Here is a 72089-nt window from a genome sequence, read left to right on the forward strand (position 1 = left end):
TAAGCGGCTGAAAAACACACACAAGAAATTAACACAATGTAATTTGATTGCAGCAAATAAAAAACTGTAACAAAATTTTAGTTCAGAAAAGTTAAGCGGTCATGTTCTAAAATTTCCTATTCAAATACATTGTGTGTGTTTTTCATGAAAACCTTAAAAACCTACGCGGGTGGGGACGCAAAACAAAGAATTTAATTACTTTGGCCTTATTGGTAAACAGAAGGTGGTTAGAGTATCTCCTCGGGTCAGTTCTGTTGACTAGCCTCGCTCTGTATTGTAAATACTTGGCGTTTCTGACAGGGACATGGTTTACATCCACGTCTTGTCAGCAAGCGTTGCATACGGTCCAAAATCGTACAGATCCGGAAGCGTCTGTCTGCGCACATGCACTGTCATGCACTTGCACGACGAAACCCATGAAACTGACATTATCATTGTCCCGGATGCTGATGTCATAGATTATAATTTTTTAGATCAGATTGTCGAGAAGTCTGTTTAGCGTTTCCACGCTGTTGCATTTTAACGTAATTTCCCTTGTGTTATTACCAAGAATGAGAAAATCGTATTAGGGGATACTAGTTCTTCCAATGACTAGTTTTGCGGTTGTCTTCCTTGTACTAATTTCCACCGTCAGTTCTCGATAATCTTAATTGACTGTGAAGAAGGCAAAAAAGAGCGGGTTGACTCGAAGCCCGACTAGCCTAGACGGTAGCAATGATTCCACGACGATGCCATTGCCGACATAACTGATCGGCGACATGGACTTTGCAAACGCCCAGCGGCTCTCTTTTCTCAGCCTGTTCCCTTTGCCATAGCAACGCCTGTTCCAACCTCCTCGCGGTAGTTGCCCCATCCAGTGGTAAAGACACCTGCAAGGTTTTTCCTGCATTTGCATCCTGTGTCGCAAAGCTTACTCCACGCCAGAAAGTTTGTTGAACTCATGTCACCGCACGTCTGCGGCAGCAGTCAATTTATCGCGCTTGTCGTCACCGACCGTTTCATCGTTGTCGTCACCAAACTGTCTTAGAAAATGGCTTTTTATAATTTCTTTGAGTTGCTCCCCGCCAACTATTCCGACGCCCTCACAAATCATCTTGTGGTAATACAAGAACTCGACAGATCCCTAATCGTTAAAGTCTCAGGACAACTTTTCCCTCTGCAAGGTCAAACTTTCACACAGAAAGATGCGTTGGTACATAAATTTAGCGGTCGCCGTTTCAGACCTAAACGCTGATATTGAACCTTCCACAATATGCGCTGCATATTATGGCAGGATATTTCCCTATGACATCACTTGTAAAGTAGTTCAGGAGTTAGTTGAGAAGAAGCATGTGTTCCTGACAAACTGCGACCATGGTTCGTTAAAGCTCGCCGATCCGACTTTTTTAGCAGTAAACAATATCACAGGATGGTAGGTGATTATATCTGATGACCTCACATCATCACCCTCATTGCCCCGGCCTGTATTATGCAAATGTGACCCTGCGTCTTATCTATACGGCACACGTAAGTGAGGCTACCCACAATTTCCATGATCCGTACACACGGAGATCACTCACTGAACTGGAGCAAATTTCTTCTGTACACAGAACAGTTCGGTCCATATATCAAAATTCTGGGACCATAGTTTTTGATAATCATAATTCTCTAATTTCTCACGGTGAATAATGAGAAGATCAACCCCTTTTGCGCAGAGGAGATAGCAATTTTGTGATTTTGTCGACATAGATTTTTGACTGCCATACACAATATTTTCAAGGAAACTAAGGGAATAAGTTGCATCTGTGTTGGCAAAAGAAAGGGTATTGATTTTTTTAAATGTTTGTAACAAAGGAAATTTGCATGTCTGACAGGTGGTATAATGAGACCATCTTAGTTGCTGATAACTTTACCATGACAAGTGTGCAATTTTTAGCACCTCCAAACATCGACTTCTCATTCAATTTACTCCTAAATTTTAAAGATGATCAATAATTTTGGAACATAGTTTTAACCAATAATCCTTAAATTAAATTCTAAGTTTCAAATTGTTCAGAAACTGATAAAATTGAAGAAGCCTTTAGCAAATAATGTCTGAGCACACAAATCAAAGGGAATTGTGGGTAGTCTCACTTACTGTGCGGCACACGTAAAATGTAAATATAATGATCACGCCGGAGTCTCGTGAACACAATGTGTAACGGACATCATTTGCTAATTATTGGCCAGGCAGGGCTAGAAAAACCCGCCTGACGAAAGTAGTTGACTTGAGTGAAGCCATGTTACACCTCGCCGCCGTTCAAACTAAAATGACGGGGAAAAGGAGCATATCTACAGACAGTAAATTATTGCAAAAGTGGCACTTCGAGGATTTTCGACCAGCCCCAATACAGCAATTTACATTTGAAGGCATTTACTATAGTTCCGACCTACTCACCTTTTTAACGATCTGGTAATTTGTTGGTTCGTGAATTATCTGTTGTTACCGTGCCATACCTTCCTTTCTTGTAGCACCACCAAGGCTTGATCTTCGGCCTAGTCTCAGTAACGGGCTTCTTCCCAACCACTTATCCAAGTAATGTTACAAACGCCCGTAGCTACAGCGAACTTGCATATGAAAAAAATAATTACTGCTCATATCGCCAAGAAAAATGTTAACCCACATGATGAGTTACATGTTTGCTATGATAAAATTTTGCTCCTTGCCGAAATCATATACCGACAAAGTCACGTGTCTTGACTTTCACGTGTATTCATCGACTGAGACTTTAGAAATGTGCATAAAGTGCACAACCCCTTGGAGACGATGGCAGTGCAGTACTTTCCATGCTTTAGCTCTACTGTCTCTGTGAGTAAGTGGGTGATCGCCTAGTCGGTCTGTGTGAGTGAATAAGTGCATGTATGTCCATACGTGCGTATGGCCATCGAAGAATAGCAACAACTTAGCTCCACTGCTGAACTACCTTTTCGGAGGCGAATATGTATCCATGAGGTTTCGACCACCGACTTCGTCGCTAGGTGACATTGCATCTTCAAGTCGTTCTGCAAGTTTGAATCTTAGGGCAACCAATTGAATATCGTTACTGAATTACGTGTTAATATACTGACTCACGATAAAATTATTTTTTTGGACTTCCAGAGAGAATTTACACGTGTCGTTATGAAGTAAGTTGCCAATGTCTCTGTTTCTGATTTAATCCCTATTTAGCCTTTCAAAGCAGTCCGCAAACAGTCTACAAATCAAACATTTGATGTCACTTATATTCAACATCAAACTGCCTTCACCCTTCGTTTACAATCTTGTCAACCTCCGAAATTAAACTGGAGGGTAAAATACAAACAAACAGCAATCAGACAAGAAACAAACACACTAGGTCGTGCCCTTTGCCACATCAATTATCCTGATAAATGATTGACGGACTAATGCTTTACAGTCATTATAGGAATTAAAAATATATGAAGCAAGTTAACGCAAGTTTAAGACTTTGCTAAGTTTTCTCAGGTAACTTTGAACTCTCACCTTTGACAATCAAGAATACAAATCACTAGGGGTTTAGATTAAAGAAACAAAATTTAAATCTACCGACGTTTAAATTCAAAATATTTTGCAGGCTTCAAAGTGACTCCTAGCAGATGGCAGACCAGAATTGTATTGTCAATATTTGAGTGTCAATAAATGTCTCTGAAGCGCATTCTACCTTGGAATGAAGAGGGGAACCGCCACCATGAATTGATTCGAACATGGACGTACATGAAGAAAGGGGGTGTACTAAACTGCACAGCCACATTACAGCACATGACATCGCAAATACGGAAAAGTCAACCTAGGGGTGGCTTAAGTTTGACTGGAACCTAAAACATACTGTTGCTTTTTATTTTTCTAAATATCAACTTAAAGAATTCTTCCGCCACGCGTTATTCTGAGAAGAAACTTCACAGTGCTTTTATTAAAAAAACGAACAACAATTTTGATAACTCTATGCTACAAGCTTTGTGTACACAGATAGTCCTTTAAATATTAAATCATATACATTTGAGGTTATTGTTAAAAAGAAGGTGGTTAGAGTGTCTCTTGGGGTCAGTCTTATCGACTAGCCTCGCTCTGTATTGTAAATACTTGGCGTTTCTGACAGGGGCATGGTCTACGTCCACGTCTTTACACATGGCGACTCTCATTTTACCGAGTCCATCAACAAAGAATGCCGTGTGACCAATCCTGCGATATTCTGGATCAAAGCCCACCTGTCTGACGACCGACGTTTTGGCCATGAAAAAATCGACCACCACGTCAACGACATCGCACTCAGGAAATTTATCCAGTTTGTGATAACGACCGTGTATCGAGCGAAGGCAGTCGCCATTTTGTCCGCCATGTTGAAAATGAAACATTTGTTATAACTCTTCCCATTAACAGTTCCGCCGACCAGATCTAGTTTTGAAAATGGGTCCTCGAGTTTCTCGAGCATGTACTCAAGTTTTGTCTGCTCAGTGAAGACAAAATCGTCGTCGACCCAGAGGAAGTATTTAGTTGTGACCTGGCTGAGTGCGACGCCCCGACCTGCAAACAATCCTTCGGCAAACGGCATGATAGTCTGCTTGACATTTCTACCGACAATCCTTTGCGGCACCTCGGAGTCGTCTGCCACGACAATCCTAACGTCCGGGTAAAACTTATTGATGCTGTCAACGAGTCTATTGATGGCTTCGTAGCGTTCGAAAGTCTTGGTGACCACGGTGACCTTGTCCGCAAGCGTTGCTAACGGTCCAAAATCGTACAGATCCGGAAGCGTCTGTCTGCGCACATGCACATGGACTTGCACGACGAAACCCATGAAATTGACATCGACGATGTCCCGGATGCTGATGTCATAGATTATACTTTTGTAGATCAGATTGTCGAGAAGAATGTTTAGCGTTTCCACGCTATTGCTTTTTATTGTAATTTCCCTTGTGTTGTTACCAAGGATGAGAAAATCGTGTGAGGGGATGTTAGTTCTTCCAATGACTAGTTTTGCAATTGTCTTCCTTGTGATAATTTTCACCGTCAGTTCTCGAGAATATACACTGACTGGAAATAAGGTCTGAAAAAGCGGGTCGACTCGAAGCCCTACTAACCTCGATGGCAGAAGAGGTTCCACGACTATGCCATTGCCGACATAACTGATCGGCGACATGGACTTGCAAACACCCAGCGGCTCTCTTTTCTCAGCCTGTTCCCTTTGCCATAGCAACGCCTGTTCCAACCTCCTCGCGTTTGTCGCCTCATCTAATGGGAAAGTTTGGTTTTTATGACACCTGCAAGGTTTTTCCTGCATTTGCATCCTGTGTCGCAAAACTTCCTCCGTGTCAGAAAGTTTGTTGAACTCATGTCTCCACACGTTTGCGACAGCAGTCAACATATCGAGCTTGTCATCACCGACCGTGTCACCATCGTCGTCACCAAACTGTTTTGGAAGACGGCCTTTCATGATTTGTTTGAGTTGCTCTCCGCCTAGTGTTCCGACGCCCTCACTTGTGACGTCAAGGCCTTCGCGAAATAAAACCAGGGTGGCCGAATTCAGGAACAGGAACGTCGTCATGACAACACCGAGCGTGAAGTACAGAACGGCGCTGAGTAAACTTTTAAATTTCATCTTCCTATATTTCCGATTCAACCTGTTATGGAGAATGAATGACATAAATCGACGAATATTTTTAAATTCTTATCACAACCAAAAATCGCCATTGGTAGTCATACAACCCCATTCTCAACTCTGCTATACGAGTACTTTGAACCAAATTCACAGAAGCAGGTAGACACAAATGTACCGTGGACGAAAACGACAATTCTCCGCGCTGTGTTAAATTTATCTCCGCGCTGTGTTAAAAGCTCCGCGCTTTGTTAAATTTGTTTCCACGCTGTGTACAAAATAGCCGCGCTGTGCTAAAAAAATCGCCGCGCTGTGTAACACAGGGCGGAGAATTGTCGTTTTTGTCGACGGTATTTTCGTAATTCGTCCACTGTACAAATGTGGCACACATAGGTTGTCTGACACAGACAGAGAAAAGGGTCAGGGTGTCAGGCTCATAAAGTAACAGCAAATTTACAACTCAAAGCGCTGTATGTCAAAGGCCATCTTGCTCATACAATCATGGAAGTTTCTATACTGAAACGATATTTACAGCACTCAGTGAGATACGAAACTGTGAGCTGCTGTGACAGACATGTGTTGATAATGGCGCCTGAGGTGTTTATCGTCATGACCTCAATACATGTGGTAATCGTTTAATAATGCTGTCACTTTAACCGGTAACACAGAAATAAAATTGAGCGTTCCGACCATAAAAGCGGACGTGCTCTGATTGATGAAACCAAATACGCTGGCGTGACCCGTCACGCTTCATGTCAAATCAAGCCAGAAAATTTTGCTGGAATTTTAAAAATGCCGATATTGAAAAAAGACAAAAGCCGGTCGTCATTAAACTTACCTTGTATCTGTGAGTAAGAGAATAATCTACGACATGATTCATTTAGTGAATTTCCTCGATGACAACGTAAAACGCTGTGCATTCATTGTCTCTGTCACCATTGCCACGAAGGCTTCCATGACAATAAAGGTTTTCAATCATGCAGATTAACACTGGCGGCGCTGTTGTGCAACAGGTGGCACCAACTGCGTTTATCCTGAACGCCTTTTCCACACTTCTCGTGTTGATGTACATTTTGAATAAACCGTTCCATATTCATGTCATCACTGTATTCGTATGAACTGGGGAATTTAGTCGGCATCTCTTTTCTTAACTCTACCAGCAAATTAAATGTCAATTACGACAAAGACTAACTCATTTCCACGACTACAATTGTATGGCACTGGGCACCCTATAGCGTTTTAGGGCCACAAATTCAATATGGTAACAGCTTGGGATACTATACAATCATTTCAGAATGTCATGAAGTGTACCACCCCGCGACAATGATTATCCTGAGCTATAGAAAAATGAAGGGTTGATTTTGTTACAACAATTCAACGCAAAATATCGCGGATGTCAAGTACCCTGTATCATATATATATATATATATATATATATATATATATATATATATATATATATATATATATATATATATATATATATATATATATATTATACATACATACATATATAAATATAAATATGTATATATTATACGTACATACATTTATAAATATAAATAACTATATAACTATATATAACTATATATAACTATATATAACTATATATATTTTCCCCCCAAACGTTCTGCTTATATGGAATGGAACCAACGTTGTCCCTTTTATCGCTGTTGCCCTTAATGGCTTAGATGTTACAGTAAGTGTTTTTTTTGGGAGGGAATGTTGTGTACGTACGTGACTGGCGTAAAGCATTGATTGTCCTGCATGTCGCGGCAAACTCCCGACAGACATCGGAGATGCTGCATCATATACAGTAGAAGAAAACAACAATCTGTGTTGCATGATCTTCCGACGTTCATCAGACCAGACTGGTATAAAGAAAAGGCGAATGATATTGAAAACTTAAGGAAACAATGCTAAAAATGTGTCTTTATTGCTAGGTGTTATTCAAGTTTCAGAAAGCCACTTTGCAAAAAAACCAACACATTTGGCATCATCGCTTCAGAAAAAATTGTTTAGGGTCAAAACATACGTTGGATCTTGATTTCCGTGTGCATTTATTGAAATGGTACATTTTTACTAGTAACATTACCAGTGTGTTTGTGAAACACGTATTTCATCGCTTCGACAAGTGATCAAAGAAAAAACGAACAAAATCCACAGCACAAGGTAGAATGCGCCTCGGGACCAGATATACGAACTCTTAAACCTTTACACAGTCATGTTTAATCTGCCACTTGTTAGGGTTTATCTTGAAGCCCATGGGGTAAACTTAAGTTTTCACCGGCTTATTCATGTGAAATTACAAAATTTAATTTGTCAATAGTGTTAACACTGGAATGACGGCCATTTTGAATTTCAAGTGCCCATAAATGCCGGGTAATTTGTTTCTGTAGTACCAAATTGTGCACGATGACCCTTCAGTTTTACTCTTGATTTCGAAAGGGAATGGCTTTCTTACGAAAAATTTGAGCAAAAGTTTAAGTCTTTCAATTTCGAAGCGTGTACTACCTTAACATTAAATGTTTCCGACAGAAGGGTGTGCATGCTGAGTAGCTACTGTTACATACGTCAATCAAACTCTCTCTAAACTTGAAGATAAAATATATAAAATAAATGCATGAAAAATTCTCAAGTACATTTTAAGTTGTTACTGAAAAATAGATGATTCGTGTGTCTTTTCGGATACGTTGCGTCATCCTTTCTGGTTCTGTAAAGTGCATACTTGGTATTTGTCATTTGAAAGTGGGCGATATCAACGTCCTTACAAGCCGCTACTCTCATTTTACCCAGTCCGTCGATGAAAAACTCAGAGTGGCCGATCCGACGGTATTCTGGGTCGAACCCGACCTGTCTGACGACGGAGGTTCTCGCCATGAAGAAATCGATGACGACATCAGCTACGTCGCATTCTTGAAATCGTTCGTGAGGTCGGTAGCTCCGTAAATTGTTTTCAGACAGTCGCCGGTGGCACCGCCATATTTGAATATGAAACATTTATTGTAGGCTCTGCCGTTCACAGTCCCGCCGATGACATCCAGACGACCAAGCGGGTCCTCTAACTTTTTCAGCATGAGTTCTAACTTTGTTTTCTCGGTGAATACAAAGTCATCGTCAACCCAAACAAAGTACTTGGTAGTAACTTGACTCAAAGCTACCCCCTTCCTGCAAAGAGCCCCTCAGCAAACGGCATGAGGGTTTGCTTTACATTCCTTCCCATAATCCTTTGTGCGTTTTCTGTGTCGTCTGCTACTATGATCATCATATTTGGGTAAAATTTGTTTATGCTTTCGACTAATCTGTTCACAGCATCGTAACGCTCGAAAGTTTTCGTTATGACAGTAACTTTGTCTGAGATCAGCCCGTCAGGACCGGAATCGTAGAGATCAGGTAAAATTTGGCGCCTAATATGAATGTTAACGTTCACCTTAAAGCTCATGAAAGTGATTTCTAGAATATCCCGGATGTTGACGTCATAGTAAGTACTTTTATATAGGACGTGATTCAACAGTCGGTTCAGTTTGCTTACATTACGACTGAGTAATGTCAATTGCGATGTGTCATTCCCAAAAATTTCTAATCCGCCATGTTTGACCAGTCGTTTAAATTTTGCGAGACCCCGAAGGTGTAGTTTACCCAGGCCTTTTGTCGATTTAATATTTAATGTTAATCGTTGCGTTTTGTTTGAAATAGTGATAACGTCAGCTGCCAGCGGATCAACCGAAATCCCGACCAATTGAACAGATTGCAGGGGTTCGACAACAATGCCACTTCCGATATAGTCCAGTGGAGACATTGCCCTACAAAACGAGAATGATTCTCTCTTCTCAGCCTCGTGCTGTAACCATACAAGCGCTTCCTTCCGGCGTCGTTCGTCCATTTTGTCATCCAGCGGATGCTTCAGGGTTCTATGGCAGTTGCACGATTCTCGTGGCGCCATTTTGTTTCTAAATTTTGTTTCCCTCTGCGGAGATACTTCCTCTCTTTCCTCGGTCCACGAATTAAATAGGGATCTTACCCTTAATTCCTGCTGGGCCAATGTATGCATATCATTGATGTTATTTGCTACTGCCTGGTCTTCCCTTTCTTCGCGGATAACGGTGCTATCTTGTATAAATACGTTCTCCGCAGTTGTGCTCGTAACCGAGTCGCTCATGCTTTTGTTTTCAATGACGTCATCATAGATGTTCCTCTCCAACAACTCGTCGACAACTCCGCTCACCGGCGTGTTCATATTTGTGTAAAATGCATCTTCGTGGAATATACTCGCCACGTCTCTAGTTTCCTCCAACGCTAGGCTCGTATCGTTTGTCTGATGCAGGGAAATAATATTGGACAGCAACATACCGGCCGAGAAGCAAATAATCCCGCCTAAAAATTGGCCGAGCTTTAGCCGCATGGTAGCGAGATTTTTAAATCAGAGTTTTCTTCTGCAAAAGGACAAGCTTATACTTTGTGACTCACAAAACACTACTGGAACCGTGGGTAGTCAAGGAGATAGGCAATTCGTGTGTCATCGTCCCTGTACTACTACATTTCCCCTCTGCGTTCGTACAGTAGCTAGTAGTGACGGTGCCGCGCTGCGCATTTAGTCACACAATGTTACAAAAATTCAAGATGGCGGCTCGCACGGCACCGGACGACACGCTCAATCTGTACAACCAGCTGTTACACTATAATTGATAAAATAGGCACACGATGTAAATCTGTTTCATTTCTGTCACTGTCACGATAGCAGCACACAAAAAAGTCGGTCATATTTGGTACCGTAAGCGTTACTATTGTATTTATTGAGATTATGTTTATTGAGATTATATCAATTATATTTTGTGGGACCTTGCCTGCATGATAGATCGATAAAACGTCGCCGTACCGGAAGAACAGACAATGAAAACGGTTTAAAATAATTTCTTTGGTTTAGTACAACTTCAACGAACTAAACTGTAGGTTTATTGGAATATAGTTACAAAATACACTTTATTGTCATATTTTGGCTTGCGTTAATTTCAATTTTTATCGGCATAAAACCCATCAAAATAGTAACTTCCATGATATTTTGCTTTAATAGCATAGATAAGAATATTGTAGTTGAGAATATTGACGAGAGAAGAATTTTGCAGTAATTGAAAGTTGCATTTCAGCTACAGCCCCGCTGAGGTACTGTATTTCAACATACTATTAAGCAGTTTCAATCGATACATATGTTCCATGATTCTGTACAGTTTGGTATTTTACATCGCGCTATAAGGCATGTAGATCTCATGATATTATTTCACAGCCGCACCATTCCAGACTTTTTGGGTAAGAACTATGTATTCTGCACATAGTCGGTGAAATTGCAAGAGTGTGGCACCGGTAAACTGGCTAAGTTGTATTACATATCAACACTAACCTTGTGCAGGGTATTATAGAACAGTCATAATACAACCAAAGAAACGTTCTCCTTAAAATGACAAATTACTCATTTTATACATCCTGTCTGTTCTGGATGGACTGAGTGTCCATTTTGATAGGTTTGAAGAAGTCATAGGTGAGGATTTACAGGAAGCATTAAACTCATCCGTTTAGGCGATGTAATCAATGTAGAGTCATTTAAGTCCCCTGTGATAGTTTAAAAGCACTCTTTAACTCTTTGCGATACATTGCTTTTAATTTAAACTACGATGGATTGCAAGAGTTGGACAAAGTCTTAGCGCTCCAACTTAACAGTTGGACTTCCTCACTAAAGTATGTCAATCTACCTTCATCCCTAGATCCTAAGAAATATTGCCATGACATGTTATATCCTTGGTACTTTAATGAATTGATTAAAATTTTAATTTGAACGAACATGAATATCGAGTTTCGATGTCCAAGGCTCAAATTTTGTAGTTGTTTTAAATCAGTTAACATGAACAAACTCGGAAATGTCAATGAATGAAACGTGATTTGTTTATTCCCGACTTTGCTTTTATTTTCATCATATCATTAGTTTAAGCGGCGATAACTCCTACTACAAGAAAAGGTTCGTATTACTGTTTGGTATTGTAAGGGAGAAACAATGAGAATCAACAGTGGTCAAGGTCAAGCCAATGGTCATGCATGCGTCATGAAATAACCATCCTCTGATCAGACTGTTAGTCCAACACTCGTAGTCACTTTGTAATTACATATCTGCAATCATTTAGTGAATGAAAAACAAGGCTTTCTGAACTGCTATGCGCAATGGAAGTGCTAGCTAGGCCGGTAACCTGTGAATAGATGAATGAGAGAGAGAGAGAGAGAGAGAGAGAGAGAGAGAGAGAGAGAGAGAGAGAGAGAGGAGAGAGAGAGAGAGAGAGAGAGAGAGAGAGAGAGAGAGAGAGAGAGAGAGAGTGAGAGAGAGATATCCTTTGCTGTATTGTCGAGATTAAAGTCTATATAAAGTCTATCTTTTATCGGTACACATTTTTTCCATGTCGAAGATAATAGCCATATCAATTCCATGTTTAAACTTTTGAACTAATTTAGGAATAATGCCCGTGCGCCGTGGGCGAGCTGTCAATCATTTCTTGTCGTCGGTCGCACTAGCGAGGATCATGGCGTTCAAGTTTGTGTAAAAAGTAATGCAAGATTACCTCTTTGTCCACACATACGTTCCGTTAAGTTATACACGATTACAAAGGTACCATATACGCCTAGAAATTTATTTCATACAAAATTATGCCATTTGTCGAGAACAATAATCGACTAAATCACAACGGCAATGAACAGCTCCGAAAATTAAATAACACTCATATTTATCATTTTGATAATTAGTGTTGCAGTCTATGAAACATTGAATTTATTACACGACTTTTGAGGCTCCGCGGGACCTTTAAGCAGTACTTCCACCCTCCTTGTTACAATGGAAACCATATAGTACGGCATGGGAGTACTTTGTTAGTTGACAGTTCAGGCGACGTTAGGGTGTTTACGAATAAGAAACTAAAACACAATGACTCAAAACTTTTCTATTCAAGGATATATGTCTGAATTGACTTGATCAAAGCTGACAAAACTTACTATGTACATTAAAGATGCCATTATAGAACGTTATTGAAAGACACTAAGCATCTTTAATTTGACTAATTACAAATTTGCATATTCAATAAACTTACCTATTTTGGAATGTATCAACCTGATCAGAGTTTATGAAATTTGTTATTTACATTGCACATAGTATGATATAACAATATTGGAAGTTATTTAGCAGTATTACTAATTCTCAAATTTAAAGAACGTTCCTAATGAAGCTTTTGTATCCGGATCGACGTCGTCTTGGTCAAAATATCAAAATTGACGAAAATTGCCGTATCCTTTAAAGGTACATATATATATATATATATATATATATATATATATATATATATATATATATATATATATAGTTCTGTAATTTGCCATGGTGAATATTGTTGATGATGTTGATCATAAAAATTGCAATGAAATTGCAAAGTTGTGGCAAAGATCAAACCTTTTTATGTTCTCTTACGAAACATCAGACAAGAAAATTTTTCATCTGTCTGTTTTGAGAAACCATATGATTCGGCAATTTGCTCTATTCCAGGGGCATTAATGAAATATGGCTCATGTAATTCACCGAATGTCCTTACTTCACAAGTGAGCTGTTCATATGCTAACATCATCAGCCTCTTATGTCTGTACTCAGAGGCAGTATATGTATAACCCATATCCCCGAGTTCCTTGAAAATCACCCAACATATAGGTTTTTTGTTGTAAATGACTACATTAGGGCAGTGCTGTAAAGTCTTTGTGAATATTGGCGACGGCGTCGAGGAAGCAGTACGCCAGATGTCTCTTAGCGTGGGGACAAATTTAGGAGTCAGTTTGGGTCCAAACTTCAGCTCGTCTGGTAGGCCGGGAATACTCTGAAGTATGGACTTGTTGGAATGGTGATAAAAGTAGCAAAAGTCTTTTAAATGCAACAGATACCCTTTACGAAAACAAATATCCTCAATGGTTGAGACTACGTTTTCTGGGACTGCTTCAAACATTAAGGCTTTTCTTGTCCAGTCCATTGCCCTGCTAGAAGGCAAGACTGATTTCAAGTAAACAGTATCGTTCGATAGACGAAATACGTTCTGTCATAGGGAGGCTCATAGTATTGTTTGTTTACACACACTACCGTATTAAGATTTTCATAATCATCGGTGTTTGTGTACAGCTCAATGCATGGCCAGACATTGCGTGTCTTGAAACTGTTCCTCATCAAATGGTACGCTGGATTACATCTTGGCAGCCAGGTCTTAAGATATGTCAGCAATGTTGGTAACCTGTCGGTTCTTGCAAGTTTAAACTCCGATGCTACCAATTTTGACATCGACATGGCTCTTCACTTCTTAGAAGGCGATTTCTGGAGCAGGAAAGAACCGTTCAGCAGTTATTCGGTTATCTTTTTAGCTATCTTTCTCCTCTGTCTGTCTGTCTGTCTGTCTGTCTGTCTGTCTGTCTGTCTGTCTGTCTGTCTGTCTGTCTGTCTGTCTGTCTGTCTGTCTGTCTGTCTGTCTGTCTCTATATATTAATTAATTAATTAATTAATTAATAAATAAATAAATAATTAATTAATAATAAATAAAAATAATTAATTAATTAATTAATTTATGTGTGTTAATTTTTGTTTGTGCGCGCGTGTATGTATGTATGTATGTATGTATGTATGTATGTATGTATGTATGTATGTATGTATGTATGTATGTAATGTATGTATGTATGTATGTATGTATGTATGTATGTATGTATGTATGTATGTATGTATGTATGTATGTATGTATGTATGCATGTATGTATTGTATGTATGAGTGAGTGAGTGTGGGCATGTATATTTTTATGAATCACGAAGCTTTGGGTGCCCAAAAATTTACTTAGCTGCCAACGAATGCCTTTAAATGAGTTTACTGTGACATCTTCCAGAATTTTGTGACACGAGGTGTTCTCATTCTAAAACGTTTCTTATTTGGTGTACATTGATAGAGTGCATGTGCGGGTCTGCGTTTATACAACAGAAAATGTCACGCATGCAGTATCAGACTGAACACCTTACATTAGAACCGCATAGTTTTCGTGTGTATTATTTTAGAGTATGGTAAAACTGTATTATGAGTACATTAGAAGTAGGAATCTTGATAGTTGCAAATTGTATTGAGGGAGCCTTAGATGCATTTCTGTACCTGAATAGAGGGAACGCTTTCTTTTTCCTAGCCGGCCAAAGTGTTCTTTTGAATATTGATAGCTACATGTACAGAGTGAAACGTGTACACAGAGTACACAATTTCGACGGGCGTAAGTACACACGAATAGCTTTTTTTCTGAAATCGACAGGTAACGATGTACCGCAAAAGTGTAAATATAATTTGCTACTCATGAAAGAAACATGTATTCGATGTCCGTCTGTTTGTTTGATAACCGTATTCAACGATTTCTGCACAGGCAAGTGACAGTCGATTATATGGGATGTCGTGTATTTAAGAGGCACTAATGTTGAAGTGCTAAAGATGTTTTAAGCCCCCAGTATCTATATCTCTGCCCGCTCCCAAGTCCACAAACATGATCAAGTTTCCACTGCCCTCTCCCACCTCTGAAATTTCCACCTGCTTTTATTATCTAGATACATTATATTTTTCCAAAAGTAACAAAAGACAGCTAGTGTTAATTTTGCACTGAAACTTTCTTTCCGGTACCAAGTGCCAGCACATTTTCTCCCCGCCCCTTTCAAAATAAATAGACGAGAAGGTGAAAATGAAATATCTCTTCCACCCACGTAATATTGGCATTTTCTCCCCGCCCGCTGATTAGGTTTTAAGTTTGTCAGCTAAAAAAACTGAGCACGGGTAGCTTTTTGCTCCAACAGCTTTGCCTTTTCTGTAGTACGAAGGCTTTTCAATTTTCAAATTTTACCTCATGTACACAAAGGCGATGTGCAAAGGATTCAAGAAAACTGCCTACGGAGACCTTAAAGTTTGTAGATCGGGATATAGTAATGATGACTAAAAGACCAGAAGACAGTCGCAACTTTTTTCATATTCCTAGCTACCGGGAGTGTGGGGCCGACGGTGTGGGAAAAATCGACCCAACACTCTCAGAAATCGTCTCACACTGTGTATAACCCGCATAAAAGAAGCGGTATATTATTACACGAGCTCTGAATGATAATTAACGGCCTTTCGCTCCGTGTACAAAATAGTATCCAATGACGCGATGAGCAGCACACGGTCCGGAACTACAAAGTACAGCGCTTGTCTTTTTAGTGTGGAGTTTCAGGGTTTGGCACGCACGGATTTTTGTTTGGCACAGCCAAGATTTACAGTTCGACACAAAGAAATACCAGACGGAAATGCAACATTTTATCCAAGACAGACGACACGTTTTCATTTCTGTCTTCGTCTGAGAATGCCGCACAGTGCAGTGTTGTTGCATGCAAATTTAAGCGAGTTGTTTTAACGGTCACAACTGTCGGTCTGAACAGAAAAGGACCCACGTTTGATCGTCGTATCTTCGTATAGCTATCGCCTTGGAGTAATCTATCGAAATAATGCAAAATACACGGGGAAGAACCTACACCCGTGGAAAGGCAACCAGCAGTGGTCTCCGGCAATAAGTAGTTCACGAAATAGAGGAGATAGGTGGTGATCAGGCGACTGGTTTTGTGCCGGGGGGGGGGGTAACTCCATGGCTAATGGTACGGGGGGGCTCCGCACGAACATGGAAACCCAAACTGTTGTGATACCAGTTTTGAGCAAAAAAACCTACCCTTTCTGATACCTAGTTGTCGAAACGCAGCTATCTCTTGGCGGGGTAGCGTGGGGTTGACCTTTGACCCCGCATAGCAACTCACGCTACCCCGCCAACATACAATACCATACGTATACAGATACGACTCACTCGCCTTGCGTACCAGGGGTACCAACAGTCAAACCGACAGATCGGAAATATTGATGGTAGATCTGGGATGTAGATACATGGGTTTCCAGTGTTGACGGCATGATTTTTTAACAAATGTCAGTTTGTGTTTAAAACCGGACCCTTTCTCATACCAACACCTCGTGAAAAGTATACCCTTTCTGATACCAAACAGTGCAAAAAAAAAAACGACCCCTTTCGCGCGGACCCTCCCCGTATAGCCATCTAGGGAGTTACCCCCCCGGGGGTTTTGTACCTCGTGGATCATATGTACAAACAGCGAAGAAATTGCGATTGGCAGCAACGACCGTATTAAAAGAAGATTTGGGTACATTTTTGCAAGACCGGTTCAGTAAATCCCCTAGAAACTATCGCCGTAGTCGACAAAGAGTGTTACTGGACGTTGAAGTTGAGTTCATAGAAGCCATCAAATCTGAGAAGCCCTCCGTTAGGGACCGTTCAGTTTTTACGGCCTTGGGGGCCGGCAAAATCTTGTCGCCGGTGTCCAAAAAAATATAGACCCCCTGCATTTTTCGTGAAAAAAGATGACCCGCCCCCCTTTGTCAGACGAAAAAATTTGATGACCCCCCCCCCCATGAAAATAACCAAAACACATATGTCAAATTTACCCGCACGGTTTGGATTTGAACTCCGGTACGCGGCGCACTTTATTCGTGTAGCAGAGATGCCAGTGCACAAACTTCTTAGCCACATCCATGCAAACGTCTGTTAATTAGGACTCGTGGTACGAGTCCAAAGGGTTGTGTAAAATTGTCTGCGTTTTCCCCTGTATTGGACTTGGACTTGGTACTAGACTCATGCTTGTTTATTGCAATGAGTTCAATCTGTGCCTGCCTATCTGCGCCGCTGCTCTCAGAGAGCAAAGTTGGCGGAAACAAGTTTTCATGTGCAAGTTTTGATGAACACTGAATACACAGGTGGTTTCCGTTATGGAAGTCAAACCTGGCTACATGAGTGAGTGTTACCCTTCAGGGTACAATACAAATAAATGTTTAGTCATTTCATTACAAATAGTTTCAATTTTTGCATTTATTTTAATATTCCCGGTAAAAATCACGCCCTTTAGTGCAAATCACATCCCTTGATGTTAAATGGAATAGTCTTCCGGTGTGTTTGACCGAGACTGCGAAGGTTTGAACCAATCATACGCCTGTATCGGGAAAGATTACTGTCACTCTTAGGTAAAAGTTCTGCTACAGTGTTATAGCTCCGTAACATTCTGCATGATAAGAGAACGTGGCGGCAATCGACGCATCCTTTGATGTTATGTGTCGGAGTACAACAACTTGTACGTTACAGTCAAGAAACCCGTGTGTGCCAAACCCTGAAACTCCACACTAAAAAGACAAGCGCTGTAAATAGGTCAACACTGCAGTGGCAGACGACAGCGTTGCTGCGATTTTGGATGATGGTATTGCGTCGTGTGGTGACACTCCCATTCACAAAAGACGGTCAAATTTTCCAAATAACAAGTGAACATAGGTCACTTGGAATATATCGCCGATTTTTCCTGATCGATCATCTCCCGAGCAACCTTTGATTTTCCTGGGATAACAGAAGACAACAACAACAATACCGCTGCGAAAAACATGATTTATGCCGCTAAATCAGCAAATTTTGCTGACCCAAGTAATGATGGTCAATTTTTCTGGCTACTACAAAAGTTATCTCTGCGAGATTCCGCGGAGGATGATTTGGTGATTGGTGTGCAGCTCGAGGTCATGTAGGTAGCCGCCGCTGATTCCCTTTAGTAAGGAGGATTTCTGAGTGACCAGTGACAAAGGTCGGCAACAAGCCTTTTGCATGGCAAATATAATTAGTTCCCTCAACTTATGACAGTTCTCTCTTTGTAATCTAACAATTTAAAGTTGAGGCAGTTCAAATGTAATACGTGAAATTCTGTCGCTTTTTCAAAAGAAAAATGCCTATGTGGCATGTTTTGAATATATCATAGTTGAGAGAGGGGCCTGCTCGACCGTCCATGAATATATTAAAAGTACAACAGCCATATTGGAAATTAGAAAATACTAAATTATACGTATATATACAATTGGTGGTACCAGCCATGCGGGGTTATTGCCATTCATGATGTTGTCTAAATGTTTTTTGTTTTAGTCATATAAAATGTTTCATGTTTTCCTCCAAGAGGCACCTTGCTAAGTTGTAGCCAGTGTGCGAAGAAAATGACAAAAAATTCACAATCGATAGCAGAGCATGGTTTCGATCCATGGACCTCTGGGTTATGGGCCCAGCACGCTTCCGCTGCGCCACTCTGCTCGCTTTTTCCCTAGGCCTACTACCCATACTGTCTTTATTTCATAGTGTGCGTTATTCTAAATATCATTATATTTGATAATTAGAATGAAAAGCTCTCTCAATTGATGTATGTGCCTTTTTGACGCTGGGCACTAGGCGGTAGTAGTCAAGGTAGTCTTTGGCAGCGATGTTGATCGGTAACTGACAGGAACCAACTAACTATTCCTTCAGGATTCTTCTCCAACGTCATCTTCTGAAATGGACATTTCCGTCGCAGAGTGAGAATGAGGTGAATTCTACATATATAATATCATATACTATCATTATCGAATATATATTATCTAATATATATTATAGAGTTTATATGTTGAGTCTCATAGCAGGAATAACAGTCGCATTACTCATTACTGTCAGAAGTATCAACAAAGTAGCATTACAGTATGATAAATGTACATTGCAGGTTTAACATGAAGAGCTTAACGTGAAGTTGCTATGGTTGTTCACCAATGCGAACTAGAATGAGAGCTCATGAAGAATGTACACAGTCGCTAGTGGTTTTGAAATTATTGCGTGTTACCGCTAGTCTTTTCGAAATGAGTGATTCGGTTTTTTGTAAAAGAGATACATGTAAAATGAGATTAATTCAACATATTAAAGCAAAACTACTGAATTACCAATGATTCCTGTTTCTACCGACATTTTTTCGGTGAAAATACCTTAAATATGCATAGGCATGTCACAGGGCTAATGAAGTTTCTGATTTATTATCAGCACGTCACTTAAAATTTATACAATACATTTTCATGATCTGTTCAACTCGTGGGCATTTCTTTTACTACGGGATGCAAGCTTGTGCTGTGACGCCATCGCTTGCTGTTAGTTTGTGTGACAGTTTTCCACAAAAGAAGTTTAAGAATATGCAAGAAACTTCAAGTGTAAACAATAACATTATTTGATACACACAGGCAGGCTGTATTCACAAGCTAAATGTCATGCGTATCATTTTAGTAGGAGAAAAAAAAAAAAAACAAACAAACAAAAAAACCCAAAAAAAACCAAAACGACTGCATTACACGGATAGTGTAAACAAGTGGAATATAATTTAATAAATAGGGCACAATAAGTTTTGGTGCAAGAGTGACACTTACTTATGCTTTACCAATGAAAATAGATGACAATTCATGCAAGGGAGGCACCGTGGGACCGTGGTTAGGGGACCGGAGTCACTATCAGAAGATGGTGAACTCGAGACCCGGTAGGCGGAGAATGACGGAATTTGTCAGGTGACGGTGATTTCGAGACTCCAGGACGGTGTTTTGCCCCTAAGAATGTCATTTTACTCCTCATAATTCCATTGGGTAGTGGGTTATGGATACCTAATCCTGTCATTGGGTTCGCCTGTTGGATAAATAATACATGATAAAAAGTGGAACTACCAGCGAATCACAGTGAACTAGCTAAAATATTAAATATTTATACCAAACTTTCTTGTTTAACTTTCTCTAAGGAATGGTAACTAAATGATAGTGATCAAAAACGGAAACAATAACATAAAATACATTATACTACATTGAAAAAAAATTAAAATAAACATACTACATCCCATATTCAGAAAATTCATACGGTGAAAATGTTAATGACAGGAGCAATCGTTTATGATATTGATGAATACCTGCAAAGTTTGTTGACCATGGACGGCAGGTATTGTTTAGTTCTAATAATTTAGAATAGTGATAACTATCAGTTGGACTGAAAGTTCTTCTCTGATTGGAAGGCAATGATACGACATCTATAAGGCGATAATGCAAAGCAACACAACATGATAAAATGATGAATGATTCTGGGCAGAACGAATAATAATTATTTGAGTTGCTTTGCAATTTGTTCACCAATTTTGCAACGTCAAAACAACTCAATAAAAATGAACACATAAATTGTTCACGAAAACGTAAACACCGTTTGTCTCCTGCGTTTATAGCGTACATCACGGCTTTTAATCACTTCGACCCCTGATGTTTCTACCCCGTCAGCCCTGGTCCACTTCGACTCCCCCACCTCAGTCACCTCGACCTCCTCATACTAATTTCCTTGCGTGTTAACCAATATGAACTTAAAATGCTCACGTGTTTTATTATATATTGCAGTTATGTGTAATTTAAACCTTTGCCACACGTTTGCAACTTCATTGAAAGTGTTATGATCAACATAATGAACAATATTTACCACAGATCAATTTCTAAAGGTCATTAAGTATTCAAATATGTACTTAGCTGAGATAGAAATAATTTCTTTGACTGCTGTCATTCTATCACCACTTTATATAGTAAGTGTAATTGCCGTCGGTCAAATCCTTCAAGCTATATATGCCGAACTGTGACAGCTCATTAAATATGTAAATTATAAATTAGCTGACATGAAAATGCGAAATGACTTTCAATATTGGTATAACCCGGTATAATCATCAATGTACACAGCATATTTTGCCAATTTTGATCAAATGAATCCAAGTATATATCCCAAATTAGGAAAGGTCATTTAATATGCAAATGACGAATTGACTGAAATACTCTCATTAATATGCAATTAGGAATTGGCCAAAGTAAAATGTTAAATGGCTTTCAATAATGTTGTACCATAGCTTTTCAATATATGCAGCAAGATTCATCACTTTGGTGGAGTCAATTCAGAGATATATATCCCTAATTAGGAAAGTTCATGATATATGCATATAAAGGAATTGGTTGAAGTTAAACTGCTTAATGATTTTGAACAACGTTATATCATAGTATCTTCAATGTACATAGCAAATTTCATCAACTTTGGTCAAGTCATCCATGTATATATAATATTTAATATATATCTATATATATATATTATATATATATATAGATATATATTATATATAATATATAATCTTTGGTCAACAGTACATAATTATATATATATATATATTATATATATATATATCATATATATATATATATAAAATTAGGAAACTTTATTAAATTGCAGATAAGGAATTGGCTGAAGTAGAACTGCTTAATGATTTTGAATAACGTTATATCATAGTATCTTCAATGTATATAGCAAGTTTCATCAATTTGATCAAGTCAATTCAGATATATATCTAATTAGGAAAGTTTATTAAATAGGCAAATAAGGAATTGGCTGAAGTAAAAATGCTTAATGACTTTCAATAATGTTATATCATAGAATCTTTAATGTACATAGCAAGTTTCATAAATTTTGATCAAGTCAATTCAAATATATATCCCCGATTTCAAAGTTCATTAAATATGCGAATTAGGAGTTGGATGAAGTACAAATGCTTAATGATTTTCAATAACGTTAAACCATAGTATCTTCATATACATGCCAAGTTTCGTCAATTTTGAGCATGTCAATTCAGATATATACCTTATTAGGAAAGTTAATTAAGTATGCAAATTAGCAATTATCTTTCGTGTCAACCCTTAATATCTTTCACAGCTGATATATCTTGGTGTGATCAACAGTTATAGCAAATCTCATCAAGTTGTGTGCAGTCGTTCTCAATGTATATCCGTTTTTTCTAAAACCATTAATTATGCAAATGACTTGAAACTAAGCAAGCCACACCCACCAAAAACTAATCAGTTCTTGCCATTTGCAAACTAAATTTATGTACCAGATTTGATTCCGATCTAATGTGCCGTTTTTGAGATATCGAACACACAGACAAACAGACAGATATACAAACAGACAGACAGATAGACAGGACAGACAGACAGACGGACAGAATCCACAGACAGACAGACAGACAGACATCGCTGCGATGTAAGCTCACGTGTGTGAACACGTGAGCTAAAAACCTCCATAGCCATGAGGCAGGCAAATGTATTGTATAGGTGTCCAAGGCTAACTGTCATTACCTACTCTAAGGCGCTGGCTATGATGCTTGCATTTTGCGTTTCAAAATTGCCAAATATATTGTTTCGAACCAGCAGATATATTTAGAACCGTGTCATATAACATAAAAAAAAAGTGTGACGAGGTTGAGTGACTGGCGTTTGGGGTCGAGGTGACTGCAACCCCAATTAGAGGGTGTGAACTACTTGGGTCGAAACGCACAGGGGTGACCTGCTCTCCGGTCTAATGACGTCCAATCTGCTTGTTAAAAAGCATGACAAAAGTAAACTAAACACACTCCCCAAACAGCTGTTGTTCTACAGTCGGTAATGCGATGTGGATAATCAAATCCAATCCCGTCCCATCTTTGAGAAAATGTTAACAATGTGGACACACTCTACAAATATACCAAACGATGTGTATGTGTACGTTTGTGATATGTTTCTACTCATAATCCAGAAAACACAAAAGACCAAATGCCACCTACAACAGTGACCTTAGTGAGCCTGACTCCGATACTATGACCTTTTGTATTCATCTTACCTGCAAAAGGCCCTCGCAACGCGACCCCCCGGTGTTCAGATTGGCAGCGTAACCTTCCGCATAATTTTCGTAATTCTAGGTTTTGATGATTGATCTGAACATTTACTGCAAAGGGAATCGGCCTGATTGAATCTGAATGCTGCAGTAGATGATTTTCGAGCCCTTCATGTCGTCATGTAAATAGGTGGAAGTAGTGGCCTTGTTTAATAAATCAAACAAACATCCCTTTGCGCGTACGCAAGGTTAACGATCTTTTATTAGACATGTACAGCCAATGCTCTTAGTACATAACACAGGAGTGAGTTAACATTTTGAATTTCAAATATCGCAAAATGTCGGGAAATTTATTTTGCTAGTTCCAAACTTTGCACGGTGACCAAAGATTTTTATTGTTGATAAAGTTTGAGCAAAACTTTAAGTCTTTCACTTTCGAGGCGCATACCACCTTAATTTGCAGTCAAAAGTCTGACTGGAACATTAGCCCATACCTGACCCTATTTTCGTTAGCAAGGCAGTCAGCGGTGGAAATGGTGCAGGGTACCAGCTACCCGTGCAGGTCGTGCATGTCCAACTCACCGACATCATGGTCGCAAACTTGACGCTGATTGTGCCGGCTGACAAGCAACAGGCGCTGCTCCATGCCAGAGTTCATCCATCCGACGCAAAGTTTTCAAAGAAGGTGCGATAAGTTGAATAAACCAGTGAACTAGTGTTACAAGCCACATGTCACTCCTGAAAGTCATGATTAAAAACAGAAAAATGGGTCAAAATTAACGAAATAGAGGGAGAAAAGCCGATTAAACATAAGGAAGGTCATGTGTTAACCTCTGGAGTAGCAGCGTGTTTTAGTCGAATGCACAACCATTGTATGTCATGGCAATCTACACTTTCGAATACAATAGCGTTGATAACCTCTCATTATTTTCAATGGTGAATTTAAAGCGCTGATGGCACACAATAAACCCTACAAAATTCCTCGAGGTCAACGTGTACACGCCTCTGGTCCCATCTGCTCCCGTTGCTCTGCCGATAGCGCGCGTCAGCCATGGCCTCCGCGCAAAACTGCCGTGGGACAAGTCACACTTTTTGCGTAGTTACTTCTAACCAAACGTTCAAGGATGGTAGAGGGGTGGCACTTAAAGAGATAAGGATATACGCGATGACGATATTATCGTCTTAGCAACTTTATGTTTCTAACCCAAACAACGTTGCGTTGGCGCGTATCCACATGATGTTGTAAATTGTCCAAATTCGTTAAGGTGAGGTATTTCTGGTGACAGTACAGATTGTTGAATGGCAATCTGCAGCGATTTGATAATCGAACACAAAAATTTCTTTCTAAAATCTACCGTTGGTTCTTGACATCGAATCTTTAGACGACTAAAAACTCAATTCGACTCCTTCATTTGCTAAGTCATTACTACCCCTGGCCATGTCCTTCACCCGAAATTCTTGATCATTTGACCCTAAATTTATCGAAAATCAAACCTGGACGTTAGAAAGTTGTTGTTGTTGTTTAAGTTGCTGTTGTTGTTTAAGATTTCTTGCTTTAACTTTGATACAAGCGTGTTGTTTCGATATTCAGCCAGATAATATGATTTCTTTAGAAATGATTCGTAGCTACATTAATACCTTGTCTATGCCACACCAGAGTTTCCCATTCATTTCTCATGACACATGTGCATGGTCAACGTCCGATCAAAACTGAAGAGCACTTTCCCTCTCTAAAGATACCTTTTGAATGACTCTGAAAGATTCAAGGACCCGATCCCACGACTTGTTGTGAAAAAATGGCACGCATGCGTGCTCCCACGACTTCACGGCCCTTGTACTGCAGTGGACACCTTGACCTAATGTACGCTCATGCGCTTGGTCATTAAACACACCCAGTCAGTGAGTAAGTGCATAGCAGTCGTTCTTCTCACTGGGTGTAGTGTCTCTTCTAACACACACTCTCTGTCTCAGCAATGTCGGACATTGACGTTAAACCTCCATGGGAGAAGTCACACTACTTTAGACCCGGTTATCTGCTGCCGACATTAATGAACAAAGACACGATCGAGACTCATGTGAGAGATTTTGCAGTACGAGATGACGATGTGTTTCTTCTTAGCTACGCCAGGTCAGGTACGTGATGCTTTCTATACAAATTCCCTTTTCACAACAAAATGTCGGTTTCGTTCAAGGTAGAATGCTCCTCAGGGACAAATATTCGGACTGTCAAACATTTGCCATTCTTTTCTGATCTACCACTTGTTATGGTTCATTTTAAAACTCTTGTCCTTCCTATTTTTTCGAAAATCGAAAACTGTATTTTTAATCATAGAGTTAACACCGGGATGGTGGCATCGGCAAATCTTTGGTAATTTGTTTTTCTTGTACAAAAATTGCACGGTGACCCCCGATTTTTATTCTTGATTTTTAAAGTGGGTGAAAGGTTCCTTGAAGAAAGTTTAAGAAAGAATTCAGGTCTCTCGCTTTCGGGGCGCATACCACCCTAAACATGGATTTATAGTCCAACCAAACAATATAAACATAAGCAGATATTGAACACCTCACTTTTAAATTGTGCCGTTTTTCTATCAATCATGGAAATATTGACCGACAAAGTTCGACAAACGACACCGTTTGCAAAAACAATCCCCCAAGTGGAAGGGTGTTCGAAGTTATGAAAAGTTCGAACACGATTGGAACTAAATTGGGATAATTGGATGGTGAAGTAACGTCTGTTTGATCTGCAAATGTAACCTCATCTGCTTTTCTTTTTAAGTTACACACTAGCTTTTATGAGTAATTTGTAATATTGCATTATTCAGCCATAGGGCACCTAACACTTTTGGGAAATTTTTAAAATATGAAATTCCAATCATCCCAAATTAGTTCAAATCGTGTTTTCGACACTTTCATCTAAAGCGTCGTGTAGAGAGTAGCCTGTAGTTTCAAAGCCAGGTCAACCTGGATGCATAGTTGTCGACACATACATGGATAGTGGAGCTCTTTTGATTTCTGTTCTATCCTACAATCTATTTGTACACGTAGAGTTCTACACCAACAGTGCTTTTTTTGTCAACCGAGTCCTTTAAGTAACGCTGGCAGCTTTTAAAATACCCCTTTCAAGCTATTCAAATATTTTCTATCCATTGTCTGTGTACTCTAGTAACTCACTGCCAGTAGCAATAGCTGGGAGTCTAAGTACACTAGTAACGCACGTGTTCAGAATTTCCAAATAGCGGTGATCGCAAATGATAACATTTTTCTTTCATTCATGTGCAAAAATTATATTTGTCCGCATTTACCGCAAGAACGACGAAATAAAACCTGCTAGTGTTACAATGGATACTAAAAGTCACATTAATTTATGGCTCGGACTACAAGGTAAAACAACAGCCACACATGCAACTACAAAATTTGTCCCATAACCGCCATTTACTCTCATCTCAATGTTGTGATTTTCTCTTTAACGGATTAGCTGGGATTACACGTCTGCGCCAATCGTAATGTAAATATCTAATGATTAAGCAATAAAGCACACCAAGCGGCGGTATACCGCGAGATTTTGACCAGTGTCACAACATATTTGTCCAGTCAATCTACGAGATTTTGGCACCTAACCCACACAAATTGCAACAGAATTTTTTTCTTCAGAATGCATTTTAATGAGGTACCCATAGCAACATATTAAAAGTTTAATCGAATCAACCTTGGGGAAATATGTCTAATTTGCATAAATCAAATATGGCTGCCAACCATCCTACAAAATAACATAATTGGCCATATATCACATGTTAAACAAGCTATTTCAGTGATTTCAAAGTCTGACACTAGTAATTTGCCTCAGGGAATTAATTTTGAGGTATATGTTTCATATACGCACCTCGTTAATTTGCATAATTCCAATATGGCGGCCAACATTCCTACAAAAGACATTTTCGGTCATATACCACGTATTAAACAAGCTATTTCAGTGATTTTAAAGTTAAAAGTATATTTCTTTGGCATGGACAAACGATTTCCAAGATGCAATGATTTGTATAGGTAATTTGTTAATTTGCATAAATCCAATATGGTGGCCAACATACCTACAAAATACATTTTCTGTCATATACCATGTATTAACCCTTTGGGCGGCAAAGTCTAATTTTGTGAACTTTATAAAATGTACAACAGTCAATTTTTCTGCTTTTTGCCAAACATTGATTAAAACATGTAGCTCAAGAGAAATGAGTATCCATTTGGTCCAAAATTATGAAAAAACCGCACAAAATAGTTCACAGACATTGGTAAAATTTTGCATTAAAATTGTGCTGTAAAAAAACTACAGCAGTCAAACGGTAAACAAGCCATTTCTGTGATTTCAAAGTTAAAAGTCATATATCTTTGGCATTGACAAACAATTTTCGAGATGCAATGATTTGCATAGGTACTTCGTTAATTTGCATAAATCCAATAGGTTTGCCAACATACCTACAAAAGACATTTTCTGTCATATACCACGTATTAACACCTTTGGGCGCCAAAGCCTATTTTTGTCAACTTTATAATAAAATGTACAACAGTCAATTTTTCTGCTTTTTGCCAAAAGTTTGATTAAAAACTGTAGCTGCTGAAAAATGATATCCATTTGGTCCAAAATAATGAAAAAAAGTTACAGAAATGTTCAAAATATTGCAGTAAAATTTTGGTGTAAAAATTACAGCAGTCAAAGGGTTAGCTATTTCTGTGATTTCAAAGTTAAAAGTATATTTCTTTGGCATGGAAAAATGATTTTGAGGTGCAATGATTTGCGTTGGCACTTTGTTAATTTGCATAAATCCCATAGGGCGGCCAATATACCTACAAAAGACATTTTCTGACGTCATATATCATGTATTGAACAATCTATTTCAGCCATTTTGAAGTTTAATTATATTTCTTGAGCATGAAGAAACACCCTTTTGCGGTTCATTGTTTTTTAAAGACACTTTGATAATTTTCAGAAATTAAATATGGCTGCCAAATTAATGCCCAATAGCTTCTAATATAAATAAGGTTATGGTAGAGTTTTTAGGAATAGGAATATCAAGAAAAAGCTGTTTAGAGGGCACTGCACCCAACTAGTGTATTTTTGCTTAAAATATGTTTTTGCAAATATTCGTCCAATTTTGATGAATTTGTTAACCCAAGATTAAATTTTTTTTAGGTTCACCTTTAGCATGGCAAGCAGTCGTAAGTTGCGTGATATAGAAGGGTTAATGTATGCAAATGTACGCAAATCACCCGATTTCCTGCTTCCCTTTTATCCGAATTTCAAGATTTCCAAAGAATATAACTCTGGTCTGGCTGGGTCAAATTTTCTGAAATTTTCACATTATGTTTTTAAATGCTACATAACAAAACAACTATTTTGTTTTGCAAAAAATTCTTACATTTTAAATTAGAGGCATTTTTATTTTGTTAACCATGATTTTAAGCACTTTTTTAGTGTCAGTCGTGCAGCCCATACCATTTTAGAATGGAGATATACTCTTGTTTCAAGTGAAATATTACATTTTACAAAATAGTTTCTATGGGTTTCCTTGTCATCTTAGATGAGAAATACTCCCTTGAAAAAAATGTGTTGGCAACGTGCAGCTCCACCTTAAGTCCTTGAACATTTATTTTTATATAAAAAATAATAAAATAATAAAATGTGGGAAAATATACTATAAATTAACTTACAATAACGATCCATTTACGAATAAAAGTTTATTTTAATAGGTGTCTGTGATACCTGAATTCGTTAAAATACTCCATGACTATATTGTATTTTGAAAAGAATGTTAAAGCAAATTTGGTAGACTTACATATATGACTTCCGAACGGATTAAAATACGTATATGTTGATGTGCGTTTACTATTGAGATGTAAGAAAGTCATGCAATTTTAATTATTTGTGATTTTTCTAAATATGACAACCGTTAATGATTGTTAGTCATCTTATAATGATCTCTTTCTGAATATAACTTTCGATTCATCTGTGTACGGCATTATTTGTGATTTTATAGGTGCTTCATACTCTACAGTATAAAACAGGTAATCTTTAATGTTTACTGTTTTAAAAAAGTCGTGGACAAAATCTTTAGTTTCTAATTTACACTGAACCCCTCCTTATGGACGAGTTCATCTTTGGTACATCCCCCTAGACGATAGGCAAGAAGTCATCACATATAACAGCAAAAATACAATAAACACAACAAAGATAATAAAAACGCAGAAAATAAAATAATGTGACCAAAAATAACACATGCCACAATACAGACAAAATAAAACTTAGCGCTGATGCAAACAATGTCAGACTCTTAAAACTTGATCAACACACAAACTCGCAAAAATTGAAAATTGCATGCTTAGCAAAGGCTTAAAATAACAGCCCAACAAAATCCAAACTGTTACACGATACAAAATGTACATCTGGATAAATTACACTCGGAAAAATGACTCAAGATGTACTTGTTTGTATTGTGTAATAGTTGGAACTCTGTGTTTGGATTAATTGTAAGTCTTTGCTAAAGCGTGCAGTTTTCAGATTTTTTTGAGTTTGTGTGTCCATACATTTTTTTTTAGGATCTGACATTGTTTGCAATAGTGCTAAGTTTCAATTTGTGTATTATGGCATTTTTTATTTTGGTCATATCATTTTTTCTGTTTTTTAGCTTTGTTGTGTTTATTGTATTTTTGCTGTTATGTGTGATGACTTCTTGCCTATCATCTAGGGGATCTTATAAAGATGCACCCATCCATAAGAAAGGGGTTCAGTTTAAATTAAAACCTAAAGATTTGAACACGTCTTTTTTAACATTAAACATTACAGATTACATGATTTGGCACTGTAGAGTGTTAAAACCCTTACAAATTACGAAAATGCCGCACATAGATGAATTCAATGTTATATTCAAAAAGAGAATATATCATTCAGAAGACTAACAATCATTAACAGTCGTCATATACAGAAGTATCAGAATTTCAAAAATGAATGTCAAAGAACTTAACAGTTTCTTCTTGATAGTTTCCTAGTGCTAAAAACTATACCGAACCCTTATTTATATTACAAGCAATTAAGCCATAGGGCATTAATATGTCAGCCATATTTAATTTATGCAAATTATCAAACGGCCTTTGTAAAAATTGAGCCACTAAAAGTGTTTCTTCATACCCGATAAAAATATTAAAATTTTACAATCACAGAAATAGCTTGTTTAATGCGTGGTATATGACCGACAATGTCTTTGTAGGAAAGTTGGCCACCATATTGGATTTATGCAAATTAACAAACCTATGCAAATTATTGCATCTCGAAAATCATTTGTCCATGCCAAAGAAATATACTTTTAACTTTAAAAATCACTGAAATAACTTGTTTAACACGTGGTATATGACAAAAATGTCTTTTGTAGTAATGTTGGCCGCCATATTGGAATTATGCAAATTAATAAAGTACCTATATGAAACATTATACCTTCAAAATGAATCTCCGAGCCAAATTACTAGTGTCAGACTTTGAAATCACTGAAATAGCTTGTTTAACATGTGATATATAGCCAATTATGTTATTTTGTTGGATGGTTGGCCGCCTTATTTGATTTATGCAAATTAGACATATTTCCCCAAGATGGATTCGAGTAAACTTTTAATATGTTGTTCTGGGTACCTCTCTGAAAATGCATTCTGAAGAAAAAAATTCTGTTGCAATTTGTGGTGGGTCTAACCCTATTTGACTGGACTATTTGCCACGAGCAATAGCAAGTGCATATTGAAGTGGACTGGTCAAATCGAGTGGTATACCATCGCTGGGTGTGATTTATTGCTATTATATCATAACAGTATATTGAGATTATGGCGCACAACGTCATAAACGGAATTTTGCTCAAGCTTAGGGCTCGCGCGTATGCCAGCCGTGGTATATCGCCAATATACCACGGTTCTTTTTGCCTCTCGACCAATCAGATCATTGTATTAGTGCCATCAATATACTGGTATGATATAATTTATTAATATCACACTTTATGAATGTAGACGCATTTTCTTGTTTTTTTTGCATTTCTGCTTTGTATCCGCTCCATTTTTATTTACTGTTCGTTTTGTTTTCTGTTATGAGTTTTTATTAGACGACAAATTAATACTGTATTACAAATCGGCTAATTTTCAATGATTTGTTTTGAGTTGACTGCCGCAAAACAGTGAGAGCTATAGTGACTTGCTCAAAGAATTCACTGAAACATGCCTCTGAAACTATAAAACAAGTGCGTCAACTAAACGACGTTCAAGACGCGTCTTCGTACGGTGATTCTTCTTTAATCATCTAATTCTAGCTCTCATTTTTATAGGTCGATAACGATGGGAGTTTATCCACTTTGTTGAATTCCAGTGTCTGACTATACCTGTCTGTCTGTCAGAAAATGAGGAACGACTTGCACCTTGAGTCGGTAGTTTCTAAAGATAAGCTGGCCTTGATATTTGATATTTAGCTCATCAGCATGCCACTAGGAAAGATTCCTAGCTATGTCATACTGAATTGAATCGTGGCATGTTGAAATTTTGAGGAGAGTTGACTATGTTGTCAAGAATAGGCCATTATAACTCTTATCGTGGATAATACACGGTGATTGTTTCAAGTGCCTACCTTGACACACCGTTATAGAACCTGGTAGCCAAAGATGGCCCTTGAAATTTATAGTATGGAAAGATCACAGTTCACTTTCTGGCACCGTACTCGTATATATCTAGCTCAACTCAACACTGAGAGACCAAGCTGATACTATTAAGTGCCTTGAAATTGAGATGGTCAGAACATAATGTATCCGAGGTTTCCTCAAGAAAAGATTTGACCATTTTATTTAACCTGAACAGTATTAATCAGGGATAACCTTGAACGCTTTCGCATCGCTGTAACACCTAACTAAAATTTGCCTAAACTGGAAGCTGTGTTTGGCCGCTACAACCCATATTAAGGTAGAATGCGCCTCGATGACGGGTGTATTCGGACACTAAAGTTTTTCAAACTTCTTTTCTGATCTACTGTATCTCTTGTAGATCTTCTGTAGTTCTTGCAGAACAAAAATATATCGTCTTAGTTTTTTCGAAAATGGAACATTCTATTGTTATCATAGGGTTACATATGGATAGCGGCCATATTGAATTTAAAACACCAGTTAGTTTTTTTTTCTAGTGCCAAAATTTCCACGATGACAAATGATTTTTTATTCTGGATTCGGTATAAGTATGATTGAAAGTTTCACTGAGAAAAGTTTTGACTTGTGACTCTTCTGGAATGCCGGCAAGTATTACCAAGTTATTGTTACATTGGGGAGATAATACTTAGAGGTTATTACCCAATATCGCCTGTTCCTATGTTGTATCAGCATGAGTGTCATTTGTCGTCAGACACGAGACGAAGTCGAGTGTCTGACGCAGCACAAATGACATTAATGCTGATACGACACAAGGAACAGGCGATATTGGGTAATAACCGATTTATCATATACCCATGCCCACAATTTTAGGGAATTTTTACTAATAGAACGAAAAACACCATAATTTTGAGGCTTTACTTTATTACGACTTGCGCATAAATATCAGAATGTTTATGTAAACAGGCTTCATTCATAAAAGTATACGACGAAGATGTCAACATCACGCGCGACATCGCTGCAAGTCGTCCATATCTCAATGAAACACAAGAGAAAGACACAGGGATACAAAAATTTCATACAGAAGAACATTTTAAGGTGCAATATGCTATTACAACTGTAACCGATCAAAAACTGCTCAGCTTTAAATCTATCCTGATTTCGATCGTCGTACGGCACGGAGCTCGCGCGGAGAGGACGCCATTTTGTTAGTTTACCCTTAGAGTTGCCATGTCAACAGTCGTCGCGCGCGCGACATCGCTGTCACGCCACGCGCTCACTACCTGTTCGGTGGAGACCGTGCACAGTGCCGGCGCCGTGCGAACGGCAGAATGTTTGCTAGAATTTGACCAAAAAAAATACCATGGGAAAACATTTCAAGACTCAACGTGATATTTCCGTATTTTGCAACCAGAAATACCTGTGTTCCTCGAAGCCCTTCAAGTTTTTACGTCGGCAACATCGCTTCGCAGGCGGGGAGTGGCAGCCATTTTGTTGTTTACGTTGTTTACCAACAAACTGCTAATGTAGTTCGGGAAAACTCTAAAACTGATGACGTTCATCGTGCATATCTCGACGTTTACCGTGAAATACCACGGCTGATATTTTACGTTGAACGTCACTAGGATGTAGCAATATGGGCATGGGTATATGATAATTAGAGGTTATTACCCAATATCGCCTGTTCCTGTGTCGTATCAGCATGAGTGTCATTTGTGCTGCGTCAGACACGAGACGAAGTCGAGTGTCTGACGCAGCACAAATGACACGAATGCTGATACGACACAAGGAACAGGCGATATTGGGTAATAACCGATTTATCATATACCCATGCCCATAATTTTAGGGAATTTTTACTAATAGAACGAAAAACCTTAAATTTTGAGGCTTTACTTTATTACGCCTTGCGCATAAATATCAGAATGTTTATGTGAACAGGCTTCATTCATAAAGTATACGACGAAGATGTCAACATCACGCGCGACATCGCTGCAAGTCGTCCATATCTCAATGAAACCCAAGAAGAAAGACACCGGGATACAAAACTCGTCATACAGAAGGAACATTTTAAGGTCCAATATGCTTTTACAACTGTAACCGATCAAAAACTGCTCAGCTTTAAATCTATCCTGATTTCGATCGTCGTACGGCACGGAGCTCGCGCGGAGAGGACGCCATTTTGTTAGTTTACCCTTAGAGTTGCCATGTCAACAGTCGTCGCGCGCGCGACATCGCTGTCACGCCACGCGCTCACTACCTGTTCGGTGGAGACCGTGCACAGTGCCGGCGCCGTGCGAACGGCAGAATGTTTGCTAGAACTTGACCAAAAAAAATACCATGGGAAAAAATTTCAAGACTCAGCGTGATATTTCCGTATTTTGCAACCAGAAATACCCGTGTTCCTCGAAGCCCTTAAAGTTTTTACGTCGGCGACATCGCTTCGCAGGCGGGAAGTGGCAGCTATTTTGTTGTTTACGTTGTTTACCAACAAACTGCTAATGTAGTTCGGGAAAACTCTAAAACTGATGACGTTCATCGTGCATATTTTGACGTTTACCGTGAAATATCACGGCATTTTACGGTGAACGTCACTAGGATGTAGCAATATGGGCATGGGTATATGAATAAGATCTGTTCAAAGTGTTATTCTGACAATACCATATTTGATTGTTTCCTATAAACGCTAGGAACGGCCTGGACTAATACCATACTGAACGCCATCATATATGTGGACAACTTGACTTACCTAGACTCAATCGACATCCATACGAAGTTAGCATGTCTTGAGGTCGGTCCAACAGGCGACGACCTGGCAGCCGAAGGCATGGTTTTTCCCAAGTCCTTTATCGAAATGTTCATCAATGACTGTCCCTCGCCGCGTGTCATTCACTCCCACCTGTACGTCGACTTTTTGCCAAAGCAGTACTTCGTCAAGAAACCCAAGGTCGGTCAAGTGTATAGCTAGATATCCTGCGCCATTCCAATTTTGCTGTCGGCTGCTCTGTGTTAACGCATCGGGTGACCAACTGATCTATAATGGCGGTACATGATCATGGGGTAAAAACATAGTTCTTTATTGTGAAACTAGAAGTTTAGAGAGAGAGAGAGAGAGAGAGAGAGAGAGAGAGAGAGAGAGAGAGAGAGAAGAGAGGAGAGAGAGAGAGAGAGAGTGAGAGAGAGAGAGAGAGAGAGAGAGAGACTGACTGTTGTTTAGTGTGTCTGAGAGTGTTTGGTATGAAGACTTCAAAGGCGGTACGTGATGTATTGTATCCCAAAAGAAGGGCTATGTGCTAATTGTCCCTTTTGTCGGCTATAATGTTTTTATTACATGCCTATCCAAGAATATTCTGACTTTTTTGGGGTTGGACGTGCAACTGATAGTCACATGTTTGATTCAGAAACAGGACAAAGCTTCATTAAACGTAAGACGATTCTCGTCATTTACGGCAAAGGAGTACATTTGAATAGCTGTTATGCGGTTTACCGATTTTGCCGTTGCTGTTTTGTTGACTGCATCCTTTCTCTCCCAAATTTATCTTGTCTCATATGGTCGCCGAGTGTTGCCTCACAAGACGGGTTTCGATGGACTGAAATATTCAGTTGTGTGCCGGCGCTCCGGCGCAATGCGACCTACAACCCTTAACTACGACCTAGGCACACTGTACTTGGCCGCGGCAAACTCAAAAGAAAAAAAGTACCCGCACAACTGACATTACAGACTTCTAAAATATGTAATCAATTTAGTGTAATTTGAATATTCATAACTTGGGCTATTTACGTAGTATGACCATAATGACATAATGAGTGAGCGATGTGGGCGGTCTTGTAACCTTACACACTGTCAATTAACTCGTTCCTGTATTATATGATTGGTTCCAACAAAATTTTGTTGGAGAACAGGATTTCAACAGCGTGCCTTCACTGAGTAAAGGGTCGTAGGTCGCAGTGCGTCGGAGCGCCCGCACACGACTGAATCTCTAGTCAAGGGTTTCTAGAGCCACCGGCGGAGGATAATGCTTCACCACGTGATCACGGACGAGTAGCGTAAGGGCAGTGGAAGTAAACTCTAGGATAACCTGAACTATATTAATACACTTGCATACAAGTGAAAAATAATAAAATAGCTATAACAAAATTCATCGTACGGGTTGCGTTATATTATAGCAGAACAGTAAAATTGTAAACGCCTTACTATAGTCAGTTTCGAAATGGTTAATACACTGTACCTGTAAGTCTTATCAGGCGTGCAAACCTTTGATAGTTACCGCCATGGTATGGCTACTAACGAATTCAGATTTAATATTTTTGGTTTGCCGACTCGATATTTTCATCTATGAAATATAGATAGCGATCGGCCTATAAATTAAAGGAAATATAGTAAGCGAAAATACGGTTGAACTTTGCTCGTCTTTTCATAGTTTTGTGAGTCGCATCGCTACACAATTTTTTCACTTGTTACAAATCTCCTTTCAAAATACCCAATGTGGGAAAGTGTAGAACCTTTACGCCCAGTAGGGAATTGCAGGTTACCAAGCGCTAGAGGGCGTCATATGATCTCTACTGTGATACACCGTCCTCGTTCGGAAGGAAAATGTTTACAGTGCGTCACTTGACAGGGATAAACCTGGCCTTTGAAATAAAGATGATTTTTGACATAAAAGTGAAGACATGAAAGTCAAGGAGTGCATTATTCATAAACATCAGCATCGTGGAACACGGTAATAGACCATGTTCCGAACCGCGCGTGACATTCCGAGATATCGCGAGAATATGTGGTTCGCAGTGGACGCGTTCTCGCAACACAGGACGAACTGCGTAAAACAGGACAAGTCGCTAATTACGTTAAACACTGCATAAAATATATGAAGTTGCAACATTTGCTCAGTTCTGCACTTTTTCTAGTTCCATACTAAGTTTGACTTATTACTAAGCTGGAAACCTGTTTCTACGAGCATGTAATAAAGTCTCGCGAGATCTCGCAATCAGCGGAAAATCGTCTATTGGGTCGTGGCTCTTGTGAGACACGTGGATAAGGTGTATCAAAGGTTTGCTTGGTGCAAACCCTGCCATCTGAATTATGACAAGGTCCCCTTCTGTTTGACCGCTCGAAATGCTTGCATGCTATTAAAGGAAATTATTCGGATCACTGTGGCTCGTGTTAGGCCCGTAAATGATAGCTTTCAATATGGCGGTTTGCTTTAAATGAGAGACATTATGGAGAGTTTAAAAACAATAAACTTTGTTTTAATTCCTCTCGCAGTTCTCTGGTAAATAATATTTTGTTTTTGATGAGAGGACAAATTGAAATGATTATATCGTTATTTGGATATTTTAGCAGGGGGCTTGAACAATCCACGCTAGCCATTTTCAACACAGAGACGTGCAAGGGAGATAGATCCAGTAAACTTTATTGGTTGAGTTCTTGTTATGCTAACAGTTCACAACGTAATACATCAGGGAAAGTGACATTATTTACCAGAACTATTGTCAACAAACACCAACCAGACACTTATAAGTGACCTGGGATTCCGTTAGAAAGTTTTCTACCAACATCATGCGTTGTTTCTCATCTTTCGTATATGAATGTGTGCGTACATGACAAACGGTGCTAATACCAATAAGCTAGATAATATAAAAATTGATTGAATTCAACAAGAACGTCGAGAAATGAATAATAGCCAGGCGATCAGTGGCCCAGTCTATCAAAATATTCTGTAATCGGAAGATTTCAAAACATTCCTTCGTTCCCATGTTTCAGTAATTTCATCGATAAAACAAGGACAGTAACGCAACCTTCGTATCTCAGTAAATGGTTTGTGATTGATGATTGATGATTTGTAAGTTCAAACCTTCAGGTATCTTTCCAATTTTACCACGTCAGCTTAGCCTTAGGTCTTACGCGACTCGAAGGTGAAAGGATAAATCATTCACTTTCAAAATCAAGAATAGGAATTGAGAATCACCGTTCAAATTATAATACGAGGGAATAAATGACTTTTAACTCACCGATATTTGAAATTCAACATGGCTGCCATCCCTGTGTTAACTCTGTGGGGAAAAGCTCATTTCGATTTTTCAAAAAAAAAAAGAAAAAAAAGAAAAGAGAAAATTAAAAAAAAATTGCTTCAAAGTTAGTCCACACAAGTGGTATATAGAAACGAATTGAAAAGGTTTAAGACTTTTAATATCTGTCCCCGAGACGTAGTGTAACTCTAGGATGGTTTGCCAGTTAGGCAGAACATGATTTCGGAACTGTAGGTATTTTTAAGATGCTGCATGGTCGTTTTTTAAGGGAATGTAAAATGCATCAAATGCCCCAACCAGAAGTTCATTGAATGTGCTTTTACGACGACAAAGTTTGTATTGAAAGAATAGCCAACATTTGCAAACATTGAACGGGAAATAACCGTTGATAATCAACACCAAGCATTGGAAAACCATCATGTCTTCCATTGTAGGAGAACGTGTAAGTCCACTCCCCTTAGCTCGCCGGATAAATTGTGACTTTGATAGACAGACTGATTTTAAAAAATCTTAAAAAAATTACCATACCGTACCGCAGTTCATTGCCTTGCAGGAAGCACGTGTTATGATTGAATTGGGGACCGAAGAATGGAAAGTTGACAGAATGTAGACTCGAAGGAGAGTGACTTTAAATTTTGCTCAAACCTTTTATAAATGAAACATGCAACCATTGTCTCACCAAATAAAGTATAAAATTTATGGTCGCCATGCAAAGTTTGTTACAGCGGAGAAACCTATCGTTTACCAATATTAGAAATTAAAATAAAAGAAGAAAAGAAAAAAAACGAATTTTCTGTCTTTTACCGATGTTGAAATTCACCATATCCGTGCTAACTCTATGGGAGATGATCAAATTTTCGATTTTCGAAAAACTAAGATTTTTAAAATGAGCCCCCACAAGAGGTAGGCCAGAAAAGTGTTGCAAAACTTTGAGATTCCAAGTATCCAAGTCTGCCGGAGGAGCATTCTACCTTAAGACAAACTCTTTGGCGGTAGCCCCCACTAACTTTATAAGTTGACATGACGCAACAGCTGATGAACTCAGCACTTGTCCAGTTGTCATGTACTGTCGACTCCGTCCACACTTGCTCGGGACATTGAGATTGTAAAACACCTCATCCGCAGTCTGTATTCTAATTCGCCAATTGATAGTCACGTGGGATGCGTTCTTTTTGTGCTGATCCACGTAAACAACTTCATCAGGCATCATTTGTTTGAACTGTTGCCTGCCAGGTATCAGTTCCGAAAATGATGCCCGCTGACGTCAAAAACGACATTGACGCGAACACGGACCGGAATGTAAACAAAGATGTCTGCGGCCGATCGAAACGATAGTCGAAAAATGTCTTGGTTTATCCTACTTTCTGAAGAAAAATTGAATGCTTTTGTTTCCAACAAGGACTCGATACGGTCAAAAACTATAATCAACGGTGTATTGAACGTTTTGCAGATCATTTTGGGAAAAACTTTTTCTTACTGAACCACTCCAACATATTACATCGTAGGCCTACATGCGACAAGTTTTGTGTACAGTACGTTCTTATGCATGGCTACGGAAAAGGTGTGTTACAAAACACATATTGACTGGCCATGAGGACAACAGCATACGTCTTTTATAACCCCTCGGCCTGTGAGTCACCCCAAAAACAGACTGTTTCCCTCGGCCTACGGCCTCGGGAAACAGTCTGTTTTTGGGGGTGGCTCACAGTCCCTCGGGGTACAGACGTACAGTATGCTGTTGCCCTCATGGCCAGTCAATATGTGTATACTGTGCAACAGCCGTGTAAGGCAACAGTTCTGGGTAATAACACCGACAGATGCATACAGTAGCAGCTAGACTTGGTTCAAGTCTGTGATTTGTGAATGTTTGAGTGGAGTGAACGCAATGATTTGTATTTTGCTTTCATGTGAAACGCGCGCGTGAGTGGACGCGATGAGTAGGGTGAACGCGATGAGTGGAGTGAACGCTATACAGCGGAGTTTCACCCGGAATCACAGACTTGGCTTTCTTGCAGGGTTTGCGTTGCTATAAATTATTCATGAGATGACGTTTTCTTTACTCATATATTATTCATAAGATGACATCACTAAATTTTACACATTGGGAGGAGTTACCAATTGACCCAAACGAGACGTGCATAAAACTCACATGGCGTTGTTGACAAAATGTCGAGTGCGATCACTCCCACAAAAGTCAGCACGACCTCTGTTCTATCACCGAAAACGCGTGAAAATATCTGTGTTGTTTGTGGGGCCCATGTTACAAAATGCGAAAATCGTGGCCGGTTATTCAAGGATGGAAAAAGACACCGTCCTTACAAAATCTTACGAAATCTCTTACGTGCCCAAAGCGATGGAAATCAAAACAATGTGGGGCGACTTCGTATGTCAGTGATTTTCCGCTGCCGGTTGGTGCGCAGACGAACACATCTTTTCCCTCAATGTAACTCTCAACAAGCTTTCTTTGGTAATCTCGCATGATTAGCGGTGTTCGACCGATCAGTTGTAAAACGCGGTTGACGTACGAACTTGATGCCATTATTCGCCCGATATAAAACGTACTCGATGTCTAGCTTTGCACGGAGATGACAACAAACTTTTTAATGCATGCAGAGGTTTATTAGCAAGCGTTCTTCTTATTGGCCAGAATAACGGCGGGGGCTGTCAATCATTTGTATTTGCTCTACGTCACTGTGTACACTGTCCGTCTCATCGCCTGTACTTTGCAAGAAGTCTAAGTCGGTGAATCCGGCAGAAACTAACTCACTACTGCGCAGACTCAAACGTGACGCATTCAATCGCTGGGAAAACCTGGCGTGAGCTGCCAAATTCCGGATAGGTTTGTACGAAATAGGAGAGACACAAGAGAAACTATTATAAATGATTTTATTTTTTTAAAATTCACCGACTTGAACCAGGTCTAAGTAGCAGCACTAACGCCCACACTAACGGACGAGAGCAGTGACACTGTAGTATTTGAACAGGGACGGTAGAGCAAGTGTCTGTCAAAAAAGCCTTTATATTACTGGTACCTCGCTGTGGACATACTGTCTGTGCTGTAAACAGGTCGTTCGCTTCCAACTCAATGACGTCATAGTGCAAACTTGATGCTGATTGGTGCCGCGCTGACAAGCAACAGGCGCTGCTAAATACCAAAGTTCATTCACCCAACACAAAAGTTTTAACACAAGGTGCAATAAGTAATGAACTTGTGTTTCGAGCCAAACGTCATCCCTGAAAGTCATGATTAAAACAGCAAATGCGTCAAAAAGTAACGAAATAAAAAATGACGATTTGGTTGTTATAATCCCTACCAACTAAGCCAAGAAACAGAAATACACAAAACTGAAAAACAAAAAACCCCGATAATCAATGGAGGTCCATCAGGGGTACAATTACATCGGTCGACTGGCCTTCACCAAGGTCAACATGACCGAAACGAGTCGATCCTACTCCTGAAAGTTTTCAGTTTTGAAACAAAATAGCATATAGCACGAAAATGGTGTCTTCTACTAACAGAAGTTTTTACGCATTTTTTAAGACACAAAATGCACGTCCGATCAAACATAAAGGAACATCACGTGTTCACTTCGACCTCTGGAGTAGCAGCGTAGCGATATGTCATGTTTTAGTCAAATGCACAACCATTGTATGTCTTGGCAATCTATCTTTTCGGATGCATAACGTTGATAAACCCTTACATTTCAATAGCGACTTAAAATCGTTGATTCGATTGTACACCTACCCCATTCCTTGGGGTCAACATGTACAAACAGGTCGCATCTGCTCCCGTTTCTCTGCGGATAGCCCGCGTCAGCGTCGTGGCCGCCGCGCAAAACTGCCATGGAACAAGTTATACTTCTTGCGTTGTTACTTCTAACCAAAAGTTCAAGGATGTTGTTAAGAGGAGGGGAAGGGCATTTAAAAGTATACGAATACACACGAAGACGATAAACACGATTGGAACTAATTTGGGATAATTGGATTTTCACATTTTTCAAAGTTCTCAAAAGTGTTAGGTGCCGTACAGCTGAATGTTGCAAAATCGCAAAAATTAGTTCATTAAAACAAGTGTGTAATATAAAAAGGAAAAGCAGATGAGATTACATTTGTAGATTAAATCGACATTACTTCACCATTCAATTATCCCAAATTAGTTCCAATCGTGTTCTTATTATTTAATCAACTAATGTTGCGCGGGGCGCGTATCCTCACGATGTTGTAAATTGTCCCAACTGGTTGAGGATGTCATATAGTAAGGTTTGTCTGATGACAGTACAGGTCGTTGAATAGAAATCTGCCGCTATCTGATGATCTCACACAAAAGTGTCATTCCAAAATTACCATTGGTTGTCGAAATCGCATCTGTAGACGACTAAAAACTCAATTTATCTCTTTCTTTTTTTCTAAATCATCACTACTCCAGCCATTTCCTGCTGCAGTCTTGTTTATTTGACCCTAATTTTATCGGATGTTTGGAGCTTGACGTAAAAAAGTAACCTTTGTCTTTGATTACGATTTCTTGCTGTATATATTTGATACAGCCGTTTTGCTTCAATACCACAACAGAGTCTACCATTCTTTTCTCCTGACTCTTGTGCATGAAGAGCACTTCCCCTCTCAAAAGATACCTTTGGAATGACTCTGAAAGATAATTCCGTGACCAGATCCCATGACTTGTTGTGAATAAAATGGCACGCACGCGTACCCCCATGACTTAACGGCCCCTGCACTAGAGTGGACGCTATGATATAAATGTACTTTATATAAGGCCAAAGTAATTAAATTCTTTGTTTTGCGTCCACTCTAAATGGGAAAAGGTACGCGTCTAAGCGGCTGAAAAACACACACAAGAAAATTAACACAATGTAATTTGATTGCAGCAAATAAAAACTGTAACAAAAGTTTAGTTCAGAAAAGCTAAGCGGTCATGTCCTAAAATTTCCTATTCAAATACACTGTGTGTGTTTTTCATGAAGACCTTAAAAACCTAGGCGGGTGGGGACGCAAAACAAAGAATTTAATTACTTTGGCCTAATTGCCTGATACACGGGTTTATGTGCCTTAGAGCAGGTGACAATTTCCCCGGCGCTAGGGGGCACATTGTTTCCTGCTGCGAGGGCACATAAACCTATATATTCAGGCAATATTATTTTATCACATGCCTCGTCACAGTTAATGCTACATGACATTTAATAACATACAGGGCATTTTCGACCAATTTTACCATTATCGACCAGCATCATAAAATTTTAACGAAAGTCAAATAGTAGAGCGCGCCTGGATATTTTACATCTAGCGTTAAGCGTCTACTTTGACCTCGAAACACGAAGGGCTTCGCTGGACCGGGTAATTATGGAAACATGTCAGTACATCGTTCACTTGCCCACAAACTCCCAATAAGATCCTATTCACATCAATACACTGATTTGTACTCAGATCGGGGCATGTAATAAACCATACACTATAGGTCATTAAACACACCGCATCAGTGAGTGAGTGCATAGTAGTCATTAGTCTCACAGGGTTTTAGGTCTGTTCCAACACACACTCTCTGTCTCAGCAATGTCGGACATTGACGTCAAACCTCCATGGGAGAAGTCATACTACCTCAGACCCGGTTATCTGCTGCCGACATTAATGAACAAAGACACGATCGAGACTCATGTGAGAGATTTTGCAGTGCGCGATGACGATGTGTTTCTTATTAGCTATGCCAGGTCAGGTACGTGATGCTTTCTAAACAAATTCCTCTTTCACAAGAAAATGTCGGTCTCGCTCAAGTCAGAGTGCTCCTCGAGGACAGATATTCGGACACTCAATCATTTACAATTCTTACTAGTGGGTGTTCATTTTAAAGCTCTTTGTGTAAGAAAAATCTTGACCGTCCTAGTTTTTCGAAAATCGAAAATTGTATTTTTCTGCATAGAGAGTGGTTGTAGTTTCAACGCGAGGTCAACCTGGATGGATATCAGCAGGTCGATATTTGTCGACACATACATGGATAGTGGAATTCTTTTGACTTCTATTCCATCCTACAATCTATTTGTGCACGTACTACACAAACAGTGTTTTTTTTGTCGATGAGTCCTTGAAGTAACGCTTGAAAGATGGCAGCTTTTGAAATACCCCTTTCAAGCTATTCAAATACTTTCCGTCCATTATCTGTGTACCCCGGTATATTTAAAACGTACGTGTTCAGAATTTCTAAATAGCGGTGATCGCAAATGATGTCATTTTTCTTTCATAAATATGCACAAATAAATAGTTGTCCGCATATTCCGCAAGAACGACGAAAATATAAACTGCTAGTGTAACAATTGATACTATAAGTGCCTAATTTATGGGTCGGACTACAAGTTGAAACAACAGCCACGCATGCAATAACAAAATTTGTCCGATCAGCGCTATTTACTCTCATGTCAATATTGTGATTTTCTCAGAAAAGAATTAGCTGGGATTAAAAATCTGTGACAATCATAATGTAAATATCGATTGATTTATTAATCTTTCAATTTATGAATGAAAATATTTGTAGACGTTTTTCCTTGTTTTCTGCACTTTTCTGCTTTGTATTCGCTCCATTTTTAGTTACTGTTCGTTTGTTTGTCAGCAGTGAGTTTTATTGGACGATAAATTAATATTACAAATCTGCTATTTTGCAATGATTTTTTTTAGTTGACTGCCGCAAAACAGTGAGAGATAAAGTGACTAGCTCAAAAATGCACTGCGACATGCCTCTGAGACCCCACTTTTAAAATAAGTGTGTCAAAACAAACGACTTTTGAGCGCGTTTTCTAACTGGGATTCTTTTTAATCATTTTAGTTTAACTCTCATTGTTACATGACAATTGGAGCTTGTCTACTTTGTTTATTTTCAGTGTCTGCCTGTGTGTCTGTTTGTCAGAAAATTAGCAAAGACAGACAACTTAAGTCGTCAGTTTTTTAAACAGAAGGTTGCCCTAGATATTTGATGTTAGGGTACCAAATGTAGATATAATGAAGATTTTTTAGCATTAACTCAATCATTGTGTAATTTTCTTCTTGAAGTAAAGTTAGCTCATCAGCATGCCACTGAATTGGAAAGATTCCCAGCTTTTTTCTACATTCTGTATAAAGTGTATCAAGTTCTGTTGAAATTTTGAGAATAGTAGAGTATGTTGTTAATAATAGGGCATTATAACTTTTATCGTAGAGAATACCCAGTGATTATGCCCAGTTCCTACCTTGAAATGGACACAATGTCCACGTCATAGAACCTGGGTGGCCAAAGATAGCCCTCGAAATTTACATTCTGTGATCGATACAGATCACTTTCAAGCATCAAACTCTAATTCGTCTAGCTCAACTCAACAGTGAGAGATGAAGCTGATACTTATACGTGCCTTAAAATGGAAATGGTCAGAATCTACTACCCGAGGTTTCCTCAAGGAAAGATTTGACCGTTCTATTTTAACCTAAACTATATAAATCAGGGTTAACCTTGAACGCTTTCGCATTGCTGTAACAAATTAACTAAAGTTTACCAGAACTTGAAGCTCAAATTGGCCGCCACAACCTATGTTAAGGTAGAATGCGTCTCGATGACGGATATTCAGACGGGGTTTTCAAGAAGTAGTAATGCTACAACCAGGTGACCTTGCAGTGGTTTAATTTAGAAGGGACATCTTTTAGTGATGATCGTGAACGTTTTAATTTCATCATCATGCCTCTAGTGATGAAAATTGAATTTTCCATTACGACCCTTTGCATGTTAGAAAGACTTATCTATAGGCAAACATAATGTTCTAACGGAAAATGCGATGGCGTCCCTCATGGATTTCAATAGAAATCCAAGGTAAACCGTATGACTCTTCTGGAATACATGCAAGTATTAGCAAGTTATTGTTAAATTAGAGAGATAACACGATCTGTTAAAAGTGTTATTCTGTACAATATCATATGGTTTGTTTCCTTTTTTAACGCTAGGAACGGCCTGGACTAATACCATACTGAACGCCATCATATATGTGGACAACTTGACTTACCTAGACTCAATCGACATCCATACGAAGTTAGCATGTCTTGAGGTCGGTCCAACAGGTGACGACCTTGCAGCCGAAGGCATGGTTTTTCCCAAGTCCTTTATCGAAATGTTCATCAATGACTGTCCCTCGCCGCGTGTCATTCACTCCCACCTGTACGTCGACTTTTTGCCAAAGCAGTATTTCGTCAAGAAACCCAAGGTCGGTCAAGTGTATAGTTCGATATCGTGCACCATTTTTATGTTGCCGTTGGCTTGTTTCTGTTGACGAACTTGGTGACCAACGACTGGTCTATCCATAATAAGAGAGAGAGAGAGAGAGAGAGAGAGAGAGAGAGAGAGAGAGAGAGAGAGAGAAGAGAGAGAGAAGAGAGAGGAGAGAGATGATAGTATGTCTAACAGTGTTTGTGTGAAAACAGCAAAGGTGGTACGTGAAATATTATATTCCAAAAGAGGGGCTACGTGCCAAAGTACACATGCACATATTACAGCGAAGGGCGTTATGTGGTAGATCAAATGTACTTTTGAGAAAATTCAGCAACTGTAGCTTCCGTGTTAAAACTCGGCTTTTTAATGCATTTTGTAATAATTTCTATTGTATACAATTGTGGTGTGATTACAAGGCGTCATCAATCCGTAGTTTGCACGTGTGTCACAATAATGCTTTACGTAGGTTGTTGGATTTACCACGAAATGCTAGTATTTCATCTGCATTTGTAGTAAACCAAACTGACAATTTTCCTATCTTGAGGAGGAAAGCTGTGTACAGTTTTGTTCGTAGACTTCTATATAGTGAAAACGAACTGCTTAAGAGTCTATTACACTCTGACGCCGCTTATTTTGGCCTGCACGACAAATGGCAAAAGCTTCTCTATAGCAGATTTTAAAGTGATCGTGGATTGATTGATTGATGGTTCTGTTAATTTTCTCTTTATTTCCTCTCAGTATTTAATTGTATAGTTTTTATAGTGTCCTTTTACTTTCTTTGTGCTATGGACAGTTATTTTTAACTTGTCTGAAATAAAGTTGAAATAATAATAATAATAATTACGTCAAGTGAAAATACGTTGGTCAATTCACAATCCCTGCGTGGCCGCCCGTTGCCGGTTATTTTGTTTTCTTGTTTAATTTATTATATCCATGCAGACAGCAGGTATATATTTAGCTCTTGATTACGTGACAGAAGCAAACCGGATCAGTTGGGCCGCCATGTTTCAAGTGAACATTGACAATGAAGCAAAGCCTGAAGATTTGTGATCACAGTAGACAATAGTACAAATATTACTCCTAACCTAGGGTGCTTACTCACACTCATACGACAGTTTTGAATGATTTATTGAAGTATACCATTTTACCCAGCTGTTTTAAATGATAATATGATAATATGTAAACTTGCACATACAGCGCGTAAAATTGATTAAGCTACTTTACAATCCTTTGCCGAAATGTATCATTTCATCAAATCGTGTCACACTGTGCATTTGCTTTCCTAAAAAGACTGTCTATATAAGAAGAGACCCAAAAGATGTACTTGTGTCGATAGCGGAGCACCACAACAGCGCAAAATACCACGGATGTGTGCCTTGGGAGAAATACTTTGAGGAATTCTTGAAGGAGAATGGTAAGTAGGAATATATTCGATCTATGCCAGGTCGACGAAGAGAACATGTATTTTGCGAGATATTTTATATCAGTATTCAAGGCAGGGTTTTCAAATCAAAAACTGAAAAATCCTATGTTTGTTCTTGAGGCATAGATGTGCCCCACAGCACTGGGACACTTGCTCGACTACAGAAGGACATTTGCAAATTCACCTGACGTTTTTTTCAAGCATCATTACTTTCTGCAATACCAGAGAACGACAAAAGTACATGACTAAAACAGCCGTATCGGTCCAAGAGATTAGTTATTTACACACAGCACGCAATCTGTCTCCGACGAGTCAGAAACAAAAAACCAAAAAAAAACCAAACAAAACAAAACAAAACAAAAATGGACACGGCGAAACCAAAGGACCAATCTTAGACATAACAAGACCCTCGTATTAACGGGGCGGTTATAGATAATACCTGCGTAACTTTCCAAATATGTGACGATTTCTCTCATGCTTTGAAAGCTACGATACTTGACAATAATTTGACACAGAGCAGTGCTGTCGTCAAAAAAGGAATAAAGAGGAAGAATTCGTTTTTAGCTTCATTGATACCTTCATGCCGTGGTAAAATAAAATTTGCCTAAAGTCTTTGGTAAAGACTTTGGTTCAAACCTCATTGAGGTGGTCCACACGGCATGAATTTAGCGTTCCGTAAGGTGATTTTCATTCAATTAAACCATTTCAATTATTTCTGAAAGGATAATATCTTAACGCAAATTTGTGAAACGGTTTCGATACAGCGTATCAAGTTCGGATTCAGGAGACAGGCACTGGACCATGAAAAATTTCTTATTGCCGCACACTAACTCTCTCTGTCTCGCTTATTGAGTAGCATTTATTTGTTTTGCTCTCTTTCCCTCCACATCGAATACGATTACTATCAGACATGCAGACGATACTGTATACAGTAAATTATTTATTTTTATTCTATGATTTTCACACTCTCCCCTTTGAACCCTAGGTGATTATGGTTCTCCATTTACTCACACCAAGAAATGTGCAGAATTCATGAATGAACCGCGGTGGTTATGCTTTACATATGAAGAACTACGGAAGGTAAAATAATATTATCATACATTACAGTTGTAAAATGGCGAGTTCACTATTTCTGATGGGAATGATAAATTATGACGTCATTCAAAGACATTCAACTGGAAAAATCAAATGTACATAAGTTACCATTATTTAGAGTTTCAGTTTGCAAATTTTGTGAACTTTCAAGTCAACTAATAAAAATTACTTCAAGTACAAAGTAATAATATCTGTAACTTAAGTTTCATGCTTCCTGCAATCATCAGACAGATGAAATATAAGGATCCTTAGCCCCAGACACTCTTTTGCGTCTTTGGGACGTACCATTCTATTTGTGGGTGGTGTTAAAATTTGATAAATATTATTTATTTTGGTGGCGACATTTTGAAACCAACTCAGGGCGTTTGTTTAATAGCGTAGAATTCTCAGCATTGATAATGTGAAGTTTTACTGATATACAGAGACTGCATCGCTTGCTTATATTAGAGTAGCTCAATGCTTTGTCAATATTGCTGTCGCTATATTGACTTGTCTAGGATATTAGATCTGCTATCAAGAAGATGTCAGACTTTATCGGCAAAACATTGAATGAAGAAGAAATCGACAAGGTAATTAATTATACCAGCTTCAACCAGATGAAGGAGAGATATGAGAACTCTCCGACACCATTCTACCAGGAAAAGAATGCCGGAAAATGGATAAGGAAAGGTAATGTTTGTTCTTTAACATCCGGTCATTCTTTTGTGTGCATAATATAAACCATGGCGCTTGCTGTTGCTGTTCTTTGATGTTAAACAGGTATCACATGACAGATGGACATCTATCAATTCAGGACTTAAACAAAAAATAATGCATAATGAAGTTTTTTTTGCATTTTTATTGAATATTTTATCATAAGGAGGCTATGACCTCTGCTAGGCTGTTGCTAAGCGACAATCACTAATCAATATGGCGGCGCGTCAAACAGCCGCCCGATCGACTATACCGAGAGTTTCAGTTGATTTCTAATCCGACATTGATTCAATTGATTGTTTATACCTACAGGTAGGATTATTCGTGCTCTGAACTTTACAGAAGTGGGTGTTTTATGATATAAAGCATTTTTAACGTATATAGACAACAAAACTGAGCCTTTAGTCCTACTAGCCTACGTTGTGCACCCTCGTTTTTTCGTTCTATGTGTGTCTAATATTTCCGAGTGGTTTCATTCTATGAGCACGGTAACTTTATACACCGTCCCCCAGTAAACTAATACAGGTAGATTGCAACAAAGGGAAAAGTTGTGTAAAATGAAGTTTTTGTTCAAGAAGATAAGACAAAGCACGATCCCTTGAGTGGAGGGCCTGTCGACAAAATTTATAACAGTGACATGGCAGAATGTTTATACTTTTATTTGTCAAAACACACTTTGCTAAATTCGATTCTACGTTAGCGACCAACGAAATGCATATGATAATTTGCCTTCCATTGGCAAAAAACATGCGTCTTTCAGAAGAAGTCTGTGACACTATGTCGTGTAAATTTAACTGTTCCTGGGAGATTAATGGTCATTTTAAAGGTATTTGAGTTGAAATATCTTCCATCACATTTTAAAACCTAATGTAACTATAAATTATGTTTAATATATTTCGAACTGTGAAGTAAAGGTGCATTTCCAAGTTTAATGGTGGCAAAGCTTTACTTTTATTTGATGGAGCAAACTGTAAGTTTCCATTAACGAAATACAAGTGTTGGACGAAGCTGCTAACTTGACATCCACCATATTGTTTTCAATCTTGTGCAAATCATGGGCGTTCTCGCTCAAGGGTCAATACTGGGAGTCATCTTCAGGACCAGTCACAAAACCTGATGTTTGTTCATAGGCAATGATAAGTTGTGATTGCACAGACCCCTTTGATCTTCATCAATTATTGACATGACTGTTTGTCGTCTCTGGCATCTTTCAGGTGTGGTCGGAGACTGGAAACATCACTTCACCGTGACTCAGAACGAGACCTTCGATAGAGTGTACGCAGAGAAGATGAAGGGATATGAGCATCTGATGTACAAATACTGAATATGTCTTCTTGCTTCGAGATAAATAACGTTTATTCATAACTGATTCCTAATCCAAATTTGATTATATTAAAGTAACAAATGATGACTTACTACTTACTTATTTTGCATAGAAAGTCAGCTTTCATGAAGGCTAACTTAGATATCCCATGTCTTGTATTGTCTAATTATTGTTTTCAAGCGTAATGTGAACTGTCTTACACTCTTGACACGAAGAGGAGAATACCTCTATGTTGTTCAGTAAATTTTCGATTGGATTCGAACTCACAAAGTACAGCACCAAGTCACCTAGTGAAGACATCACAGTCAAAACCGCTACGTCTCATGACACATACGAATCTGAAAAAAAGAAGACCACTTTGGTCGCAATGGTAGCAATTGGTAATAATTCTATTAGGACTTTTCAATATTGCTTTAAAACATCCTCAATAAGAGATAATGAATCTTCCTACCGATATTTTTATTGTGTCTCATTAAATGTGTGAGAAAAAATATTCGCTTACCTTTATTGTCAACAAATATGCCACTTTCCTCTGCATGTGTTCCGTGCAGTCACAGCTCCCAGTGTACCCTACACACTGCATTGTCAGGAAATATTCTTGTATCAGTTGTCACTATTTACACATTTTCTTAAAAGAGATTTTGACAACATTCTTCCTACGATTTAAGCGTCAAGGCAACGCTTCCTGTAATAGCAAACCGGAGATACTAAAGGCTAACGTAAAGAAAATAATCTTTTCAATCCGTCATGTGTCTTTCTCATTTATTAAAGGGGAACTTCGACAGTAACACAAAGCCTATTTAGTACTAAAGCCAGTGAGACATAGGTTCTATGTTAGACAGCTGGTAAGATACTACTTCACAGCCAACCCTATCATTGCCAATTCTGCTGCAACCGACCAGAAATAAGCCAGCCAAGCCCAGCCTGGCAGAACACTATCTCTGCCAACTGCTCACTTAGCCTATTAACCAACTCGGCTGAGAGAAATGTGGCGGGAAAAGAACAAACTCGGCCTGAAAAGCAACTCGACCAAACATCTTTCTCAGACCAAAATCAGCTTTGACACCAGTCAACATGGTCTGTATCAATTTTCCATGCATTCGAAAACCAATTTAGACTGTCCCGATCGCTTTAGGAATGATTCATCCCTGAATGAGATACAGCTCCAAGGAGAGGGAATATTGTCTTCTGTTGTCTCAGTTATCATTATCACTTGCCACTACTTAAGATCAATATGGCTGCATTTTTTTCTGAGAAGGGTGTTTTCCTGGGACCCGTAAAGAGGATCGGTAATTGGTTGATTTTCTCTTCGGCAATGGTCGGATAAACTACATACTCTCTTTTAATTGAAAAAGGTTCAGCAATTTAGTAGTTGTACTACAATTCAGTATATCTCAATACACGATGAATAATATAATGTGATATCGGCACAACTTTCGTCTTGTTGCAATACGAACCACATAGTTGATACAGACTTAATTTTTGAGAGTGATTAACCTCTTAGAGTACAATTAAAGAAGGCAAACGTACAGCCCCATGATATTGCATATCACGATCTCATCTTTTATTTTCTCCTTATTTTCCCCTGTATTTCCATTCCATCGTCACGGTAACTGTATTTAAGCATGACTACAAGGCTGTCAAAGTGATTTCAAACTAACAAGTTGTCAGTGTATGGGATTTCCTCTCGTAGAGGTAATGGATTACTAAATTTTGAATCGAGATATTTATTTGTCGAAGCATGAATCACTGATTCTAAATTACCATCAGCTGGTCGTTGAAACATATGATATTAATGCGCTGTGTTAAGCGGAAGAATAGTAAAAAACATGGTCCTATGAAATATTAGGCAACTCAATCTCTTAGTCTTGATAAGTCACTAAAATACAGCATATGATAACAAGATTATCGCCGCAGCCGCTGGTTGGGTCGTATTGCCACTGGTTAAAAAGGTGCGGACGCATCACACTCTTCATTAACTCTACTGACGCGGTCTGCATCCTCATCGTCGCAATGTGATCAGCACAAAGCTGTGATAATCAGGGATCACATCATAAAGTTAACGACCAGGTTGATTTTTGTTGTTGTTGGCCTTTAATCAACTAATGTGACAAATATTTCTCCGTAACCATGGCATGGCTACATAATAATGAGATGTAGATCACACGAGTCCAATGCTCTATTTTCTCTCTTTCAAAAGTTTTCCCCAATGATATTCAAGAGGGTGTCATCTCCGTCGATGTTTTATTGTGAAAAGAAGCATCTCGTTATCTGATTAATCATATTGCTTTTTTATTGTCCGAAGGGAAGAATACACCCATCATATTAATGATATTTAGTATGTATTTATCAATATAACACTACAAGTATTATTATAGTATTATTATAGTGGGCGTGCTTCTGGTTTTTTTATTACACAGACAGAAGCACTCAATATTTTTTTAATCTTATACATTTTTCAAGTTAACATTCCTTTGGACTGTTTGGAAGCTGTTAACATCATCGACTAGTGAATGATCTAAAAATAAACGACTTGTCAGGGTAAATCCAACTACGAGTATTGCCTGCAATGAGTGCCAGGCTCCTGTGTCCCTCACAACAACGCCAATTATCCTCACATTTCCGACCGAGCAAAGTTATGGAAAGGTTCATCAAACACCAATACCTTACATACACTACTCCAAAGCAGCTTAAAACGACTGATATCAATAAAGGTACCAACGACAGGGCTAGAACCTCAACAAACATCAAACCTTTATTGTAGACGCGTTGCGGGTTGCCTGGGCGTGCGGGTCAAAGGCATAGTCTGTCTTGTGCTACAAGGTAAAAAGGTCGAGAACACTTACCATAGTCGTCGTCGCCATCATCATCATCATCATCATCATCATCATCATCATCATCATCAATGATCCATCATAGACTTCTGCATGTAAACAATGTTTTGCACCCAGGCATGCATAATAAAGGACTTAGTGATGCCCCAAGGAAGACTGGGGGACGTAATTTGTAAGATTTAGTAACCCGGAATTACAGTCTGGTCGCTAATTTTGGCATCGTCTTTAAACCTGGTCTCTCACTCTTGCACTAGTTTTTGCTAAAGTCCAACTAGTGCAACACCATATTCGTTACACTTGAAGAAGGGCAAAATTGTCATTCTCTTCGTGTGGTTGGTACCTTTGGCAGCAGAGGTTGTACAAGATTCGCAATCTTCAACACAAACATGTGAAAATGTTCTCACAAATTGTACAATTTGACGGCTAGGAAATTCTCTGGGGTGCTGTATTTTTTCATCGAGTGGGTTTTTACTGTCAGCGCTAAAGCATTTACATACACATTGCATATTTATATCTCTGAAACGTCGAGCTTGAAGCAAGTCTGAGCATTTCAGAAGCCCATGTAAGAATAAATTAAATTTGGTATACAGATTGGATTTCAAGGTTGAATTATGGCAAAGTTTCACTTTCATGTGATGGTGCAAAGTGTATGTTTACCATTTATTAAATACTACCCTTTTCAGTAATAGAGCGCGAAGCCACTGCAGTGAACTGCAATACAACTGCTCACACTAATTAGTTTCAGCTGTAGCCAGCTTGCAAAGTCGACAAAATTGTATGTCCCATGCAGACAGTTTGTCTGGGGAAGTTGAAAGATTTGTACATGGACAAGTGCATGGTAATGTTACATTGTATCAATCTTGAACACAGGGTGCCAATCGTAAACTCTCATTTACAACTCGAGCCTCAGACAGAGCTAGTTTTGCCTTTGTACAAGCAGACTTTTTGGTCTTTATCAAGTAGCCTTGTTCAACACCAAAGTGTCCACGACTACAGCTGAAACTAATTAGTGTAAGCAGTTTTATTGCAGTTCACTGCAGTGGCTTCGCGCTCTATTACTGCAAATGGTTGTAAAAGTTTTGGACGAAGATGCCCTCGTGATATCCCCCATATTGTTCACAATCTTGCTGTGTGCAAAATCTTGGTGTTATTGCTCCCGGGTCAGTATTTGGAGTCACTTTCAGGCCCTGTCACAAAACCTGATGATTTTCATTGACGATAATACGTTTTTACTGCACATAACCCCCCTGATCTTCGCCAATTGTTGACAATGACTTTTTATCGTCTCAGGCATCTTGCAGGTGTGATCGGAAACTGAAAACAGCACTTCACCGTGGCTCAGAACGTTTTATTGGATAGGGTTTACGCTTAGAGGATGGAAGTATATAAGCATCTGACGTACAAATATTGATATTTACGTCTTCTTGCTTGATTTATATCCCCATTGTTCAGAGTAGTTTTCTAATCCAAATTTACTTTTGAAAAACACCATTGGTGACGTATTACTGACCTATTTAGCAAATAAAATCACATTTCTAGAAGGCTTACTTATATATCCCCTGTGTTGTGTTGTCTTATTACTGTGTTTAAGCATAGGGTAAACTATCCTACGGTCTTGACACAAAGGGAAGAATATTTCTATGTAATTCAGTAAATTTTCGATCGAATTCGAACTCACAGCGTACGGCGACACCTAGTTACCAAATAAAGACATCAAAGTGAAGACTTCTTTGATTCGAATTTGAGAAAAAAGACCACTTTGTTGGCAATAAGGCTTTTCCGACTTGTTAATATTGATTTAAAATTTCCTCAATAAGAAACACCCATTAAATCTTCGTAGCGACTGTTTTATTGCTTCTTATTTAAGTTCTTAGAAACACTGGGAGCTCAGCTTCATATCTTGATATCTTTTGCAGTAATTTGACAAATGATTCCAATTTTCAAGTCATTCACTTACCCTAATTATCGACAAATATGCCACTTTCCTCTGCATATGTTCCGCGCAGTCACAGCTCCCAGGGTACCCTACACACTGTATTGTCAGGAAATATTCTTGTAATACTTGTATCAGCCGTCACTATTTACCCATTTTCTTACAAGATACTTTAATAACATTTTTCTCAAGATTTTAGTTTTAAGACACCACTTCCTGTCGTTGTTTTTCGCAAACCAGATGTACCAAATGCTACCTGAAGGGCCAAAGCACCAACACAGCGTGTTCTGCTCAAAAATACTTTTTTGCAAATATTCGTTTAATTTTAATAAATTCGTTAACCCAAGATTAAAATATTGGTTTGGTTTTCCGTTTAGCTTGTCAAGCAGTCGTAAGTTGCGTGATAAAGAAGTCTTAATTTATGGAAATGTATGACAATCACCTGACTTCCTGGCTTCGCTTTTCTCAAAATTCCAAGATTTCCAAAGAATAATTAATGTTGTTTTTTTACCCCGAATATACACCCTCTTCATCCTTCGAGTAAACTGTTGATACCATACTAAATATAAGATTCTCTGCCTTTTGAAAATGTACAGTATGAAGGGGTGTCTTTGTTATCCCAGATGAGAAATATTCCTGTGAAAAAAATGTGTTGTAAACGTGCAGCTCCAACTGAAAGAAAACAATCCGTTTAATATGCATGTGTCTTTATTATGAGTCATAGAATTTTCCCGCCCAAAACTGCTTTATTACAAGGGGAACTTTGACCTTAAGACAAAGCTTATTCAGTAGTAAAGACAGTGCGACAGAGGTTCTATGAAAGACAACTGGTATGATGGTTCACTGTCAACCCTAAGTGACCCATTCAGCCCAGCCATTCCAGGCCGAACAGTATCTCTGCGTACAGCCCTCTAACCCTTTTACCAACTCGGCTGAGATAAATATGGCTAGACAAGAACAATCTCAGTCTGAAAACAACTCGACCATATGTCTCTCACGGTCCCAAATCAGCTTTTGCACAAGTCAACATCGTTGGTACAATTTTTCAATGCATTCAAAAACCAATTAAGATTGTCCCAATTGCTCTAGGAATAGATCATTCTTGATAAAGGTAGTTTAGCGCCCAAGAAGAAGGCCAATTCTCGTCTGTTGTTGTCAGATATAATCGTGGCATACCACTACTTTCAGATCAATGTGGCAGCGTTTTTGTCTGAAAGGGCTTTGAATGGTCAAAGTTCAGTATTTTTGTTGATGTACCAAAATTCATCATATCTCAATACACGATGGATAATACGTTAAGTCGACACTTTCGTCTTATTGCAATACTAACCACATAGGCGATAACGACTTGACTGTAGAGAGTTATTAACCTTTTTAGTATAATTTTAGAAAGTGACAGCACGGGCCAATGATATTGCTGATCGCGATCTGATCTTTTTATGCGCTGTATTTTCCCCTCATCGTCACATAAGCTGTATTTAAGCATGGGTTCAACGTTGCCAAAGTGATATTAAACTTACAATTATATCAGTGTATGCGTTCTCCTCTAGAATGATAAATGGAATCCATATGACGACTGAACTTCAGTAAATATTGATATATTTATTTGTCGCAGCATGGACGTGACTTCGTCACATTGACTCTAAATTACCTCGATCACAGCTGTTATGGAAACAGATGATATTAATGCGCCAAGTTTAGCGGAAGAAAAGGAAAAATCATAGTCCCATTAAATATTGGGTAAATCAATCTTTTAATTTTGAGAAGTCATAAAAATACAGCATGTAGTAAATAAGTCATCCCATGTTATCGCTGCCGCCTGGTTGAGTCGTATTGCTAATGGTGAAGATGCAGGCCGCATCACACTAGTCTTATTAAAACTCTACACGCTTCGCAATGCGATCCAACAAAGCGGAGATCACCTGGGATCACATCGTAAAGTTAATGATCGGCAGCACTTTAAAATTGTTTGCTTGTGTTGTTGGCCTTTGATCAACTAATGCGACAAATATTTCTCCGTAACCATGGCATGACTACGTAAAAAGGAGATGTAGATCAATGCTCTATTTTCTCGCTTCAAAGTGTTTCCCCAATGATATTGATATTTAAGAGGTCGTCACCTCCGTCGATGTTTTTCTTTGAAAAGAAGCATCTAATTATCTGATTAATCATAATGTCTTTTGTACAGTAAGAAGAGAAAAATACACCCACCATATTAATAACATTAACGATGTACTTTTCCAATTTACATTGCAAGCATTACTATAAGTGGGTGTGCTTAGTATCTTTACTTTCATTACACAGAGAAGCACGCCATTTTGTGATCAATCATAAATATTTCGAGCCAACGCTTCTTTAGACTGTGTCGAAACTGTTTGCATCATCGACCACTGGTGTGTAAAGAATGATGGAAAATAAACTACTTGTCTTGGTTAATGCAAATACGAGTATTGCAAATTTGCCTCCGTTGCAGCAATCATGACCTGCTAGTTCCACAATGAGAACTCAGCTTTGTGTTACTCTGCGTTACTCACAACAACACCAATCATCCTCACATGTCCGATCGAGCAAAGTTATGGAAAAGTTGTATCATACACCCTGTCTTGGTTACACTACTCAGGAGCATCTTAGAGAACCATTAATATCAATGACTACAACTTTACAGATCCTTTGGCTGAACTCGTCATTTAAGGTAGCTACGGCAGGGCTAAAATTTTCACCGAACGGCAAACTTTTATTATAAATGCGTTGTGGGTTTCTGTGGCATGCGCGTCAAACGCATTGTCTGTTTTGTGCTCACAAGGGTAAAAAAGTTGAGAATCCTTACCAGCGTCTTCAACATCATCAATAATCCATCATAGACCTCTGCATGCAAACAGTGTCTTTCACCAAGACATGCATACCACAGGACTTGGAGATACCCCAAGGAAAAGTGGGTGGACGGAATTTGCATGATGTTGGTAGGTTCGAAATCATAATCTGGTCGCTTATTTTGGCGTCATCTTCAACCCCGGCCTCTCTTTATCTTGAACGACTGTCTTTAAAATCCATCTAATAAAACACAAAATTCTTTACATTAAGTCTTGAAAAATGTGCAAACATTACCATTCTCTTCGCATGGTTGGTACCTTTGGCCGCAGAGGCTGTACATGCATTCGCAAACTTCAACACAAACATGTAAAAATGCTCTAACAAATGGTACAACTTGACGGATAGAAAATTATTTTGGGTGCTGTATTTTTTACCTCGAGCGATTTTCCTTATCAGCGCTATGACATTTACATACACATGCGTACTTGTATCTATGAAGCGTCGAGTTTAGAGAACCGTCAAATCTCACCATGACTCAGGGGCCATCGTCTGAGAGAATCATGAAACGAGCCTGTGGCAATGTAACCAAGATAATGGTCACTGTTTCTGAGATATATTTCATTTTTTGACAGCTCAGTCCATTGAATATTTCCTATATAGAGTAGCCCAAATATTCTCAAACAGCAGTCCCTTTGAAAAAGTAGTCAAACTATTGACCTTCAGCAGTATGTATGTCAACCCATTTATCTATTTAATAGAATTTCGGCCATTTAGAGGATAGATTATATGTCAATCAGAAACGAATAGACCTACATCAGCAAAAGCGTGAAACATGATTTTTACATTTAACGATCGTTTACCAATCGTTATTTTATGGCACTTGTATTGTCGAATACCTTTGCCATGGACCACAGGTAACACTTAATAATTGGACTCTTCCAAATCAATAGATTATATTTATAGTCTGTTGTTGTTGTATGGATTCTTGTTGCTTTGAATGCGTAAGGAGGAACCACCTGAAACAGTGACCAGTAGCTGTAACAATCACTTTTATACAAACCCCTCTCATCTAACTCGTTTTGTTCCTTGTAACACAGCTTTATCGTCCCATGATGTGATTTCAGTTTTTGTTCAAACGGTTATTCCTAATATGCACGCGATCTGATTCGACATCAATACAATTAGCATTCACTTTGTCTGTGGCTATCTATCCTTCGGGATTTCTTATTAAACGCAAAAGAATAAAAAGAGTGGGCTTGTTAAAAGGTGGCACGAATGCTAATATTTAGGGAGATTGGAAGATAAATTCTAAATAATTAAGGGGTGTGCAAATTATCTGTACATTGAAAGTAGTAATCCGCTCACTAGATTGCATGCAGTAACGTAGTGTCCCCCGGGACAAGGCCATCGTGTTGTAGTCGCTTTTCTTTTACTTCAACTGCTGGTAAATAAAAAGGGGCGGGCTCAAAGGGGTGCGATATCAAAGCTGTCATGCTCATTGAAATCCAGGTGAATATGCGCACTGAACTAGATTTCATGATGTGAGGTGATTCCCAAAACAACTGTATTGGTATGATCACATATTTCTCTCATATAACTTTTCAGGATTAAAGTTTGTGAGACAGTCAGTGTGAAAGTCAATGAGTAAGCCTTAGGTCAGATATGAAGATGTGTATATGTAACAGATCCGCTACACAAGTTTGTTGGGACACCTATTGGTGATTCTCATAGCTAGCTGAAAGGCAAATTGTATAGCTATAGCTGTATGGGTCATCCCCGCATCACACTCTGGTTCGCGAAAGCATGAGAAATGATTTTGTCATACATTTTGTTTTACTGATTGTACAGGAGACAAGGGTGAGCAAGAAATTCAACGTTTGGCATACAGTGTCGAATAGCTGTCACTCTCAGTATTCGTCCTTTCGATAAAAGTACATCCGAGCTCTTATATCAAATTTTACGTAATATACTTCTGAAATTTGTCTGTAAATGTTTTTTTTCATCGTGAACACCATCACTTAAAGTTATTGCATCTATAAAGAGTTATATTCATCACGACTCGAAATTGAAAGTGTGTAGGCGTGTACGAGAATGTCGTGACAGGGAACAAGAAAACTTCTGAGTCACAAGCACCTTGTCTCACAACTGCCTAGATGACACCTAGGAGTGTTCGCTTCTGTAACGTTGTGCGATTACAAGGTACAAAACATGATATATCCCGCCTTGATTATGCTCTCCCTGCTTCTGTCTACCTGTGGAGTCCATGCAAGTAAGTACATATTTTCGTACAGTACATACGCGAGCAACATTCTGTTTTTAAATATTTAATTAAGGATGCACGGGGCTCTAGATGACAAGATATAATTTGATTTGCGATTGAATTCTGCAGAAAACCAACGTTTAGTATTGTCATATTAGAGTGATAATTTTAGGCATGTGTGAGAACCAAATACAACTATCTGATTCTCAGGTAGGACTAAACAGCATCGTGAACGGCTGTTACCAGTCCCGCGCTTGTGTTCAACTTCAACCGTGAAGACTGCCTTTTCGATCGAAAATGCCCGTTCTTAATCAAAATTTCGACAGCTGCACACATAAGTGGCATTCACGTCTCGTCTCAGTTTCTCGTAGGGACTTGACGAAAAGTTCGTTGAAAACTGTCAACGTTGCTCAATCTGTCCATCACCGTCAGAACACGACGACATCACAACAGAAGTCGGGAGTATCGATTAGCACACAAAAATAAAAGCAGACCGTTCAGATATCTTGACGGAATTTTAAAAACATACGCATTTGTTTGCAAAAGGGTGCGGTCACGTACCGAACACACGTTCCAGAAGCCAAACTCTGGTGAAGAAAGTTGAACGCTCCGTGGTGTTATCCAGGAAGATGCGTGCGTCCTTGATTTTGATGTACACCCGTACTGTGACAAGCAATGCGTGCGATTGGAAACGGAAAGTACATTCGCAGTTGCCTGAAAACCAGGGAAATATTAAAATAAAATAAAATAAAATAAAATAAAATAAAATAAAATAAAATAAAATAAAATAAAGTATTGACATTTATCTCAAACCTTGTTTTAACAGATTATTGCGTTGTAGCTGAATTCGACGGTACAGACGGTGAACTTAGCCCTTACGTGACTGGACCTTTTCTGAGCAACCTGAGATCCATGACTGCAAGCATGTGGATGAAAACATGTGATTTCGCCAGCAGGGCAACGTTATTATCTTACGCTGTAACTAATCAAAGTGAAGAATTGGTCATAAATTACAATGCAACTTCAATCCGTACGGTGATCAAAGGACACAGCAAGTCAATAGCACTGAGTATTGCTGATTGCTCATGGCACCACATTTGCTTGACATGGACCTCCCAAAACGGTGACTGGAAGTTCTATCATGACGGTGTCCGTTTCACGGAGAGTACGGATGTAGCGAAAGGTGAGAACGTGACAGGTGGAGGCAAGCTAGTGTTGGGTCAGCGATTACGCAGCTTTGGTGGTGAATTTATGCCAGAGGAAGCATTCTGCGGGAGTTTAGCAGAATTCAACATTTGGTCAATTAATAAAGATGATGACGAACTAGATGCAATTTACCATGATCGAAGAATAGGCGCAGACCAGTTTACTTGGAGTTTTGCGAGTTATCTGCTCATAAAAGGACAAGTATATCGTAAGTATATACATATTAGAGAGGTTTAGTTGCACCCGTATCCGTAGCGAGAGCGCAACTCAGCAGGCGTACGTTTTGCACCGTTTCGGATCAGGACAAACGCACCCGACTCACAGAGTCCCGTTTACAAGAGAATAACATTGTTGCTTTGATATCTGGTTTATGGAACATGGTGACAAAAACTTTAAATACTGATATTTTAATTTGTGTTTGAACAACCTTACTAAGGTTTTCGATTTCCTCTGTCGGGGCACTTTGGCTTAGTTCAGCGCAGCTTTACATGTATATCCTTTGTGTAACGTAAAATTGGTTTGTCAAGAATACGTTGCTTCAAAATATCTGTCGTGACATAAAAAGAAGCTGGAACTGACGACGAGCGATGGTGTAGAACATGAACTTTTTTTATTGAATACGTAACCATGGCTAAGCCTCACGGTCCAGCCACTGATACATCAGTCTGTGAGTCTACCTGTGAGTGTGGTTACGTGAGTCATTATATCTGCCTGAGGTAGTCCTGTCTCTCCCTCTGCCGTTTTTGAATGTCCATTTACACAGTTTCGTGGTTGTCGGATACCGATGCCATAAAGAACAATAAGATCATATACAATATTTTGATTTCAACTGACATTAGAAAAGATACAAATTATCACTGGCCAGTGCGTGGCAAATCTTTGCTTTCGTCCACTTTACATCGTACATTTATTATAGGCCGTAAACAAGCAGAACGGAGATCAACTGTTGAAACATAGTGACAACTCTTTATAGTATCAGGCTAAGCATGCGCCTTGGGGAAATATATTTGGTCTCTCAATTTGTCTATAAACATTTGATCTACCACTTGGGGGAGGGGGGGGGCTCATTTTAAAGCTTTTTGAGTGAGACATTTTTTCACTGTCTAATTTTTTCGAAAAACGGAAATATATTTTCCCGAAAAAAGTTAACACGGGGATGGCAGCCCTTTTGAATTTCAAATATCTATAAATGCTAGGTATTTTGTCTCTCTAGTACCAAATTCGCACAGTGGTTCTTCGTTTGCATTCTTGATTTTAAAATTAAATGGTTAACAGTTTCATTGAGGAAAGATTGAGTGAATAGTTTAGGTCTTCCATTTTCATTTTTCATTGCCCTACAACCTTAAAGTCAAAATAAAACTGGAAGATTCAAAAGTCACATTCGTTTATGTACTTGATATTGTGACGTATATCTTTATAACCTGATCCCAATGATGTCTAAGTCACGTATAAGCTATTGATCTTTGATCTTAATGCCAATCGATTCCGCCATCACGATGCGAGTGTTGACGCCAATATTGACGGGGATTTGTGTTCCTTGAAGGCCCACTGGGTCTGCAACAAAAACGTGACTCGATCCATATCCGAAATTGGATCGACTATTGTACATATAATAATAATAATTAATATAAGTATTATATAGAAATAATAACGCGAATAATAATAGGTTCAATTTCCGTGAAATTTTCACCATAAGGGTATTTTGGGTCGAAAAGACCAAATATGATATCGATTTCACTGCCCCATGTTTCCATGGTAACCATTTCAGGGGTTGAAAATTTCAGTTTTTCTAATATTCCATGAAAAGTTACTTTGATTGATATGAAAATTATCTAGTGGGGGAGTTCGGGTCAGAGAACACAAAAACCAGACTTATTTTAATGTTTCGAGTTGCCATGGTAACTATTTTGGGATTGAAAATGTTACTTTTTCCCTAATTCCTATTAAAGAACGATTGATTGATGTAAAAATTTGATCATAAGGGTTTGTCTGGTTAGCACACCAAAAAATATCACACTCATTGTAATGTGAGATGTTTCCATGGCAACCATTCAGGAGTAAAAATTACCATTTTTTTAATGATTCCATCTAAAAGCCAGGAATCAATAGAATGTGTAATATCAAAGGGATATTTTGGGTTAGAAAGACCAAATATCCAGTGTAAAAATCCAGTAATCAACAGAAATATTATACCAAAGGGTTATTTTGGGTTAGAAAGACAAAATATGATATCCATTTTTACTGCCCTGTTTCCAAAGTAACCTATTTGCATTTTAAAATTTCAATTTTTTTCCAAATTCCATTAAAAGTAATCCCAGTTACTATGCAAATGCTCTCCTAAGTGTATTTATCACAGCATGAACTCCATGTTAATTTTTGTTTTATGTTGCCTTGGTAAAACATTTTGGTAACCACAGTTTTTTTTATTTCAAACCATAGACCCTCGAGAGGGTCTATGCTAAAACATAATTCACTGTTTTTTATTTATTTTATGGATCTAAGTAACAACTTAGAAATTTGTTCTATAATAAAAATAATTGTAATTTCTTTGCCTTCATTCTAGGATGAATAGTAAACATAATATATATTGGGGCCATTCTGGTCAAAATTATGTTTTCCGTTAATTTTAGTGTGTTAGAATTAATATTATATAGACCAGAAATAATTTTTGAAGTATTTTTAATTTTGTTTCATGCAGTCATCCCAAATAAGTGTTATATAGTACAGTACTAACTCATTATGCATCGAATTATGTTTATGCCTTCAAATTAATTTTATGTGCTAAAATTAATTCTACTAGTATCTCAAATTAATTAATTTTAATTTATAATATTAATAATTAATTAATAATTATTTTTTTTCGTTAACCAGAGAAGAAAAGGCTATTTTACAAGATTCTGCCTATGAAGTGAATTTTCTAGTCTTTTGATGTGTATACTTGCACACCTTTAATACCCAAGGAAACAGGTATAATGGACGACAGTGGGACTCAAAAGTTTGTGACCTATTAACAACCCGTTTAACCCTCAGAGTTGTATGCAAATTTTAAAAGTCGCCATGACAACCTGACAACAACATGGCCTTTTCAGCACTAAGACATAATGTAGCAGGGCTAAAAATAGGCCATGTCCCTTCTGTCGGGAGGAGGCATAATTTCTGTGTCATTGTGATTGATACATTATTATAAAATGCGACGAGAATACGTTTTTATTGGCCATCGTTTCCTGTTTCAAGTATGCCAGTTCAGATATTGAAACTTTGTTGCAAAGTTCCACCGCACAGCCGTTTGTCTTCGTAATTTCCAGAACAAAGTCATATTATGGCAAATTTCTGTGCCCAGCTGGGTTTGACTGCATGCATTTATCTAGCTCGTCCCAAAGTGACGGACGCATCTTTCAACCTTTCAGCTTGGTGAAAAACGCATTTATTGATTCGCCAAAGGCCTGTGGATTCGCATATTTTTGCACAAGTGCTACATGGACATAGGAAAAAGTTCGACTCACCCTAGCCCTCTCGATTGTTGAATACAACCACGGTCCATGATGAGAGTTCTCGAATCAAAAACTGTAGTGTAGCCGTGCTCGAATACAAATATCTTCTTATTAAATTACGTCATTGTTATACAGAGTTAGCATTCCAAAGTCTGTCACCCTGTTTAGGGCGGCATTTCCATCTGAATGATTGAACGACGTGAAACGCAAAATTCTATAGCATATGTTCCGGCATGTGTACAGTGTCAGTAGAAATACTGTATACGCTGCTGAGTTACGTAAGCTTATAAGCTTATACGCCACAAAATGGCCACAGGCGGCGTGAACTTCTGAAAGGATTTCCTAAACGTCCTACTTGGTACCTTAGACACTCACATGTGATATCCTGAAAAGTATTCTCTGCAGTAATTCCAGTTTCTGTCAAATTCCATCATTTTTAAAGCTCACAACAACACGATAGCGCGAGATCGGAGACGTTCTACTGTCACGCCACGCACTCTTCAATAAGTGATTCCGGGTTGTGCGGGCGCGTTCGAATTTTTACTATTTTCAACTCATGGGGGCGCACTTTTTGGGGTAAAAATTTGTGGTCGGTCACTGTGCGCATAGCGAAGTTCATCGTCAAGATGGCGTCAATCACTACAGACGACGTCAAGAAAATGAAAGTACCTGAGCTCAGAAAATTTCTCAAAAGTAGGAATGTAACTTGTGGTGAGGCGACGAAGGCACAACTTGTGGAACTTTCGGTGTTAACGCTTGAGTTGGATGTTAGGGCGATAGCCGATGATGACTATGAAAAATCACTCGGCGAACGCAGAACAGTGATTGATGGCGGTAGACAAGTTGTATTGCCTGACCCAAATGTGATCACACAATGGGAAAGCAGTCTTAAAATGATGCCAAAAATCGATATTGCCGATGTTTTTGTTTATTTGATATCCCACTGTTGTTGGAGTACATCTCGCATGAAAAAATACAGATACGATCGGGGATATCGTCTTTATAAAGATGGTAACATCATAGGTGTACAGCTACATCCCATGCCAGATGTCAATCATCTCTACGTAATGGGCGACTGTGTACGAGAAACAAGCGTCCGTGAAAAACCGTACAAAACCTGGTTACTGCTGTCTGAGGAAGGTGATATTGTATCCGGTGGATGCACTTGTGTAGCGTAAGTTTCTGTTATATCATTTAAATATAAGAACAAAGACAGACATTTGAACGCAATGAACCTACTGATAATTAGGAAAATTTGAGACACAACGAATAATCGTCGGCAGTTGTTCTGTTGTTTCTTGTCGTCAATTGAAAACATGAACTATTGAACATGAAATGTCGTTTCACATGATCACTGTGGTATGTTCAAATTCAGGTACAGCTGGCTTGTACTATGCGGAAATGGTGTGATTTTGTTTTTTTTCGCCCTCAAAGATATTTCTGTAGAACGAATTTATTTTGATCATGATTTCTGGGAAATGTCATTACCCAAACTATTGAGATTTTACAGAGAACATGTTGTTCCACGTCTCACATAGGAATGTGAATGAGAAATTGCAGACATGTATACACTTGTTATTGAAGCTTTAGTATCTGTATCTTTTTAGGGTGATCCTCAAATTGTACCCTTCAAAGGGACAAAGTTACTCATTTTTGACATTATTTCAGTTATTTTAGTTTCTTTTGAAATATTTTTGATGATGATCTGCTCACTAAATTATGCTAATCCAGTTGTTATAGTACAACTCTCAACCAGTGCATGGTTATAGTGTGTGAACACTTCCATTAAACAATTTTTGGTACATACCAAAAATCAAAAGATGGAAGTTATCATGCATTATGCCCATGTACAGGGTAGAGGTTGAGATTTGTGAACCAGTCATTGAGCCCATTTCAATGGGCAGATAAATACAAATATAGAAACACAAATAACTGAAATAATGTCAAAAATGGGTGACTTTGTCCCTTTAAGCAAGAGAATCTATCTCTCTGATGTGACAGTAAAGATAAAAAAACCCAGAAAATTACATTAGGATATTTGAAATCGTTTTTGTAAAGGCCAATGTCCTAGTAGGGGTTTCTAATCATTTTTCAACATATATTTCCCAAATATTAGTTCTTGAATTTGTTAAGGTTGTGTTAATTTACAAATACTACTACGCCTGATACAGTACAATACTATTTTATTTTCATGAAAAGGTAAAATTACTTGTACACAAAATAACTTAGTGATAAATACAAATATTGCTGTTTATATGGTACATGCTATACATACTTTAAATACACTGATTCCAAATCAAACAGTATTACTATGATCCAATTATATAAATATTCTATGTAAATTACTGGCAGATGTCTGTTTGGTTAATAATTTAAATAGATAATTTAAAATCATTTTCTTCAATATTTACATGGTCAACTAGTACAGTAAGCAGTATTTAAATATGCTTACACCTTTCATAATTTATTATAAGTATTTATAGAAATTCAAGAGTTTTGGTATTTTATTATTAAATGTGAAATGTATATTACTGAAATAAAATATAAACATTTTGATTTTCTGAAATAAATTATTTGTTTTATATCACTAGATATCTGTTTACTTAATGTTTAACATCAAGCATCTTCACCACTTTTGATAACATCACCAATGTATTGGGTACAAAGCATTATCTACTTTTTACAAGCTTTGGCATGAAATTACAAATACCTGCAGCAACACTGACCATTTGATTCATTACTGGTTTAAGTTTAAGTGGTATTACCTGATTCAGTAAATTAAATGATTTCAAACGGCCAATGGCTCTTTCAACATGTATGCGCAATCTAGCAATTTTGCGTGTTTCAATAACTTCTTTAGCATTCAGTCTTTTACCTTTGCCATATTTACTTTTCCGTGTAAATGAGGAATACGTAAAAGTGCTTTCTTTCTCAGAAGCAAATCCCTAATATTAAACCCACGGTCAGCCATAATTTCATCACCCTGGTCAATAAGATCTAAATATCCACTGTGTTTGTAAGGTATCTGTCTGAAACATTCCCACCCCATAAATTTTATAAGAATGAAAACATACCAGAGGGAGTGATAGATACAAGTAATTTAAGAGTATTGTGGATTTGTATGAACTGTATGTGGCGATTTGTGCTTTAGGTTTCCGTGGTTTCTGAACATAAAATTCTGTACAATCTATTATGCTTCTTGTATTTGGATACTGTTCCCTGAATGACAGTGGCATATTTTTCATTACCTGTTCTCGTGATGGCCATTTTATGATTAATTTCATTATTTTTGAAATATATGTAATCCATGTTATAAATACCTGTGAAACTCTGGTTTTGGAAACCCCAAAAATATCCCCAATAAAAAAACTAAGAAGCCCTAAACGTAATCTAACTAAGGTCATAAGATACTCATCATATCTCTGTAATTTACGTTTTGGTCCTGTCTTCTTTCTTTGCTGGCTTTGATAATTCTTTTCCTGTGCACTTGTACTATCACTCCAGTATTTTAGCTGTGGTTCCTTCTTATCAAGAATATTAAAGAAGGAATCTAAATATTGGCGGGAAGGAAACCCTGTATATCTAAATACACTTTCATCAGATTCAATTACTTTTTCAATAAACAGTTCTCTTCTCAAATTGTCTCTGTCAGTCAGCTTCTCTTTCAGTTCTGAATGTTCATTTAGCAACCTATCAATGTCATTTCCACAAATTTCTGTTTGAGTGGTGCTGTCAACATACACACCAATTCTCTTCCTGTTGGCATCTGCCTGATCTGCTGTCCATCCATCTCCAAGCTTTGTTAGGTTTAGTTTTCCAAGTTTTCTATCATCTGAGTGCTCTCCATCATCATCACTCATAGCTGTATACAGGTAATCATGCTGATTGATTGGCTCTATCATATTCAATGAAGAACCTATAGAGACAAAAAAAATGTCTTTTGTCATTTTGAAAGCTTATGAAGGAATGGTTAACTTGTGAAACTATCCAAATTAAAACTCATTATACTATAACTTGTACTGTCAAGTCAAAACAAGACATCCCCATGACATACAACAACCTTCATGGAGGCATACTTTTTGATGTGATAACATCATTGTTAAAAGGATATAAGTAAAGGTAAAGTCAGTGTCTGGTATAGAGTGATAAAATATATTTGGCCTCAACCCAAATATTGGCGATAATTGCCTGTTAAGGATGGACAAGTGGTAAAATTGAAAGTACTGTCAATGTCAATAAATTGTCAATTTTTGGATTCTTCTTTGTTAGTATAATCAAAATGTGTAATAAAATATGAGGGTCACCATGCTCGTGTACGTGTATGAATTTTAACATTTATGAGAAAGAATGTTGAGTCAGCATTTTACCACCAATGCCTTTTTTTCTATGGACAAAATCATACATTGCCTTTTATCTCAAAATTAAGGGCGATGACCCTGCAATTTTCGCTATTATTTATTTCGTTTGTCTGAGCTTTGTGCAAATTTCATTCAAATGACAATATAGTACAAGTTGTTTTTCTAGCAATTCTACATTTAATCCTATGAGAAGGGAAAAATTCCACATGTGCATAATGCTCAGTGGTACATCCTTAAAAGAAATTGATCCTACTGTAGTAAAATAGATAAAGCTAATTCGCTGTAGCTTTTGGCTATTTTTTCTGTATTTTCTGTCTGTATTTCAACTACAGTTTCTGTTGTCTGAATTCCTGCAGCATGGTAGTATTATGAACACAGCCATGTGTGTTTAGTCTATGTTGAAAACTGAAATAATGTTTGAACTTGAATTCATTTTTGTTGACAATAACATTTGCGTACACAGGCTTTGTTGAAAAGCAGAGTGCAGGCCATTTTAACATGGAGTGGAACAAGACAGTGAATACTGGCCTGGAATAATGAGAAAAGAAAAACAGAAGATACAGACAGTATACCTTTTAGCACTATGTGACTCAATGACCTTATATTAAACCCTACCTATCTCACCTCTATTGAAATTATTTATGATACAATTTTTCTCTAAGCTGTCAAAAATTTGTTCATTTGATCATAGACGGTATAGCGAGCTCTACTGTCTATGATTTGATGTACCATAGACCCTGAATATACTGCATGTGGCAATCAAGGTAATATATGAGTTGGGAGTCACTATGTACATCATTGTACATGTTTATGCTTACCAGATAAAGAATTTGTATCAGAATGACAACAATCCACTACCACTTCTTCACCAAGGTCACTCATCTCAGCATCTATGATTGTTGCCTGTTGCTGCAGCTCTACATTTTCTTTCTCCCAATAGCGCTGATCGCAAATGACGTCACTGTTCTCTCTCATTAATATGCATAAATAAACATTTGTCCGCATTTTCAGCATAAACGACGAAAATAAAACCTGCGAGTGTTAGAAAGGCTATTTAGCGTCACGCTTATTCGTATGAATTGATGACTGAGACTACAAGCTGCAACAACAGCCGCGCATACAACGACAAAATTTGTCCGAATTTCAGCATATTTGTCCGAAAGTCGCGCGCGTGCAGCTATATTTAGTAACAAACCCGAAATCGCGATCAACGCTATACGCAAAAGCAGTAGCCTGTTCACGCTTCAATATGTTAGTATTTGATCGACACACTGCGACACCTGTAACTATTGTACCCAAATAATGTCGGAACAGGATGTATAGATGTTGGCCCCTCGTCCGCCCTCGAAATGTCTGGAGCACACTCTTGAATAGTAGTTGGGTGACAGCCTTGTTCACGACGTAACATTTTTATCCACTGCCGTCGTAACCTTGCATTTTCAGTTTGGTCGGGAAAGCATGAAATGTTACATTGGTCATCCACGGATATTTCGACAATTTTTTTTCTTTTTTTTTTCCGCTGACGCCGAGCATCTGGAGCATTGCACACGAACCTAACCATGCTGGTTGCGCTAGGACGTCGATAAACAATGTAAAATATATTTCTAACCTGTTATCAGCAGATGATGTTGACGGCTGGGTCGTACAAAACAGATCACGCGCTCCGTGTTTACAAATTTTAACCCCAAAGAAATTTCTCTGACGTCATCAGACATGCGCCCTCACACAGCCATTGTGTATGAATCGTTCGTTTTGCGCGCAACCCGGGAAAGGGCTATTGCGCATGCTATGGGATTCGCGTCGCGTCTCTGAAGGGCGCGCGCGTGTTCCGACAGAGAAGAACGCGAATCGCAGGGTTTCTGCCAGACTACACTGCCAGGGCGAAACATGCGAAATGCAGAAAAATGTTTTTTCTGCAATGCCAATATGACGCTTACGAAGTAAGTCTGAATAAGTTTTAAATTATACATCAGAATGAATCCATTGTACATTGGTAGGCTTACGTTTATGAAAGAATTAGTACAGGATACGTGTCTGAGATGCTATGTTTTTCAATTTTAGGTCAGTTATTAGAGTTGGGGTTTGGGGTGGGGGGTTCTGAGACCTAACTTAAGCAATTAAGTTAGATTTATAAAATGAACTTTTAATATTACCCCTACTGTATGGAAAATATTCGTTCGGTGGTCGCAGCATAGCAATTTCACTGCAGAGAGAGAGAGAGAGAGAGAGAGAGAGAGAGAGGAGAGAGAGAGAGAGAGAAGAGAGAGAGAGAGAGAGAGAGAGAGAGAGAGAGAGAGAGAGAGAGAGAGAGAGAGATGAGAGAGAGAGAGAGAGAGAGAGAGAGAGAGAGAGAGAGAGAGAGAGAGAGAGAGAGAGAGAGAGAGAGATTTTAATTTATATTGGAAATCTTTTTCATAGTCGTGACTTTTGATGGAAGAAAACTAAAAACAAAATTAAATTGAACCGATTGAACGTGTATCCGTAAAGTTCGCACAAAAGTTAAAAGTCTAGGCCTGCTGGTATCG

The 72089-nt window shown here is 38.4% G+C and overlaps 3 protein-coding genes across 4 annotated transcripts; 2 read left to right on the forward strand and 1 right to left on the reverse strand.

The window, feature by feature from the left end:
- Nucleotides 1-3899: 3899 nt before the first annotated feature.
- LOC139129896 (beta-1,4 N-acetylgalactosaminyltransferase 2-like) lies at nt 3900-6577 on the reverse strand. Its single transcript, XM_070695585.1, has 2 exons — nt 6448-6577; nt 3900-5634 (listed from the first exon to the last, which is right to left on the reverse strand). The coding sequence occupies exon 2, from the start codon at nt 5610-5612 to the stop codon at nt 4152-4154; it is 1461 nt and encodes a 486-aa protein (XP_070551686.1). The 5' UTR covers nt 5613-5634; nt 6448-6577; the 3' UTR covers nt 3900-4151.
- Nucleotides 6578-25123: 18546 nt separating this feature from the next.
- Nucleotides 25124-52328, forward strand: LOC139129897 (sulfotransferase 1B1-like). 2 transcript variants are annotated; one of them, XM_070695586.1, is made up of 6 exons: nt 25124-25364; nt 34570-34826; nt 47427-47550; nt 48545-48639; nt 49152-49323; nt 50562-51392. In XM_070695586.1, the coding sequence occupies exons 1-6, from the start codon at nt 25205-25207 to the stop codon at nt 50669-50671; spliced, it is 918 nt and encodes a 305-aa protein (XP_070551687.1). In that variant the 5' UTR covers nt 25124-25204; the 3' UTR covers nt 50672-51392. The 2 variants fall into 2 exon arrangements, with proteins under 2 accessions (XP_070551687.1, XP_070551689.1); XM_070695588.1 differs by lacking the exons at nt 25124-25364; nt 34570-34826 and adding exons at nt 43378-43631; nt 45875-46131 and having other exon boundaries at nt 50562-52328.
- Nucleotides 52329-65832: 13504 nt separating this feature from the next.
- LOC139129245 (uncharacterized) lies at nt 65833-66384 on the forward strand. Its single transcript, XM_070694888.1, has one exon. The coding sequence runs from the start codon at nt 65833-65835 to the stop codon at nt 66382-66384; it is 552 nt and encodes a 183-aa protein (XP_070550989.1).
- The last annotated feature ends 5705 nt before the right edge of the window (nt 66385-72089 follow it).

Source organism: Ptychodera flava, chromosome 3 (genome assembly GCF_041260155.1).
Source record: "Ptychodera flava strain L36383 chromosome 3, AS_Pfla_20210202, whole genome shotgun sequence".
NCBI lineage: Eukaryota > Metazoa > Hemichordata > Enteropneusta > Ptychoderidae > Ptychodera > Ptychodera flava.

Coding starts and splice junctions, on each gene's coding strand:
- LOC139129896 (XM_070695585.1), bottom strand. CDS start 5,612: ATGAAATTTAAAAGTTTACTCAGCGCCGTTCTGTACTTCACGCTCGGT.
- LOC139129897 (XM_070695586.1), top strand. CDS start 25,205: ATGTCGGACATTGACGTTAAACCTCCATGGGAGAAGTCACACTACTTT. Junction 34,827..47,426: donor ACTTCGTCAAGAAACCCAAG/GTCGGTCAAGTG, acceptor TTTCCTAAAAAG/ACTGTCTATATAAGAAGAGA. Junction 47,551..48,544: donor GGAATTCTTGAAGGAGAATG/GTAAGTAGGAAT, acceptor TTTGAACCCTAG/GTGATTATGGTTCTCCATTT.
- LOC139129245 (XM_070694888.1), top strand. CDS start 65,833: ATGGCGTCAATCACTACAGACGACGTCAAGAAAATGAAAGTACCTGAG.